At 47.5% G+C, this 72089-nt stretch overlaps 1 protein-coding gene across 1 annotated transcript; it reads left to right on the forward strand.

The window, feature by feature from the left end:
- Positions 1 to 570: 570 nt before the first annotated feature.
- On the forward strand, positions 571 to 60379 carry LOC146829876 (indolethylamine N-methyltransferase-like). Its single transcript, XM_085608538.1, has 3 exons — positions 571 to 723; positions 8858 to 9065; positions 58016 to 60379. Exons 1-3 carry the CDS (start codon positions 576 to 578, stop codon positions 58440 to 58442), a joined length of 783 nt encoding a protein of 260 aa, XP_085464664.1. The 5' UTR covers positions 571 to 575; the 3' UTR covers positions 58443 to 60379.
- The last annotated feature ends 11710 nt before the right edge of the window (positions 60380 to 72089 follow it).

Consider the following 72089-nt stretch of genomic DNA (forward strand, 5'->3'; position numbering starts at 1 on the left):
CTCTTCTTACTTGTCGGGGCAATGAAAAGTTGGGAGTAAAAAGCCTGCCTATCTTGGGATGGAGTGGTAGTCATGCAGGGCTTATTTCAGAGTTTGGTGAGTTAGCCTTTTTCAATCCTTTGCCTGCTCCAGAAAGAGGCATGGATGGCTGCTGGGGGACCTCTGTGATTCTGTGAAGTGAATTCGTCCAGACTTCTTACTCAAAGATGATTGAAAAAGTCCAAAACGTAACAAAAGAAAATGTAAGATGGTGTGTAAGGAAAAGGATATTTCCTGTATCAGTAAGACCTTGAAACATCTCTGCTTTACCTGTTTCCATGATGGTAATGAGACATTTCTATCTGGTCGCCTCAGGCTGTTTGCCCCATGAGTCCAATGATTATGTTTGGCAAACAAGACAAGTCATGTTTACAAGCTTCTCTCAGCTGCAAACTGTCAACAAGAAAGGAATGAATTTTCAGCCAGTTTTGAGACACATGAGTATTCAACTGATTGATATCTGTTGTTCGACAATCTACAATTTAGATGACTTAGTATAAAGCTCGGTGCACGGGCCACAGGAGTAGAGTGTGACGATGGCGTACATTCCTGAGCTGAAAGAGCTCCATGAGCGACTCTTGGACCCGAAGAAACTCATGAACATCTACGCTGGACCCCAGTCTGGCTTCCGTGAAGACACCGTCACGAGGATGTTTGCGGCTGTGAACAAGACCTTCTCTTTGGGTAGGGCGTCCTTCACTTTCATTGCATCCTTCGCTTTGTTTCAATTACTCTGTAACGTTAGCATAGGGTGCATGGAGCCCAGAGATTACTAGAGTGGAGTCTGAAGGAATGGAGGAACAGTGCTGCTGGTATTCATTGAACCCATAAAATATGGGGGGGGGGGCTGTCTGACTGGGGATCTCAGTTGTTTCCTTAACTCTGCTTACTAGATGAAAAGTATCATTGGGATATTGATTACAGCAATCTTTTGTTCTCAGAGAAAGGGCAGTTAGTGAGGGTTGACATGGAGAGATATCAAAAGCAGGAAGAGGAATTTGACAGAACTGAAGTGAAATGATGACTATGCACCTAAACAATAAACCATGCGCTGCATGATAAAAAATCAGGGACAAATTGTATCATTATCACAATTTGTAAGCCTCAACACCATCACTGTGCTATACTGGCTCTAGCAGAGGTATAAAGAAGCCTACTTTTGTTTCAGAGGTATTGTGCACAAGTAGTAAAAGGTTTGTTGTCTGTTTGGAATACCTTGCCAGCTCATTTGAGAACATGGGCAAGGAAGTCAGTTCTCTGTGAGAACACGCTCCTGGCACCCGTTGGTGAAAAGGCAAGGAGGGAGTGTCTCCATGAGAATACGCTCCTGGCACCCGTCAGGGAAAAGGCAAGGAGATTGTGTCTCCATGAGAACACGCTCCTTGCACCCGTCGGTGAAAACGCAAGGCGTTTGTGTCTCCATTAGAACATGCTCCTAGCACCTGCAGGTGAAAAGTCAAGGAGGGAATGTCTCTATGAGAACACGCTCCTGGCACCCATCGGTGAAAAGCAGGGAGGGAGTGTCTCCATGAGAACACGCTCCTGGCACCCATCAGGGAAAAGGCAAGGATGTTGTGTCTCAGTGAGAACATGCTCCTGGCACCCGTCGGTGAAAAGGCAAGGTGGGCGTGTCTCCATTCGGACACGCTCCTGGCACCCGTCGGTGAAAAGGCAGGGAGGGAGTGTCTCCATGAGAACAAGGTCCTGGCACCCGTCAGTGAAAAGGCAAGGAAGTTGTGTCTCCATGAGAACAAGCTCCTGGCACCTGTTGGTGAAAAGGCAAGGTGGGTGTGTCTTCAAGAGAACACACCCCTGGCAACCACCAGTGAAAAGGCAAGGAGGGAGTGTCTCCATGAGAACACACTCCTGGCACCCATCAGTGAAAAGGCAAGGAGGAAGTGTCTCCACGAGAACACGCTCCTGGCACCCGTCAATGAAAAGGCAAGGAGTTTGTCTCTCCAAGAGAACACTTTAATGGCACCCGTCGGTGAAAAGGCAGGGAGGGAGTGTCACCATGAGAACACGCTCCTGGCACCCGTCAGTGAAAAGGCAAGGAGGGAGTGTCTCCACGAGAACACGCTCCTGGCACCCATCGGTGAAAAGGCAAGGAGGGAGTGTCTCCATGAGAACACACTTGTTGCACCCATAGGTGAAAAGGCAAGGTGGGCGTGTCTCATGAGAACACGCTCCTGGCAACCGACCATGAAAAGGCAAGGTTGGGGTGTCTCCATGAGAACATGCTCCTGGCACCCATCGGTAAAAAGGCAGGGAGGAAGTGTCTCCGTGAGAACATGCTCCTGGCACCCCTCGGTAAAAAGGCAGGGAGGGAGTGTCTCCATGAGAACACACCCCTGGCACCCCTCGGTAAAAAGGCAGGGAGGAAGTGTCTCTGTGAGAACATGCTCCTGGCACCCCTCAGTAAAACGGCAAGGAGGGAGTGTCTCCGTGAGAACACGCTCCTGGCACCCGTTGGAGAAAAGGCAAGGTGGGCGTGTCTCCATGAGAACACGCTCCTGGCACCCGTCGGTGAAAAGGCAAGGAGGGAGTGTCTGTGTGAGAACACGCTCCTTGCACCCGTCAGTGAAAAGGTAAGGAGGAAGTGTCTCCATGAGAACACGCTCCTGGCACCCGTCAGTGAAAAGGCAAGGAGTTTGTGTCTCCAAGAGAACACTTTAATGGCACTCGTCGGTGAAAAGGCAGGGAGGGAGTGTCACCATGAGAACATGCTCCTGGCACCCATCGATGAAAAGGCAAGGAGGGAGTGTCTCCTTGAGAACATGCTCCTGACACCCGTCGGTGAAAAGGCAGGGAGGAAGTGTCTCCGTGAGAACACGCTCCTGGCACCCCTCGGTATAAAGGCAGGGAGGAAGTGTCTCTGTGAGAACATGCTCCTGGCACCCCTCGGTGAAAAGGCAAGGAGGGAGTGTCTCCGTGAGAACACGCTCCTGGCACCCGTTGGAGAAAAGGCAAGGTGGGCGTGTCTCCGTGAGGACACGCTCCTGGCACACGTCGGTGAAAAGGCAAGGAGGGAGTGTCTGTGTGAGAACACGCTCCTTGCACCCATAGGTGAAAAGGCGAGGTGGGCATGTCTCCGTGAGAACACGTTCCTGGCACCCGTCAGTGGAAAGGCAAGGTGGGTGTGTCTGTGAGACCACGCTCCTGGCACCCGTCGGTGAAAAGGCAAGGTGGGAGTGTCTCTGTGAGAACTCGCTCCTGGCACCCGGCCGTGTCTCCATGAGAACACGCTCCTGGCACCCGCCGGTGAAAAGGCAAGGAGGGAGTGTCTCCATTAGACCACGCTCCTGGCACCCATTGGTGAAAAGGCAAGAAGGTTGTGCCTCCATGAGAACACGCTCCTGGCACCCGTCGGTGAATAGGCAAGGAGTGAGTGTCTCCACGAGAACACGCTCCCGGCACCCGTCGATGAAAATGCAAGGTGGGCATGTCTCCATGAGAGCATGCTCCTGGCAATCGTCGGTGAAAAGGCAAGGAGGGAGTATCTGCATGAGAACACGCTCCTGGCACCCTTCGGTAAAAAGGCAAGGAGTGAGTGTCTCCACGAGAACACGCTCCCGGCACCCGTCGATGAAAATGCAAGGTGGGCATGTCTCCATGAGAGCATGCTCCTGGCAATCGTCGGTGAAAAGGCAAGGAGGGAGTATCTGCATGAGAACACGCTCCTGGCACCCTTCGGTAAAAAGGCAAGGAGGGAGTGTCTCCACGAGAACAAGCTCCTGGCACCCATTGGTGAAAAGGCAAGGTAGGCGTGTCTCCGTGAGAACACGTTCCTGGCACCCGTCAGTGGAAAGGCAAGGTGGGTGCGTCTGTGAGACCACGCTCCTGGCACCCGTCGGTGAAAAGGCAAGGTGGGAGTGTCTCTGTGAGAACTCGCTCCTGGCACCCGGCCGTGTCTCCATGAGAACACGCTCCTGGCACCCACCGGTGAAAAGGCAAGAAGGTTGTGCCTCCATGAGAACATGCTCCTGGCACCCGTCGGTGAATAGGCAAGGTGTGAGTGTCTCCAGGAGAACATGCTCCCGGCACCCGTCGATGAAAATGCAAGGTGGGTATGTCTCCATGAGAGCATGCTCCTGGCACCCGTCGGTGAAAAGGCAAGGAGGGAGTATCTGCATGAGAACACGATCCTGGCACCCTTCGGTGAAAAGGCAAGGAGGGAGTGTCTCCACGAGAACAAGCTCCTGGCACCCGTTGGTAAAAAGGCAAGGTAGGCGTGTCTCCGTGAGAAAGCGCTCCTGGCACCCGTCGGTGAAAAGGCAAGGTGGGTGTGTCTCTGTGAAAACTCACTCCTGGCACCCGGCTGTGTCTCCATTAGAACACGCTCCTGGCACCCGTCAGTGAAAAGGCAAGAAGGAGTGTCTTCAGGAGAACACTCTCCTGGCACCCATTGGTGAAAAGGCAAGGTGGGAGTGTCACCACGAGAACAGGCTCCTGGCACCCATTGGTGAAAAGGCAAGGTGGGAGTGTCACCACGAGAACACGCTCCTGGCACCCGTCGGTGAAAAGGCAAGGTGGGCGTGTCTCCATCAGAACTTTCTCCTGGCATCCGTTGGTAAAAAGGCAAGGAGGGAGTGTCTTCACGAGAACACACTCCTGTCACCAGTCGGTGAAAAGGCAAGGAGGGAGTTTCTCCACGAGAACACACTCCTGGCACCTGTAGGTGAAAAGGCAAGGAGAGAGAGTCTCCACGAGAACACGCTCCTGGCACCCGTCGGTGAAAAGGCAAGGATGGCGTGTCTCCGTGAGAACATGCTCCTGGCACCCGTCGGTGAAAAGGCAAGGAGAAGTGTCTTCACGAGAACACGCTCCTGGTAATCGTCGGTGAAAAGGCAAGGAGGAGTGTCTTCAGGAGAACACTCTCCTGGCACCCATTGGTGAAAAGGCAAGGTGGGAGTGTCACCACGAGAACAGGCTCCTGGCACCCATTGGTGAAAAGGCAAGGTGGAAGTGTCACCACGAGAACACGCTCCTGGCACCAGTCGGTGAAAAGGCAAGGTGGGCGTGTCTCCATGAGAACTTTCTCCTGGCATCCGTTGGTAAAAAGGCAAGGAGGGAGTGTCTTCACGAGAACACACTCCTGTCACCAGTCGGTGAAAAGGCAAGGAGGGAGTTTCTCCACGAGAACACACTCCTGGCACCTGTAGGTGAAAAGGCAAGGAGAGAGAGTCTCCACGAGAACACGCTCCTGGCACCCGTCGGTGAAAAGGCAAGGATGGCGTGTCTCCGTGAGAACATGCTCCTGGCACCCGTCGGTGAAAAGGCAAGGAGAAATGTCTTCACGAGAACACGCTCCTGGTAATCGTCGGTGAAAAGGTAAGGAGTGAGTGTCTCCACGAAAACATGCTCCAGGCACCCGTCGGTGAAAAGGCAAGGTGGGCGTGTCTCCATGAGAACATGCTCCTGGCACCCGTCGGTGAAAAGGCAAGGTGTGCGTGTCTCCATGAGAAGACGCTCCTGGCACCCGTCGGTGAAAAGGCAAGGAGGGAGTGTCTCCACAAGAGCAAGCTCCAGGCTTCCGTTGGCGAAAAGGCAAGGTAGGCGTGTCTCCGTGAGAACAAGCTGCTGGCGCCCGTCAGTGAAAAGGGTAGGTGGGTGTGTCTCCGTGAGAACTCACTCCTGGCACCCGGCCGTTTCTCCATGAGAACACGCTCCTGGCACCCGTCAGTGAAAAGGCAAGGAGAAGTGTCTTCACGAGAACACGCTCCTGGCAATCGTCGGTGAAAAGGCAAGGAGGGAGTGTCTCCACGAAAACATGCTCCTGGCACTCGTCGGTGAAAAGGCAAGGTGGGCGTGTCTCCATGAGAACATGCTCCTGGCACCCGTCGGTGAAAAGGCAAGGAGGGAGTGTCTCCACAAGAACACGCTCCTGTCATCCGTCGGTGAATAGGCAAGGAGGGAGTGTCTCCACGAGAACACACTCCTGGCACCCGTCAGTGAAAAGGCAAGGAGAGAGAGTCTCCATGAGAACACGCTCCTGGCACCCGTCGGTGAAAAGGCAAGGTGTGCGTGTCTCCATGAGAACATGCTCCTGGCATCCGTCGGTGAAAAGGCACGGAGGGAGTATCTCCATGAGAACATGCTCCCGGCACCCATCGGTCAAAAGGAGAGGAGGGAGTGTCTGCACGAGAACACGCTCCTGGCACCCATTGGTGAAAAGGCAAGGTGGGTGTGTCTCCGTGAGAACGCGCTCCTGGCACCCGTCGATCAAAAGGCAAGGAGATTGTGTCTCCACGAGAATATGCTCCTGGCACCCGTCGTTGAAAAGGCAAGGTGGGCTGTAGGAGAGTAGGATCTGCTTCACATGGGTACCCCCACTTTTTGCTGGTGTTTCACTGTTTTTCGACTTTAGTCTGGCTGTGGCCCTGCTAATCAGGACCACAGTCTAGCTGCTTCCTCTCTAAAATGGTTTCCATGTACATTAGGTACATATCTAATTGGATTCTGGAGTGCCTTATAAGCCCCTAGTATATGGTACACTCTGTACCTAGGGCATAGGTACATCAGAGACCTACCAGGGGCTGCAGCATGTATTATGCCACCCCTGGGAAGCACTCCAAAATGACACCACACGTTTGCTACTACAACCTGGGTAAAGGTGTGCTTGCACCCCTTGCTGGGGTAAGGCTACCTATATCACTACCTTATACAGACACATATGAACCTATAAGCCATTCCTATGGCAGGCCTTGACAATCCTGAAGGCAGAGTGATTGGTTTTATGTGAGAGGGTGCCCAAGCATGAGCTGAGCCACTCTGCAGCATTCGGAAATACTTCCTTATGCCTGTTCTGTGATACAGCCATACCATATACTCTTAAGTGCATTATAACCTCGCGGTAAATGCCAACTTTGGAATGGCTGCATCAAAACATGACGTGTTTGGTGTCAAACGCTTTGGAATACTACCCCCCTGCCAGTTCTGGCAGCGGTGGTAGCATTCCACCTTTCTAGAGGGAGAGACATGTTCACACTGACTAAACCTGGTTCAATCCTTTCAAAGCCCTGGCATCACAAAATGGATGCCACTGCCACAGACACTGGTCTGGCCTGCTGCTGCTGGGGGAAACTCCAGCAGGGGAGGCCTGCACAATAGGTTTCCTGTCACAGGGAGGTGTAACCACCTCCCCAGACAGGCTGATGTGTATTGGGGCAGGGAGGGTGCATTCACAGAATGCTTTTGAGACACTGCCTGGGGCACACAAGGTGTCCCTGTGCAAAGCCCGGTTCAAACTGTTTGCAGGGGCACTCAGCCCCTGCTCTGGCGTGAAACTGGACAAAGGGGAAGGGGTGTAACCACCCCCACCCCAGGCCCACCCATAGGTGGAGCCTTAGAGGTAGCCCATCCCCTAAACTTAGTATAAGTATAGGAACCCAGTCCCTAGGACTTTAGATTACCCTGGACGAACCTCTGAACCATATATCCTGAACCTTCTGGTCCTGCTGGTCTGCACCGTAGTCCTTTCTCTGATTTCCTGAGACTTGCCGTTGCCAAGGCTTGTTGGGTCCTTTCTGGTCGCCGACACCACAGCACTCGACAGACTTCGTGGTACAGCTCGAATCCTGCTCGTGGACTTCGTCGACGCCTCCTGGACCTCGTGGCTGAAGAGTCAAGACACTCGACAACTCACCTGCAGCACCCAACATCTGTGGGCATTGGTCCATCCTGCCCTAGGTCACTGGCAAGTGACCCAGACTCTGTCCCCACTGCTTACATAATAGATCCAGGCTTTGATCTCTCCGGACACTTCTCCTCTCCTCGGAAGCAGCAGTTCTTTGCAGGCTTTCCATTGGAATTGATGACGCAACCCGACACCAAAAGGCACCTATGCACCCGGCATCCCTGGGTGAGGTAACTCCAGTACTCCGGTACTCTCGAGGGTGCTAGCCCTAGAACTGTCTTAGTCCAAAAGGCTTTGGTCCTAGTTCGATTTGAAGTGTCCCTACTCTTTAAAATTCCAACCGCGACATTCCCCATAGAAAGTAATAGGAACCCGCGGTTGTGTTTCCACACTGCATACGGCTCCCGTAGGTCCCCGACATCCCTACCTTGGGTGGTTCCTTGGGGTCCTAGCGATTCTAGAGGTGATAGGCACCTTGCCTATCTCAGTCGTGGTTCTTGTACCACTATTTTAGTATATGGTTTGGTACGACCCTAGGGCCCAAACGTGTATTTGTGCTTATAGTGATGCTTAAACACTTGTAACTGAAGTACTTTGAACTCCAGTCTCATAAAGAGACTAGAGGGGTGTGATTTATCTTAAATTCATATATTTTGAATATATACCTGGTGTGGTTGTCTTTTCATTTGATCATTCAAGAATTTATAGACTGGTAAAACAAGTTGCTTTACATTCCTTCAAGACTTAGCCTGAAGGCTGTTCTCCATAGCTACCACTAGGATAGCTTTCACATAAGGTTGTCTTTAACCTATCACCATTAGGGCTTGTTTGGACAGATACAGTGTGCCCACTAGAACTAGTGGACAGAATATATCAGGCCACCTTCTCACAGTAATGATCATTGGAGGTTCAAACTTCTCACCCGAGACCTTGGCCACTCTCTGTTGGCATCGACAGGTGCTTCCATCTCAAGCCCCCCTGGATTTTGGGTGTGATTTCCAATTGTCTTATTCAATTCTCCTTCAACCCCTTCTCCTAAAATATATATTAATAATTGTCCTAAAAGTATGCAGTGGTTGCACTAATGAGTCGTATGCATGATTGAAGAGATAGTTTACCTTAGGGGGTTTCTATGGACCTTTTCATAACATTCATTCTAATGATGGACATTTCCCTCCCCAGGCTGCGTGAAAGGGCAGACCCTGATCCAACTGTCCATCGCTCCGTACTTCCAGTACCTCCTCCCAGCATGCGACTACTTCACAGAGATCGTGATTGGTGGCCCGATGGACCAATGCATCGCTGAAGTGGAGAAATGGCGGACGAATGACCCGGAGGCTGTGGACTGCAGCCACGCGGCCCAGCTGACATGTGAGCTTCAGGGCAACAGGTATCGGTTTTGCACCGCTAAACCCAATGCACGCATGGATGCTGATGTCTGCACCGCTGGGGGGTTTACAGACAGAGCCCAATGCACACATGAATGCTGATGTCTGCACCGCTGGAGGGTTACAGGCAGAGCCCAATGCATGCATGGATGCTGATGTCTGCACCACTGGGAGATTACACACAGGGCCAATGCATGCATGGATGCTGCTGTCTGCACCGCTAGGGGTTTACAGACAGAGCCCAATGCACGCATGAATGCTGGTGTCCGCACCGCTGGAGGGATTACACACAGGGCTCAATGCGTGCATGAATGCTGATGTCTTCACTGCTGGGGGGATTACACACAGGGCCCAATGCATGCATGAATGCTGATGTCTGCACCGCTGGGGGGGGTTACACACAGGGCTCAATGCAGGCATGAATGCTGATGTCTGCACCGCTGGAGGGATTACACACAGGGCCCAATGCATGCATGAGTGAATGCTGATGTCTGCACAGCTGGTGGGGGTTACAGACAGGCCGAATGCATGCATTGAAGGGCACACGTTGTGCTGATGTCTGCACCACTGGGGGATTACAGACAGGGTCGAATGCATGCATGAATACGGATGTCTGCACCACTGGGGGGATTACAGACAGAGCCCAATGCATGCATGAATGCTGATGTCTGCACCACTGAGGGATTACTGAGAGGGCCGAATGCATGCATGAATGCTGATGTCTGCACCACCGTGGTAATTACAGACAGAACCCAATGCATGCATGAATGCTGATGTCTGCACCGCTAGGGGGTTACAGATAGGGCCGAACACTTGCATGAATGCTTATGTCTGCACCGCTGGGGGATTACAGACAGAGCCCAATGCGTGCATGAATGCTGATGTCTGCACCGCTGGGGGGATTACAGACAGGGTCGAATGCATGCATGAATGCTGATGTCTGCACCGCTGGAGGGGTTCCAGGCAGGGCCAATGCATGCATGGATGCTGCTGTCTGCACCGCTAGGGGTTTACAGACAGAGCCCAATGGACGCATACATGCTGGTGTCTGCACCGCTGGGGGGATTGCACACCGGGCTCAATGCATGCATGAATACTGATGTCTGCACAGCTGGGGGGGATTACACACAGGGCTCAATGCAGGCATGAATGCTGATGTCTGCGCCGCTGGGGGGATTACACACAGGGCCCAACGCATGCATGAATGCTGATGTCTGCACCGCTGGGGAGGTTACAGACAGGGCCCAATGCATGCATGAATGCTGATGTCTGCACAGCTGGGGGGGTTAAAGACAGGTCCAATGCATGCATGGAAGGGCACACGCTGTTCTGATGTCTGCACCGATGGGGGATTACAGACAGAGCCCAATGCATGCATGAATGCTGATGTCTGCACCGCTGGGGGCATTACAGACAGAGCCCAATGCATGCATGAATGCTGATGTCTGCACCGCTGGGGGATTACAGATACGGCCGAATGCATGCATGAATGCTGATATTTGCACCGCGGGGGTATTACAGACAGAGCCCAATGCATGCATGAATGCTGATGTCTGCACCGCTGGGGGGGTTACAGACAGGGCCGAATGCATGTATGAATGCTGATGTCTGCACCGCTGGGGGATTACAGACAGATCCCAATGCTTGCACGAATGCTGATGTCTGCACCGCTGGGGGGATTACAGACAGGGTCGAATACATGCATGAATGCTGATGTCTGCACCGCTGGGGGGATTACAGACAGGGTCGAATGCATGCATGAATGCTGATGTCTGCACCGCTGGGGGGGTTACAGACAGGGCTGAATGCATGCATACATGCTGAGCTCTGCACCAATAGGGGATTATGGACAGGGCCGAATGCATGTATGAATGCCGATGTTTGCACTGCTGGGGGGAATACAGACAGAGCCCAATGCATGCATGAATGCTAATGTCTGCACCGCTGGGGGGGTTACAGGCAGGGCCCAATACATGCATGGAAGGGCACAAGCTGTGCTGATGTGTGCACCGCTGGTGGGGTTACAGATAGGACCCAATGCATGCATAAATGCTGATGTCTGCACTGCTGGGGGGGTTACAGACAGGGCCAATGCATGCATGGATGCTGCTGTCTGCACCGCTAGGGGTTTACAGACAGAGCCCAATGCACACATGAATGCTGGTGTCTACACCGCTGGGGGGATTACACACAGGGCTCAATGCATGCATGAATACTGATGTCTGCACCGCTGGGGGATTATACACAGGGCTCAATGCATGCATGAATGCTGATGTCTGCACCGCTGGGGGGGTTATGGACAGGGCCCAATGCATGCATGAATGCTGATGTCTGCACCGCTGGGGAGGTTACAGACAGGGCCCAATGCATGCGTGAATGCTGATGTCTGCACAGCTGGGGGGGTTACAGACAGGCCCAATGCATGCATGGAAGGGCACACGCTGTGCTGATGTCTGCACCGCTGGGGGATTACAGACAGAGCCCAATGCATGCATGAATGCTGATGTCTGCACCGCTGGGGGCATTACAGACAGAGCCCAATGCATGCATGAATGCTGATGTCTGCACCGCTAAGGGAATAAAAGATAGGGCCGAATGCATGCATGAATGCTGATGTTTGCACCGCGGGTGGTGTTACAGACAGAGCCCAACGCATGCATGAATGCTGATGTCTGCACCGCTGGGGGGGTTACAGACAGGGCCGAATGCATGCATGAATGCTGATGTCTGCACAGCTGGGGGACTTCAGACAGAGCCCAATGCATGCACGAATGCTGATGTCTGCACCGCTGGGGGGATTACAGACAGGGTCGAATACATGCATGAATGCTGATGTCTGCACTGCTGGGGGGGTTACAGACAGGGCCGATTGCATGCATAAATGCTGATCTCTGCCCCAATAGGGGATTACGGACAGGACCGAATGCATGTATGAATGCTGATGTCTGCACTGCTGGGGGAGTTACACACAGGTCCAATGCATGCATGGAGGGGCACACGCTGTGCTGATGTCTGCACGGCTGGGGGGAATACAGACAGAGCCCATCGCATGCATGAATGCTGATGTCTGCACCACTGGGGGAGTTACAGACAGGGCCCTATGCATGCGTGGATGCTGATGTCTGCACCGCTGGGGGGTTACAGGTAGGGACCAATGCATGCATGGAAGTGCACACGCTCTGCTAATGTCTGCACCGCTGGGAGGGTTACAGACAGGGCCCAATGCATGTGTGGAAGTGCACACGCTGTACTGATGTCTGCACCGCTGGGGGAGTTACACACAGAGCCCAATGCATGCATGGATGCTGCTGTCTGCACCGCTAGGGGTTTACAGACAGAGCCCAATGCACGCATGAATGCTGGTGTCTGCACCGCTGAGAAGATTACACACAGGGCTCAATGCATGCATGAATGCTGATGTCTGCACCGCTGGAGGGGTTACAGACGGATGTATGACGTTACAACGCACACTTTTACAACGCATGCACTTACAACGCATTTTTTACAACGCATAATCCATTACAACGCATTACATTACAACGCATGACACTACAACGCATTTTTAAAAAATACCTTTACAACGCATTTCCATTACAACGCATACTACCTTTACAACGCATACCATTACAACGCATAATATTACATTGCATTTAAGGTAAGTATTAGATAGTATAGGGGTTAAAATTACTTTTCTAACTCCAGGGGGTGCAACAGTAGGGTAAGTGTTGGATAGTATAGGGGTTAAAATTACTATTCTAACTCCAGGGGGTGCAACAGTAGGGTAAGTGTTGGATAGTATAGGGGTAAAAATTACTATTCTAACTCCAGGGGGTGCAACAGTAGGGTAAGTGTTGGATAGTATAGGGGTAAAAATTACTATTCTAACTCCAGGGGGTGCAACAGTAGGGTAAGTGTTGGATAGTATAGGGGTAAAAATTACTATTCTAACTCCAGGGGGTGCAACAGTAGGGTAAGTGTTGGATAGTATAGGGGTAAAAATTACTATTCTAACTCCAGGGGGTGCAACAGTAGGGTAAGTGTTGGATAGTATAGGGGTAAAAATTACTATTCTAACTCCAGGGGGTGCAACAGTAGGGTAAGTGTTGGATAGTATAGAGGTAAAAATTACTATTCTAACTCCAGGGGGTGCAACAGTAGGGTAAGTGTTGGATAGTATAGGGGTAAAAATTACTATTCTAACTCCAGGGGGTGCAACAGTAGAGTAAGTGTTGGATAGTATAGGGGTAAAAATTACTATTCTAACTCCAGGGGGTGCAACAGTAGGGTAAGTGTTGGATAGTGTAGTGTAATATTATGCGTTGTAATGGTATGCATTGTAATGGTAGTATGCGTTGTAATGGAATGCGTTGTAAAGGTAGTTTTTAAATATGCGTTGTAGTGTCATGCGTTGTAATGTCATGCGTTGTAAAGGATTATGCGTTGTAAAAAATGCGTTGTAAAGGTAGTGCGTTGTAAAAGTTGCGTTGTAAAGGTTGTTCCCCGTTACAGACAGGGCCCAATGCATGTGTGGAAGTGCACACGCTGTACTGATGTCTGCACCGCTGGGGGAGTTACACACAGAGCCCAATGCATGCATGGATGCTGCTGTCTGCACCGCTAGGGGTTTACAGACAGAGCCCAATGCATGCATGAATACTGATGTCTGCACCGCTGGAGGGATTACACACAGGGCTCAATGCATGCATGAATACTGCTATCTGCACCGCTGTGGGGATTACACACAGGCTCAATGCAGGCATGAATGCTGATGTCTGAACCGCTGGGGGGATTACAGACAGGGCCCAACGCATGCATGAATGCTGATGTCTGCACAGCTGGGGGGGTTACAGACAGGCCCAATGCATGCATGGAAGGGCACATGCTGTGCTGATGTCTGCACCGCTGGGGGATTACAGACAGAGCCCAATGCATGCATGAATGCTGATGTTCGCACCGCTGGGTGCATTACAGACAGAGCCCAATGCATGCATGAATGCTGATGTCTGCACCGCTGGGGGATTAAAGACAGGGCCAAATGCATGCATGAATGCTGATGTCTGCACCGCTGGGGGGATTACAGACAGAGCCCAATGCATGCTTGAATGCTGATGTCTGCACCGCTGGGGGGGTTACAGGCAGGGCCGAATGCATGCATGAATGCTGATGTCTGCACCGCTTGGGGAATTACATACAGGGTCAAATGCATGCATGAATGCTGATGTCTGTACCACTGGGGGGGTTACAGACAGGGCCGAATGCATGCATAAATGCTGAGCTCTGCACCAATAGGGGATTATGGACAGGGCCGAATGCATGTATAAATGCTGATGTCTGCACTGCTGGGGGAGTTACAGACAGGCCCAATGCATGCATGGAGGGGCACACGCTGTGCTGATGTTTGCCCTGCTGGGGGGAATACAGACAGAGCCAAATGCATGCATGAATGCTAATGTCTGCACCGCTGGGGGGGTTACAGGCAGGGCCCAATGCATGCATGGAAGGGCACAAGCTGTGCTGATGTGTGCACCGCTGGCGGGGTTACAGACAGTACCCAATGCATGCATAAATGCTGATGTCTGCACCGCTGGGGGGTTACAGACAGGGCCAATGCATGCATGGATGCTGCTGTCTGCACCGATAGGGGTTTACAGACAGAGCCCAATGCACGCATGAATGCTGGTGTCTACACCGCTGGGGGGATTACACACAGGGCTCAATGCATGCATGAATGCTGATGTCTGCACCGCTGCGGGGGTTATAGACAGGGCCCAATGCATGCATGAATACTGATGTCTGCACCGCTGGGGGGATTACACACAGGGCTCAATGCATGCATGAATACTGATGTCTGCACCGCTGGGGGGATTACACACAGGGCTCAATGCATGCATGAATGCTGATGTCTGCACCGCTGCGGGGGTTATAGACAGGGCCCAATGCATGCATGAATGCTGATGTCTGCACCGCTGGGGAGGTTACAGACAGGGCCCAATGCATGCATGAATGCTGATGTCTGCACAGCTGGGGGGGTTACAGACAGGCCCAATGCATGCATGGAAGGGCACACACTGTGCTGATGTCTGCACCGCTGGGGGATTACAGACAGAGCCCAATGCATGCATGAATGCTGATGTCTGCACCGCTGGGGGCATTACAGACAGAGCCCAATGCATGCATGAATGCTGATGTCTGCACCGCTAAGTGAATAACAGATAGGGCCGAATGCATGCATGAATGCTGATGTTTGCACCGCGGGTAGTGTTACAGACAGAGCCCAACGCATGCATGAATGCTGATGTCTGCACCGCTGGGGGGGTTACAGACAGGGCCGAATGCATGCATGAATGCTGATGTCTGCACCGCTGGGGGATTTCAGACAGAGCCCAATGCATGCACGAATGCTGATGTCTGCACCGCTGGGGGGATTACAGACAGGGTCGAATACATGCATGAATGCTGATGTCTGCACCGCTGGGGGGGTTACAGACAGGGCCGAATGCATGCATAAATGCTGATCTCTGCCCCAATATGGGATTACGGACAGGACCGAATGCATGTATGAATGCTGATGTCTGCACTGCTGGGGGAGTTACAGACAGGTCCAATGCATGCATGGAGGGGCACACGCTGTGCTGATGTCTGCACGGCTGGGGGGAATACAGACAGAGCCCAACGCATGCATGAATGCTGATGTCTGCACCACTGGGAGAGTTACAGACAGGGCCCTATGCATGCGTGGATGCTGATGTCTGCACCGCTGGGGGCATTACAGACAGAGCCCAATGCATGCATGGATGCTGATGTCTGCACCGCTGGGGGGTTACAGGTAGGGACCAATGCATGCATGGAAGTGCACACGCTCTGCTAATGTCTGCACCGCTGGGGGGGTTACAGACAGGGCCCAATGCATGTGTGGAAGTGCACACGCTGTACTGATGTCTGCACCGCTGGGGGAGTTACACACAGAGCCCAATGCATGCATGGATGCTGCTGTCTGCACCGCTAGGGGTTTACAGACAGAGCCCAATGCATGCATGAATGCTGGTGTCTGCACCGCTGAGAAGATTACACACAGGGCTCAATGCATGCATGAATACTGATATCTGCACCGCTGGGGGGATTACACACAGGCTCAATGCAGGCATGAATGCTGATGTCTGAACCGCTGGGGGATTACACACAGGGCCCAACACATGCATGAATGCTGATGTCTGCACAGCTGGGGGGGTTACAGACAGGCCCAATGCATGCATGGAAGGGCACATGCTGTGCTGATGTCTGCACCGCTGGGGGATTACAGACAGAGCCCAATGCATGCATGAATACTGATGTTCGCACCGCTGGGTGCATTACAGACAGAGCCCAATGCATGCATGAATGCTGATGTCTGCACCGCTGGGGGATTAAAGACAGGGCCAAATGCATGCATGAATGCTGATTTCTGCACCGCTGGGGGGATTACAGACAGAGCCCAATGCATGCGTGAATGCTGATGTCTGCACCGCTGGGGGGGTTACAGGCAGGGCCGAATGCATGCATGAATGCTGATGTCTGCACCACTGGGGGATTACAGACAGAGCACAATGCATGCATGAATGCTGATGTCTGCACCGCTTGGGGAATTACAGACAGGGTCAAATGCATGCATGAATGCTGATGTCTGCACCACTGGGGGGGTTACAGACAGGGCCCAATGCATGCATGAATGCCAATGTCTGCACCGCTGGGGGAGTTACAGACAGGCCCAATGCATTCATGGAGGGGCACACGCTCTGCTGATGTCTGCACTTCTGGGGGGATTACAGACAGAGCCCAATGCATGCATTAATGCTGATGTCTGCACTGCTTTGCGGGGTTACAGGCAGGTCTCAATGCATGCATGTAAGGGCACAAGCTGTGCTGATGTGTGCACCGCTGGGGGGGTTACAGGCAGGACCCAATGCAGGCATGGAAGGGCACACGCTGTGCTGATGTCGGCACCGCTGGGGGATTACAGACAGAGCCCAATGCATGCATGAATGCTGATGTCTGCACCACTGGGGGAGTTACAGACAGGGCCCTATGCATGCATGGATGCTGATGTCTGCACTGCTGGGGGGATTACAGGTAGGGACCAATGCATGCATGGAAGTGCACACGCTCTGCTAATGTCTGCACCGCTGGGAGGGTTACAGACAGGGCCCAATGCATGTGTGGAAGTGCACACGCTGTACTGATGTCTGCACCACTGGGGGAGTTACACACAGAGCCCAATGCATGCATGGATGCTGCTGTCTGCACCGCTAGGGTTTACAGACAGAGCCCAATGCACGCATGAATGCTGGTGTCTGCACCGCTGAGAAGATTACACACAGGGCTCAATGCATGCATGAATGCTGATGTCTGCACCGCTGGAGGGGTTACAGACGGATGTATGACGTTACAACGCACACTTTTACAACGCATGCACTTACAACGCATTTTTTACAACGCATAATCCATTACAACGCATGACATTACAACGCATGACACTACAACGCATTTTTAAAAAATACCTTTACAACGCATTTCCATTACAATGCATACTACCTTTACAACGCATACCATTACAACGCATAATATTACATTGCATTTAAGGTAAGTATTAGATAGTATAGGGGTTAAAATTACTTTTCTAACTCCAGGGGGTGCAACAGTAGGGTAAGTGTTGGATAGTATAGGGGTTAAAATTACTATTCTAACTCCAGGGGATGCAACAGTAGGGTAAGTGTTGGATAGTATAGGGGTAAAAATTACTATTCTAACTCCAGGGGGTGCAACAGTAGGGTAAGTGTTGGATAGTATAGGGGTAAAAATTACTATTCTAACTCCAGGGGGTGCAACAGTAGGGTAAGTGTTGGATAGTATAGGGGTAAAAATTACTATTCTAACTCCAGGGGGTGCAACAGTAGGGTAAGTGTTGGATAGTATAGGGGTAAAAATTACTATTCTAACTCCAGGGGGTGCAACAGTAGGGTAAGTGTTGGATAGTATAGGGGTAAAAATTACTATTCTAACTCCAGGGGGTGCAACAGTAGGGTAAGTGTTGGATAGTATAGAGGTAAAAATTACTATTCTAACTCCAGGGGGTGCAACAGTAGGGTAAGTGTTGGATAGTATAGGGGTAAAAATTACTATTCTAACTCCAGGGGGTGCAACAGTAGAGTAAGTGTTGGATAGTATAGGGGTAAAAATTACTATTCTAACTCCAGGGGGTGCAACAGTAGGGTAAGTGTTGGATAGTGTAGTGTAATATTATGCGTTGTAATGGTATGCGTTGTAATGGTAGTATGCGTTGTAATGGAATGCGTTGTAAAGGTAGTTTTTAAAAATGCGTTGTAGTGTCATGCGTTGTAATGTCATGCGTTGTAAAGGATTATGCGTTGTAAAAAATGCGTTGTAAAGGTAGTGCGTTGTAATGGTTGCGTTGTAAAGGTTGTTCCCCGTTACAGACAGGGCCCAATTTATGTGTGGAAGTGCACACGCTGTACTGATGTCTGCACCGCTGGGGGAGTTACACACAGAGCCCAATGCATGCATGGATGCTGCTGTCTGCACCGCTAGGGGTTTACAGACAGAGCCCAATGCATGCATGAATACTGATGTCTGCACCGCTGGAGGGATTACACACAGGGCTCAATGCATGCATGAATACTGCTATCTGCACCGCTGTGGGGATTACACACAGGCTCAATGCAGGCATGAATGCTGATGTCTGAACCGCTGGGGGGATTACAGACAGGGCCCAACGCATGCATGAATGCTGATGTCTGCACAGCTGGGGGGGTTACAGACAGGCCCAATGCATGCATGGAAGGGCACATGCTGTGCTGATGTCTGCACCGCTGGGGGATTACAGACAGAGCCCAATGCATGCATGAATGCTGATGTTCGCACCGCTGGGTGCATTACAGACAGAGCCCAATGCATGCATGAATGCTGATGTCTGCACCGCTGGGGGATTAAAGACAGGGCCAAATGCATGCATGAATGCTGATGTCTGCACCGCTGGGGGGATTACAGACAGAGCCCAATGCATGCTTGAATGCTGATGTCTGCACCGCTGGGGGGGTTACAGGCAGGGCCGAATGCATGCATGAATGCTGATGTCTGCACCGCTTGGGGAATTACATACAGGGTCAAATGCATGCATGAATGCTGATGTCTGTACCACTGGGGGGGTTACAGACAGGGCCGAATGCATGCATAAATGCTGAGCTCTGCACCAATAGGGGATTATGGACAGGGCCGAATGCATGTATAAATGCTGATGTCTGCACTGCTGGGGGAGTTACAGACAGGCCCAATGCATGCATGGAGGGGCACACGCTGTGCTGATGTTTGCCCTGCTGGGGGGAATACAGACAGAGCCAAATGCATGCATGAATGCTAATGTCTGCACCGCTGGGGGGGTTACAGGCAGGGCCCAATGCATGCATGGAAGGGCACAAGCTGTGCTGATGTGTGCACCGCTGGCGGGGTTACAGACAGTACCCAATGCATGCATAAATGCTGATGTCTGCACCGCTGGGGGGTTACAGACAGGGCCAATGCATGCATGGATGCTGCTGTCTGCACCGCTAGGGGTTTACAGACAGAGCCCAATGCACGCATGAATGCTGGTGTCTACACCGCTGGGGGGATTACACACAGGGCTCAATGCATGCATGAATGCTGATGTCTGCACCGCTGCGGGGGTTATAGACAGGGCCCAATGCATGCATGAATACTGATGTCTGCACCGCTGGGGGGATTACACACAGGGCTCAATGCATGCATGAATACTGATGTCTGCACCGCTGGGGGGATTACACACAGGGCTCAATGCATGCATGAATGCTGATGTCTGCACCGCTGCGGGGGTTATAGACAGGGCCCAATGCATGCATGAATGCTGATGTCTGCACCGCTGGGGAGGTTACAGACAGGGCCCAATGCATGCATGAATGCTGATGTCTGCACAGCTGGGGGGGTTACAGACAGGCCCAATGCATGCATGGAAGGGCACACACTGTGCTGATGTCTGCACCGCTGGGGGATTACAGACAGAGCCCAATGCATGCATGAATGCTGATGTCTGCACCGCTGGGGGCATTACAGACAGAGCCCAATGCATGCATGAATGCTGATGTCTGCACCGCTAAGGGAATAACAGATAGGGCCGAATGCATGCATGAATGCTGATGTTTGCACCGCGGGTAGTGTTACAGACAGAGCCCAACGCATGCATGAATGCTGATGTCTGCACCGCTGGGGGGGTTACAGACAGGGCCGAATGCATGCATGAATGCTGATGTCTGCACCGCTGGGGGATTTCAGACAGAGCCCAATGCATGCACGAATGCTGATGTCTGCACCGCTGGGGGGATTACAGACAGGGTCGAATACATGCATGAATGCTGATGTCTGCACCGCTGGGGGGGTTACAGACAGGGCCGAATGCATGCATAAATGCTGATCTCTGCCCCAATATGGGATTACGGACAGGACCGAATGCATGTATGAATGCTGATGTCTGCACTGCTGGGGGAGTTACAGACAGGTCCAATGCATGCATGGAGGGGCACACGCTGTGCTGATGTCTGCACGGCTGGGGGGAATACAGACAGAGCCCAACGCATGCATGAATGCTGATGTCTGCACCGCTGGGGGGTTACAGGTAGGGACCAATGCATGCATGGAAGTGCACACGCTCTGCTAATGTCTGCACCGCTGGGGGGGTTACAGACAGGGCCCAATGCATGTGTGGAAGTGCACACGCTGTACTGATGTCTGCACCACTGGGAGAGTTACAGACAGGGCCCTATGCATGCGTGGATGCTGATGTCTGCACCGCTGGGGGCATTACAGACAGAGCCCAATGCATGCATGGATGCTGATGTCTGCACCGCTGGGGGGGTTACAGGTAGGGACCAATGCATGCATGGAAGTGCACACGCTCTGCTAATGTCTGCACCGCTGGGGGGGTTACAGACAGGGCCCAATGCATGTGTGGAAGTGCACACGCTGTACTGATGTCTGCACCGCTGGGGGAGTTACACACAGAGCCCAATGCATGCATGGATGCTGCTGTCTGCACCGCTAGGGGTTTACAGACAGAGCCCAATGCATGCATGAATGCTGGTGTCTGCACCGCTGAGAAGATTACACACAGGGCTCAATGCATGCATGAATACTGATATCTGCACCGCTGGGGGGATTACACACAGGCTCAATGCAGGCATGAATGCTGATGTCTGAACCGCTGGGGGATTACACACAGGGCCCAACACATGCATGAATGCTGATGTCTGCACAGCTGGGGGGGTTACAGACAGGCCCAATGCATGCATGGAAGGGCACATGCTGTGCTGATGTCTGCACCGCTGGGGGATTACAGACAGAGCCCAATGCATGCATGAATACTGATGTTTGCACCGCTGGGTGCATTACAGACAGAGCCCAATGCATGCATGAATGCTGATGTCTGCACCGCTGGGGGATTAAAGACAGGGCCAAATGCATGCATGAATGCTGATGTCTGCACCGCTGGGGGGATTACAGACAGAGCCCAATGCATGCGTGAATGCTGATGTCTGCACCTCTGGGGGGGTTACAGGCAGGGCCGAATGCATGCATGAATGCTGATGTCTGCACCACTGGGGGATTACAGACAGAGCACAATGCATGCATGAATGCTGATGTCTGCACCGCTTGGGGAATTACAGACAGGGTCAAATGCATGCATGAATGCTGATGTCTGTACCACTGGGGGTGTTACAGATAGGGCCGAATGCATGCATGAATGCCAATGTCTGCACCGCTGGGGGAGTTACAGACAGGCCCAATGCATTCATGGAGGGGCACACGCTCTGCTGATGTCTGCACTTCTGGGGGGATTACAGACAGAGCCCAATGCATGCATTAATGCTGATGTCTGCACTGCTTTGCGGGGTTACAGGCAGGTCTCAATGCATGCATGTAAGGGCACAAGCTGTGCTGATGTGTGCACCGCTGGGGGGGTTACAGGCAGGACCCAATGCATGCATGGAAGGGCACACGCTGTGCTGATGTCGGCACCGCTGGGGGATTACAGACAGAGCCCAATGCATGCATGAATGCTGATGTCTGCACCACTGGGGGAGTTACAGACAGGGCCCTATGCATGCATGGATGCTGATGTCTGCACTGCTGGGGGGATTACAGACAGAGCCGAATGCATGCATGAATGCTGATGTCTGCACCGCTGGGGGGTTACAGGCAGGACCCAATGCATGCATGGAAGTGCACACGCTCTGCTAATGTCTGCACCACTGGGGGGGGTTACAGACAGGGCCCAATGCATGCATGGAAGTGCATACACTGTACTGATGTCTGCACCACTGGGGGAGTTACAGACAGAGCCCAATGCATGCATGGAAGTGCACACACTGTACTGATGTCTGCACCACTGGGGTAGTTACACACAGAGCCCAATGCATGCATGGAAGTGCACACGCTGTGCTAATGTCTACACCTCCATGTCTTCTGACTCTCGAAAAGACACACAAGCACATCTGGAATCCACATCAGCTGCTGTTTACAGGGGTAGCATGGCACCAGTTTTGCAAATTATCTAGGTTTGCCATCACATGTGTGGAGATGAACATACTGTGCAACTCTACGAATTGAATTGGAAAGGGCAGCTGAATATGAAAAAGCATTTCTTTTTCCGCAGGGTTCTCATTTCGCTTGTCGAGAAAGCTATTTATTCCCCAACACCCCAATCCTTTCTGCGGTGAAACATTCCCCTCCCATCCTGGAAGTGGGTCACTCCAGATCTTTGGGGAGAACCCTCTGACTATTTCCAGTGTTGCAAAGAGTCGAAAGTTAGCAATACCTATAATTTGTCAAAAGAAACTGTCACCTCATAGCGCAACGCTGCCGTTTCTAGGTGCTGTAAAATCACACGTCATATTCACCCACATGATGGCTCTCAATTGACTGAACATGGAGGGTTGTGAGGGCTGGTTCGTCTTGCGAGGAGTCACACTCGTAGCCTCTAGAGCACTCTCTTTGGCCGGACCGAGCACTCATCTCACTGAGCCATCACGTTCGCTAATACTTACCTTTGTTTTTACGTCTTTAGCGACCCCAGCCAGGAGAGCAGGTTACTCTTCACAGATAACCCACAAAGCTTAGACGTGTCCGGTTGCCACGGTTATAGAATAATTACAATTAAACCAATATTTCACAACACTTTTAATGTGTTTTTTTTTTACATCGTTAATTATCCAGGTAACAGTGAAACATGTTCCCTCCAGTTAAAACTTCACGGTTTCACTAGTCCCTCTCAATGTCTGGCTTTGTTACTTAAAGCCAAGACATGGCATTGATACAGTGATCACATCCCACCACTGTCTCCCTCTGCACTGGGTAACACGGATCCCTTACAGCGATCACATCCCACCGCTGTCTTCCTCTGCACTGGGTGACACGGATCCCTTACAGCGATCACATCCCACCGCTGTCTCTCTCCGCACTGGGTGACACGGATCCCTTATGGCGATCACATCCCACCGCTGTCTCCCTCTGCAGTGGGTGACACGGATCCCTTACAGTGATCACATCCCACCGCTGTCTCGCTCTGCACTGGGTGACACGGACCCCTTACAGCGATCACATCCCACCGCTGTCTCCCTCTGCACTGCGTGACAAGGATCCCTTACAGCGATCACATCCCACCGCTGTCTCCCTCTGCACTGGGTGACACGGATCCCTTACAGCGATCACATCCCACCGATGTCTTCCTCCGCACTGGGTGACATGGATCCCTTACAGCAATCACATCCCACCGCTGTCTCCCTCTGCACTGGGTGAAATGGATCAATGACAGCGATCACATCCCATAGCTGTCTCCCTCAGCACTGGGTGACACCGATCCCTTACGGCGATCACATCCCACCGCTGTCTCCCTCCACACTGGGTGACACGGATCACTTACAGCGATCACATCCCACCACTGTCTCCCTCAGCAGTGGGTGACACCGATCCCTTACAGTGATCACATCTCACCGCTGTCTCCCTCAGCACTGGGTGACACCGATCCCTTACAGCGATCACATCCCTCTGCTGTCTCCCTCTGTACTGGTTGACACACATCCCGTACAGCGATCACATCCCTCTGCTGTCTTCCTCTGTACTGGGTGACACTGATCCCTTACGGTGATCACATTCCACTGCTGTCTCCCTCAGCACTGGGTGACACTTATCTCTTAGAGCGATCACATTGCACTGCTGTCTCCCTCAGCACTGGGCGATACGGATCCCTTACAGCGATCACATCCCACCGCTGTCTCCCTCAGAACTGGGTGACACAGATCTCTTACGGCGATCACATTCCACCGCTCTCTCCCTCCACTCTGGGTGACACGGATCCCTTACGGCAATCACATCCCATCGATGTCTCCCTCCGCACTGGTTACACAGATCTTCTAGAACAATTGCATCCTACCGCTGTCTCCCTCTGTACTGGGTGACACGGATCCATTAGAGCGATCACATTCCACCTCTGTCGCACTCCGCACTGGGTGACACCGATCCCTTACAGCGATCACATCCCACCGGTGTCTCCATTAGGGCCCTGGAGGGAGCAGTCCATCCCCTCAGCTGTGGTACCCCTGTTCATCTGGGCTGGTGGTCGTGAATCTCAGAAGTGCCTCCATTTGTACAAGTGCCATTTCTAAAGAAAGGAAACGTGCACAAATTCAAGGTACAATTGTGATATTTATTTGTAAGCTCGCGCAGAGTGTCCCAAGTGACTCCTCCCTACATAGACAGTCTCATGTTGTTTATACATTCTTGATTACATAACTTAATATTGCATGAGCTGCCTCATCACCAAACCCAAGCAGTGCGTGAGGGCTCAGACGTATGCTCAACCCTCACCAAACCCAAGCAGTGGTCAAGGCTTCAGACATGCTTAACCCTCACCAAACCCTGGCAGTGTGCGAGTGCTCAGACATGCTTAACCCTCACCAACCCCAGGCAGTGTGTGAGGGCTCAGACATGATCAGCCCTCACCAACCCCAGGCAGTGTGCGAGTGCTTAGACATGCTCAACCCTTACCAAACCCAGGCAATGTGCACGGGCTCAGACATGCTCAACCCTGGACCTCTGTCTGCCCTAAAGTGCACATGAGTCAGACATAGAAAAAAGAAGAACCAGTTTCCAGAGAAATTCAAGGACAGGCAAGGGTGGAAGTTAGCAAGCCACCATGCACAACGACTCATAAGATGGAGGCCTTTATACAGAATGAATTCCAATGGACGTATATTCCAATATATGTTTTTGCAAATGCACTACCCTTTTTAGGTCTCGCCTATGCAGCGCGCATGCGCTGCATAGGAAAGAGACCTGTAGCCATTGAGTGCCTTTTTCAGGCTAAGACGTGCACGCGTTCCATTGCCTTCAATGGCAACGCGTGCACATGTGACGATTCCCTTGCGGGAGCGAGCACCGCCATATGGTAGCAATTATCGCTCTCTCAAGGGAATAGAGCAGCCCCCCTCCTCGCCCCTGCTGCCGCATGAGGCGCACGCACTCCTCCCCCTGCTGCCGGCAGCCTACCTTGCTTGTGCTTGTTTTGGATGGTGTAGAAGTGGACCTCAGCTAGGCCTACCAGTGCAAGGGGTTCGCCCTTCTCTGCACAGAGTCCTCAGACCAATAGGAAGAAGTTGGCACAGAAACTGGAATAGAAAATACAAAGTTTAATAAACCTCATGAAGTGGAACTACATTCACACAGCACCCTTTGGTATTGAATGAAGTAGCACACCAAACAGAAGGAGTATGGTCCTTTTATACCCACACAGGGGGTTGAAAGGAGGGCGGTACAAGTACAGGAGAAGGTTTTACGTACATATAAGGTCATATAGAAATGCACAGTCGACAAGTAGGAGGAGTTAATAGTTTGCCAAAGCTAGTAAACACATCCTGACAGTTACATACTACTAACAGCTGCAAGGACAGCTGAAAACTCACTGGACATGTGCAAAGGTGGAAGATGCTAAATATAGTTCGTTTCTAGGCAGATTACAAGAGCAGTCAACACTGAGGGAGGACAAAGCACATGGTGAGCACGTGGCAGCACATGGCAAACAAAATGGCTGCCAGAAATACAAAATGGATAAGATGGATTCCGCTAATGCTAATCCAATCGCTGCCAATTTACAACAGACGACCCTTTTAGCATTAGCTGAAGACATTCGTTCCTCTGGGGTAATCTAAATATGCATCCCGTACATCTATTAGCATTATTTCGGCCACCTCTTTATTCAACATTTGTTGGGCCTTTGTTTCTGCAACATTCCTTTTGACAGGTATACAGACACAGATGCAAATGGAGCAAAGCATTGGACCACATTGGATACATACACAGCATGTAAAAAGTATTGTAATCATTACACACAGGATAGTCAGGAGCTTCCAGCCCCAATCAGAAACAAGAGTCCAAAACCATCCAGCAAAAGTCCAAGTACCAGTCTCTGGATAAATTTCTGCAGCAATTTTATGTAGTTTTGATATTGCGTCATATACTGAAGGTGAGTGATCCGGTATGAATACGCAACAGCTGCTACCGATGATGCGACATGCACCACCTCGATCAGCCAGAACCACATCTAGAACCATTCGGTTCTGGAGAGCTACAATCCTTGCAATTTGCAGCTCCTCTGTAATGTTCCCAAGTGCCATAGCTGTCTGATTGGTAACAGCTTCCACAACTCTAGTCAATTGTCTTATTTTCCTACTGTTTAATGCAGCACCCACAAAGAAGAACAAATCTAAATTAAAATCGACATATTGTTGCAGAGTGTTATCAGTTTGGTCTACTTCGTCAGCATTTATTGTCCTTTTATATCTATTTCTAGAGATATCGTTGAATAATTTAAGGTCCCGGTGGTATGATGCAGGTGCCAGAAACACAGGGGGCAATAGAAAGGACACATAGCACACAACTGACCACCCAGCAGGCAGTTGATAATATCCGTGGCTACCACAGACAAAGTAGGTATTATGTGAGGCTATATAACTATTGTAGTTTACACCTTCAATAGTCAGAATTACAGTACATTCGCTTTTCCCCACTGGAATTCTCCCAATACTGCTTACACATAGATCTGCTTTAGCTCTAGTAACAGAAATCACAAATTGTTCATTACTGGTAAAAGTTCTCATATTTGTGAAGATATATGGTGTTGAAATATTGTCCGGTTGATACTCTTCCCATTCCCATTTGGTCCCTTTGGCTTGAGGATAACCATCTTTATCTTGGTAGCATACTTTATTAAGGCAAAAAAGAAGCTCGCCTACTGTACGTCTTCCAGATGCAAACAAAAGCGCATACCAAGCTTGACAAGAACCATTTTGAGAAAAGGGAAGAGGAATAAAAGGCGTTCCTCCTTTCTTTTGATGTGCAGGTGTCATCCCACACACCCAACACTTGGTAGTATTTGTGGCATTATGAGTATGATGCAACATCTGGATAAAAGTATTATTTAAATAAGATTGTCGATGCTTCTGCTCATGGTAGGGAAGCGTAAAGTAGTGGTGTTCAACTGATACTGGAGTAGTGGCGATCAAAAGCTCTCGAGCAGGAGCCACTTTCTCAACGAACCAGGTTATTACTGCTACAGCCACCATAGCAACAACAAACCCTATAGCACAAATGATCTTTCTCTTAGCAACAGTTGATTTCATTGTGGACATGATCAGCTTGTCGTTGAAAACAATCGTTGGAGCTCTTATCCCTGGGCAGCCGTTGGTTTCTTCACCGAGGGCCAAGACGGGTGTCGCTACACTATACAGGACTGATCCCCCCCTTGCCACATCGGCATTCCATTTCACTAACCCAGGGCGGTTGCTCAACCAGTCTCTTTCGATGATGCAGGCTCTTTCCGAGGTCTCAGTTGATACTCCAGGAATCGTGTAGTCCGAGAAGACTTCCTCAGGTTCGTCAGGTGATATGGCTTGGCATCTCTCTGTATCCAGGATGTCCCGATGGTCGATTAAGGCAGCAGGATCCACCAAGGTAGACGGCACTTTTTTGCAGTGGGTGGAGTGCACCCAGTTCCTCCTGTTCGTCACTCGGACCACAGTTCTCGTTGAAAGGAGCACCTGCTCCGGGCCGCGCCACCTCGGTTCCAAGCTGCTCGACCTCTGGAATGATCGGATCATCACCTGGTCTCCAGGTCGAAGTCCATGGCCTTCACCTACAGACCTATCAGGAAGAGCTTCTCGAAGCTGTTGATGAATAGAAATCAAACTGTCAGTCAATTGTGATAGGTAGTCACTCATCAATACACATGGTACATCATGTATGGGACGTGGTTTAGGAATTCCCCAAATGTTCATAGGCCTTCCAAACACCACCTCATATGGTGTAAGACCAGATCGCGAATGTGGCACTGATCTAATGGACAACAGTGCCAAAGGTAGTGCGTCTGGCCAATTCAAGAATGTGGAATCCAGTATTTTCGCCAGTTTCAATTTAAGTGTGGCGTTATACCTTTCCACTAACCCTGCTGATTGTGGATGGAAAGCAGCGTTGAACTTCTGCTTTATCCTCAACCCCTTCAGGACATATTCGACAACTTGCCCAATAAAATGGGGTCCGTTATCATTCCATAAAAGTTTACAAACACCAAATCGAGGGAAAAATTCCTTCAAAAGCACCTTTGCTGTAGTGAGAGCTGTATTGTCCTTTGTAGGGTATGCCTCTATCCATTTACTGAAGGCACATACTACCAAAACATACTTTAAGTTGTTACAGCGCTCAAGCTGGATGTAATCCATTTGCAAAACTTCAAAAGGTGCGGTTGGCATAGCAAACCCTCCTGTTGGAGTTTGTGTCCCTTTACCAGGGTTATGCTGAAGACAAATCAGACAAGACTGCATCATCTTTTTAGCTGTGCTGGCAATTTCTGAATGCTCCCAAACTTGCGTGAGCAATTTTGTGATCTAGGAGGCTCCAACATGCGCCGGCCCATGTGCCATATGAATCATAGGTTGTAAATAGGCTGTAGGCAGTCTCCACTTGCTCATCTCTTTATTCCTCCAACAGCCCTCATCGTCCAATGTTCCCTCCTTAGACCATTGCTCAATTTCTTCTGCAGAAGCAGATCTCTGCATATCTAGCACTTCCTGTCTGGTATCATGCCAGCGTTCAGCCTGTGACTTCACTACGTACATAGACGTGGTGCTTCGCTGCATGGCAGTTTCACAGGCTGTTTGGTCTGCAAAAGCATTGCCTTGTCCTATCCTATCAATTATTTTCTTATGTGTGCTACATTTAACAATTGCTATTCTCTTCGGGTATGTTTAAAGCAGTCAAGAGATTATGTACTAATTCTCCATGCATTATTTGAATCCCGTGGGATGTAAGAAAGCCCCTCTCCTTCCAGAGTAGTCCAAAATCATGAGCCACACCGAAAGCATAGCGGCTATCTGTATAAATGTTCACAGATAAGTCAGTACTAAGTTCACACGCTCGTGTCAAAGCTATTAGCTCAGCTGCCGGAGCTGACTTCTGTGGAATACGAGCTGTCTCAACTACCGTCTGAAGTGTTGTAATTGCATATGCAGCTGACATTGTACCATCTGGTAACTACAAACAGGACCCATCAACCCATAGTTCCCCATCAACACTTGAAAGGGGCGTATCCTGCAAATCGACACGACCCTTTGTCTGTTCCTCAGTAAGGAATATACAATCATGAGATTCCTGTGACTGAGAGTCACCGGGTATGGCAACAAAGTGGCTGGGTTTAGTGTCGCACATCTCTTTAGTGTAATGTGAGGGGCCAACAATGTCAATTCATATCCTGTCAGACGAGCACTAGTTAAATGCTGCGTCTTCGTCTGATTTAAAAGGGCATCAACCGCATGGGGTACTAGCACCAACAGCTTATGTGACAAAACTATCCCTTCACTCTGACGTATTGACACAGCTGTTGCTGCAACTGAACGGAAGCATCCAGGTAACGCACGAGCAACAGGATCAAGTACTGCTGAAAAATATGCACCGGGACGCTGTTTGTCACCGTGTGTCTGCACTAAAACTGACAATGCGCATCCATCTTTCTCATGTACATAGAGTGTAAAAGGCTTCGTATAATCTGGAGTTCCTAACACTGGTGCTGAACAAAGAGCTTGTCGTAACTGTCGGAAAGCAGTCTCACACTCATCTGTCCATGGGAGGGGCATTGGAGTATCTATAGTCAAAAGTGCTTGCAAGGGTTTAACAATGTGTGAAAACCCTAATATCCATTGCCTACAAAAAGAAGTAAGACCAATGAATGCACGGACTTCTTTCTGAGTACGGGGCACTGGTGTGTCTAAAATGGCTTGAATGCGATCTGGTGTAAGTGCACGGCCCTTCTTAGACAGAAGGTGACCTAAGTAGGTTACCTTCGGTCTACAATATTGCAATTTCTTTCGTGACACTTTGTGATGATGGGAAGCAAGAAAAGATAGCAAGGACAAAGTACATTTTTCACACTGTTCAGGGGTATCGGCTGCCAACAAGATGTCATCGACATATTGTATGAGAGCCATATCTTCAGGCAAAACAAAAGAATCAAGTTGTCTTTTTAATGCTTGACTGTAAATACTAGGACTCTCAGTGTAGCCTTGAGGAACTCTACAAAATCTATATGATCGATTATTCAAAGTGAAACCGAACAAATATCGGCTATCAGGATGAATAGGGATCAAAAAGAAAGCATTCTTCAAGTCTATCACAGAGAATGTAGTCGCTGTCGTCGGAACCAAAGTAAGAAGTGTTGTTATGTCAGAAACCACGGGGTATTGTGGTACTACAATCTTGTTAACTTCTCGCAAATCAATAATGAATCGGTAAATCCTAGTGTCAGTATCTTTTTTCAGAATAGGAAGAATCGGACTGTTACAAACATTGTAAGGAACTTCCTCAACAACCCCCACTTCAATGAGATCATGGACAATAGGTATGAGTGCTTCTTCACCTTCCTGTGAAATTTTGTATTAAGGCAAACGTGGCAGCACAGCGCCCTCCGTGACACTAATATGTACTGGTGAAATAACCATTTGCCCTACATCAGTGTCTGAAGTAGCCCACAAATTACTAGGGAGTGAAGCTAATGCAAGATCCTCTTTGACAAGACAAGCTCTCTCCTTCACAGGATGGTTGTCCTTCAAGATAACACGTACACCTTCCGTAGAACATCGTATCGTAGCCCTGAAATACTTGAGCATATCAAGACCCACAATATTGTCTGGTGTATTCGGGGAAAGCAAAAATGGACATGGAGCAGTAAATTTATCCACATGGAATGCAAGTGGTTGTGACAGTGGGCTAAGGGAAGGGGTTCCATCGAAACCTATCGATATAATGGTTAAGCCAGATAGGGGAGCCCTTGGAACCAATTGTTTAGACAAGGCGCTACGAGTAGCTCCTGTATCAACCAGGAACTGATCAGTAGAACCCAAAATATTTGCTGTAACATAGGGACCCCTCTGATCTACTGGAACTTCAACTGATTCCTTACCCCATCCTAGGCAATCCTATGCATAAGCAGAATCTTGAGAATCAGACGGCACATTGTCGGACATTTGATATTGGTTCCGTCTATCAAAAGTGTTAAACCCATCCTGCCCACGTATATTAGCATCAAACCTAGCACGATCACCTGTGCTTCCTCTAGGCCCTGAATATCCTGAACAATTTCTCATTTGTCTTCGACCACGTGGACACTGCTGAGCACGCAGTGCTGGACAATCAGAAGCCCAATGCCCAAATTTCTTACAATACGCGCACTGGTCAGCAGACAAATTCAAATGAGTATAAGAAGGGAAAGACGAACCATAAGATCCACGTCCACCTCTATCACTACCTCTAAAAGGCGGACCATAAGCCTGAGCCAACATAACCTTAGTTTTTAATTCTTTAGTCTTCTTATCCTCATTACCCTTTGCTTCTAATTCCTGGCGTTCATAATACTGAGCCATAGTCAAGAGTAGGGGTGGGCGGAATTTGCGAAAGCGACTTTCGCAAATTATCGCGAAAATGTTAAAAGTCTCCGCAAACAAGCGGAAATATCGCGAAGATGCGGAAGTTTTTTTCCCGCCCGTTCGCGATATTTTTTGCATGGTTGCGGGTCGCTAACTTACCCCTGCGGTTGCTCGCGGGCGCGGCCATCTTGTTTTCAGTTGTCTCGCGGTGCATGATCGCGAGAAAAAAGACGTGATTGCGCGACGCATGACGTCACTGCGGACGCGAACTGTCGCGAGACAGCGCACATGGCTAAAACAATACAACATCTCATGGAGAACGCGACCGGATCGGGAAAACTTGTCGGCAAACGCGGGGATTCAGGTAAGGCGATCGCTCGCGCGCGAGAATGTATTATTTTACAGCGCGAGCAAGAACCAAATTATCGCAAAGCTGCGGAATGCGGAAATTTTGACATTTCCGCGCTCTCCGCGGAACGCGGAAATGCCAAATTATCGCAAATTCCGCGAACGGAACGGAAATTTTGCCCAGGCCTAGTCAAGAGAGAAACCGGAGAAGAGGTAATCCATGAACTCTCACTGGCTTTTCAGCGACTAGCTATTCCTGGCAACAGGTTTGCGACATATTTATCGACAAAGAGATGTCTGCCCGTGTCATCTGTCAATGACTGGCCACTAAAATCGTGGAATGCGTCTTCAAAGCGTGTAAAGAAATCAGAGACTGATTCATCTGCCTTTTGCTTACAAGACGCTAAAACAGTCCAATCTATCTTTTTAGGGGGAATAATCATTCTTAACTTAACTAATATAGCTGCGGGAAGATCTAAAATTAACTGACATGGCTTCTGTGCGGGTTCCGTTTCTACATCCATTTGTTCTAAGTCTTTCCATAACGCCCCAAAAGCTGCACGATCATCAATTTTACGAACAGTTCTCCACATATCAGGCGGTAAAATCAATCCGAAAAATAAATCAATATCAGGCAAAGTCATAGTACAAGAGCTAATAGCACCCTCAACTTCCTCATAAAAAGCGGCTGGATTTTTCCGCGGATCAGGCAATGCAGTTTTAAGTGCCATGACATCCGTCCTATTCCAAGGAGTGTAAACCCAATTATAAATAAAAAAACCCTTTGCATCGATAGAGGCCTTATCATCACTTGTACCCTGTCCTTTAGGAGGAACATACAAAGGCGCGGCCTCCCGCATAGGTTTCGCATGAACTATCATAGTCTTATCTGTTCCGGAGATAGAAGCTTGTGCCATGCCGGTCTGAGATGTCTGTGCAGCTACGTCTGCAGCCTTTTTCTCCTCTCGCAAACGGACTGCATCAACACGCAGTTTAACCAAATGCCTGATTGTATTATCCACCTGGGAGAAAACAAAAAGACCATCACGCATTTGCTTACAATTAACTGCTACATCGTCGGGCTCTAACTCCTCAGAATATTTCCTAAACAGCTCAAGGACCTCTGCGGCAAACACCTCAGTAAAATACAGCTGCTCCCTTTCCTGCCACCCTTTCATACTATCTAGAAGTTCAGAGGCGGGGGCAATGCTACAAACTGCTTTACGAGCAGCAGATCTAAGCTGGGACGAACGCGCAGCGGTCAACATAGAACGAGTTTCTCGTGTCTTGTGTTCCTCCGAACTAGAGTCCTCATCTGACTCATGAGGGGCAGAAGGAACAGTATACGGAGGTGGAGGACGATCTAATAATAAGGAATCATCTTGTGGTTTATTAAGTATAGGATAAAGGGGCCGCCGAACAGCGTATTGGCCAGTTACCTGCAAATTGCGCTCCCTATCTTCTCTCTCTTTTAACTCTTTTATTTCTTTGTTTTTCAGCTCTAATGCTTTCGCATAAATGTTCTTTCGCTGTTCTTTTTCAATCAAGGCTTGCTCACGCTTCATTCGTTCACGCACTTCTTTCTCCCACATTCGTACACATTCAAACATATCTTGCCTAGTCTTTCGCTTAAACATACATTGTTCCACATACTCAATCTTTCGTAAAACAAATGACCCATGCATAGGCCAACGCAACTCAGAATCCTTACGAGTGTATTTATTCCATAATGTGCTGTACATTATAGAAGAAAGACCATACTTTTTATATATATCCCTATTAAGCATCCCCTCCGGGGGGCCGGTTGTGCTTCATCGAGTCTCAAACTGGTACCACTACAAACGCAGCACATCCTACGAAGTGTGCTAGAAACAGGCATGCCAAAAAATAGTGCAGAATATGCAGTATAATAATCAAAGTAGCACTTAAGGTACCTTTAGTACGATGTGCCGTTCAAATCAATTCAGATAGAGAAAATTCTCCTCATTACCTGCCTATATAAATCCAAGTTGGCCAACACAAATTCCAAAATACAAAAGCCGCAGTAAGTGTTACTAAACTACCTTACCAATCCCAGGCATAAAACCCAACAGCAAGCGCTGCAGAATGACACTTACCAATCACTTGGTGTCCAGGTTCCAACTGCCAAGTTCTAAAATCGACCAAATGGTCACTGCACGGCGAATCAACAGAAGAGATCTCAGTCGAGGACCGGCACCACCTGGATGGTCAGATCAGAAAGAAAGGAAAAACGTCGTGGTTGCCAAGACTCGGGTCTCATCGGGCAGCGATCGCGTCCAGAGCGAGATTCCAATCCTTTGTCGCGACCAATCCTTTGGGCATCCGAGTCGCCGATGAGCCCCACTGGTTGGGCGCCAATTTGTAGAAGTGGACCTCAGCTAGGCCTACCAGGGCAAGGGGTTCGCCCTTCTCTGCACAGAGTCCTCAGACCAATAGGAAGAAGTTGGCACAGAAACTGGAATAGAAAATACAAAGTTTAATAAACCTCATGAGGTGGAACGACATTCACACAGCACCCTTCGGTATTGAATGAAGAAGCACACCCAACAGAAGGAGCATGGTCCTTTTATACCAACACAGGGGCTTGAAAGAGGACGGTACAAGTACAGGAGAGGGTTTTATGTACATATAAGGTCATATAGAAATGCACAGTCGACAAGTAGGAGGAGTTAACAGTTTGCCAATGCTAGTAAACACATCCTGACAGTTACATACTACTAACAGCTGCAAGGACAGCTGAAAACTCACTGGGCATGTGCAAAGGTGGAAGATGCTAAATATAGTTCGTTTCTAGGCAGATTACAAGAGCAGTCAACACTGAGGGAGGACAAAGCACATGGTGAGCACGTGGCAGCACATGGCAAACAAAATGGCTGCCAGAAATACAAAATGGATTCCACAAAATGGACAAGATAGCCTCTAAATACAAGATGGATTCCGCTAATGCTAATCCAATCGCTGCCAATTTACAACAATGGGATTCCGTAAAAGTCGCCTTGTTGTAATAATTATTACACAACGAACACAACAAACCAACATTTATCCTTGTGCATCGTAAACTGTAGACTCTATAAAACCTGAAGTGCTGGTTTTCCTGCGGGTTTGTTTCACGCACGTGTGTGTTGATGTCAGTGTGGAAGTTCCCGTATTTTTTAAACTGCTCCTTCGTCGTGCAAGTGAGGCGCAAATTTATAACGCAAACAGAATGCGCGCGCTTTACTAACAGCAAATATTATTTAAATTCACCGACCAGTCCAAGCAGGGCAACATTTGATACATCTAGTGGCGTGTTTCGTTTCAGGTCCCTTTGTTAATTGTATTGCGTCGGTTAATAGTACCGCCTGATAATTACAGAGCTTCCAAATTGCAGAAGTGGCTTATAAGCGCTATATAAAACTGCTATTAGTATTACCATGCGCCCAAAGATCTACCGAGAGTGGGGTTCAACTTAGGCAGATTCAGGTATAAGTTTGTGGGATTGCGGCGGGAGGAACAAGCACCAAAAGCTTTTATTTTCGCAACACATCCTAATGTCTGGAAAAAGCGGTATGACTGGGGATGTTTACACGAAAATAGTTGGTGCATTATGTGGCAAGTGTGCTAAATTCATAGTATGCAAAAAAAACACTGACTCTGCAGATTCAGATAATTCTATTGGCGTTGATTTTAGAATCATTGCTGTATTGTAACATAGCCTGGAGAACAGAATAATGAAAGAAACAGCGCTAATAATGATAAGAAAACAACTTGCTTTCAGTTTCCGTAGCACATACTGTAAAAAATGACGTTTGTAACAACAGTACTACAACTTCTTGTACTTCTATTAACAACAGTATTATCAAGTGGGATAGTTATATAATATTAGAAGTAGTAGTAGTTATGGTAACATTTTCCACTTTAGCACAAGTAGTCATAGAGATTTAAGTATTCTCATTACCAGTACTACTGACATTGGTAGTAGAAGTGGTACTAGTCCTATTGATTATGCTATTAGTGCTCATAGTGGCGGTGCTAGTGGTGGTGTTAGTAGTGGGTGTACTAGTAAACCCAGAGGTGAGCATTCATACACCACATGCGGGTGGCATAAGGGTGTGCCACTTTCTTACGTATGTGGGCCCTTGTGACGTTATGTTTAGTGATATGATTTTTCACTTTAATTAAAAGTTCTTAGTGGACAGCTTCTCAATAATATTCTTTCACAGCTTGCCCAGGGATTAACTGCCTTTATTTTACGATATAGCATTTGTCTTTATAAACCTAGCCCTGCTATGTGACTGATAATTGTGCCATAAATTACCAACCTCAACTCTCTCCTTTCTTTCTTGGAAAAATATCCTTAACACACACATTTGAAAAGAACCAGGGCTATTCTTGAAACCAGTAACCATTAAGAACCCAGGTTTTCAACGTTAAACTGAAACCACACTTTGCAGCATTCTTGTTACTCGTGGCTGTAACACCAGGACAGCTGAGGGGCACTCTTCGAAGTGTAGGTTTTTGCCTGTCTATGTAAGTTTGGGCGTACATGTTCCAAAATCTGCCTTAAAATCGCCCTTATGGCTCTTTGGCGACTATGCGTCAAGCATCAGATAAACTTTAACATAACTGTAGCAAACATTTAAAGGAGTGTAATAATTATTTAAATAAGCCTTCCTACTGTGCTGTTAACATTGCCTATGTATATGTTTCCAATGTGTGTTTTTCTTACTTTCCTGACCGATTCCGGTAGTTCCACACTGTGTTATGGCTGTGAAAACAAAATTATGGGGTTCCCTTAAAAGGGAACAGTCCTTAGAAATTCACTTAGCTGAGTGCTTGGCACATTTACAAGGACATTGGGCAGTCAGGAGCCCAAGGAGGTGTGGAAATCCCTTCTGCCACTGTAGCTGCACAGGCACACCTTGCACCTGAGTTTTACCCAAGTAATGAGGGAATTTCTCAACCTTTCCTGTATTTTAGGTCAAGCCTGGGCAGCGCATGGGCTGCTCTGCGAGGCATGCTTGTATTCAAGTACTTGAAGCCCCGCCCACTCTCCGCCCATATTTGTAATTGGCTTTTGTCATTGTCCTTAGTAAATATTGGTTTCTGATTCGCTAATAGGCTTGTTAGTCCCTCCTTCCCATAAGGAGTGGCCCTTTTACTTCTGTTGTTACACAGTGGGTCTTGTTTAGTCTGTGAGCCTTATTTTCTTTAATGAGTTTCTCCTACTGCAGGCTCGACATGCTTTCCTGCAACATTCAGCGTGCCATGCGCGCGTTCACTTTCCAAGCAGCTTGGGGCAATGACGGCCCCTTCTTTGAAATGAAATAGGTCTCCCATTTACAAGAGTTTGAGCTATCGGCATTGCAAATGACAATGCCTTTTATTTATGTGTTAATTATCAAAACATATCAATAAAAAGCTCTGTCATTTACAATGCCATTAGCTTAAATTCTCGCAAATGTGAGACCTCGTGCATTGCCAATGCTTGTTCACTCTGCATAGGATATCAGGTACCAACTTGAATGCTCTCACCACTGTGAGTGAACAAAAGGCCCCCAGCTAAGAGTGCCATGAGAGTGGTCGTGTTAGCCCCAGAGTTCATGTCTCATTCTTTCGAGTATTGACAACAGATCATCGGGGACAGTGAATAGCCCTGACTGGGCGTCGACTGACAGGTGCCAGAGATGAACAGGAACAAGTTCATTCTACTCAAACCGTGCAAAGCCAGGCCCCTTTGAGCACATCAAACCCCTCTTCTCCATTAAACTGGTCGCTTTCTTCTGGGATGACCGAATGCACCCACCCATGAGCTTGCATAGTTTATCTGCCAAAGGTAAATTGTTTCTGGGTTGGGAGAGTAATTGTGGGCACCACACCAATCAGCTGGAAATCAATTGATCAGGGATATTAATATTGCAATTCAAGAGGGAGAAGGGTCTGTGAGAGAAGCATTACCTGAGGATTCTTGGAGGGCGCAGAGTCCAGCGAGCTTTGAATTGTGTGAGTGAAGGTGAAGCGATCAGACACAAGAAGCAGATCCCTTGGAGCTGTGTCACTTGCCAGGCCCTCAGTGCCACTCATGGGATCTCCTCAGAGCTACAGTCTTCAGGCTTCCAGTCTGCTGTGGAAGGACATCTGGACTGCAACCCATGGACAACCCGCGAGCAATGCGGCTCCTGCCGACGGTCAGGGCCACAAACTGGCTTCAGGGACAAGTGGACTCTTTTGTAAATGAGTAACACACTCAAAATACCACAAAGAAATGTTATAGGAACTTCAAAATGTTTCTTTGAAAATCCTAACCCAGTGCACAAAATAAGAATGAAAAAATGAATGCAATGAAGTGTGTCATGATAAACGGAAACACCCAGGACATTTTCAACACGGTGAATGAGTTCTTAGCACCCCAACACACTCAAGTGACTTCCAAGCGCTATTCTAACTCCAGTTGAACCTGCAGACAGCAGGCCTGTATTTGAGTATCTCACCATGGGTCGCACGTTGTCTATGTGTCTTCGGTATGGAATAGCAAGTCCGCTCCAGCCTCTTCCCAACCACAGCTTGGCCGCTGTTGGAAAGCTAACAGCAACAGGCCAAAGGCAACTGAAAACAAATGCACAACTTGCAGAAAGTAAAGACTAAACAGTCATGGTGACAAATGTGTCATCGCCAACAGCACAACACAGTGGCCGTCGCCGCTGTGTACTTAGAGCTTGGTCAGAGTTTCCCTTTGAAGAGCATTTGTAATTTTGCTGTTTGACAAATCTCCACAAAACTGTCCCAAGAAATGGTTCATTAACCTCAGCTCCAGCATTGAAAGTTTTGGGGTGATAGGTCAAGTGGGGGCTGAGAAAAAGGGGGTGTTCCATAAAATATTTTTTCCATGTCATTTTGCAATGGAACTTTGGGAAGTGATGCAGAAAAACAGCTGAATGGAGTGACACCACATGTGCCAGATGTTAGACCGCCGAGCCTTAGGGTGGTCTCCTCACAAACCTTTTGCTTTGGCCTCTCTTATTTCTGCGGATGTCATGTTTTCTGGCCGTAGGACTCTGCACATCTTTCCACTGCCACCCACTGCTAAAGTGCTTGTGGTCGCTCCCTAAAACATGGTGGAATTCGCTTATACCCAATCGGCACATTTCATTTACTTATAATTCCCTAGTAGAGTGGCACCACAGGTACCCCGGGCCTGTACATTTATTGCTACTAGTGGGCCTGCACCCTGATTGTAAGTATGCTCTTTGAACCATGACTCATGCCTACCACTGCTGCCAGTTCTAAGGTTCCATTCTACCTGGCAAGATAAACCTCTTGCCGGGCTCAAATCATTCTTCTTAACACAGATAGGTCGTCCCTAAGGTAGGCACCAGAGACTGCTCAGAGGGCAGGGTGCATTGTATGTGGTGGCTCAGTCAAAGACCTTCTCTCTACTGAACAATGTGATAGGAGCAGGCAGTGCCAGCTATACCCCTTTAACAGATTCGCTAACAACATTTCTTAATTGATCACAAGAGCGTTCTATCGACAACAGACTGGAATTAAAAAAACTAAAAATACAACAGACTGGAATATGCTGGCCTTTACTCTCAATCAAAATTAAATAGATTGACATAATCAAAATTCGTATACCTTAAATATTCAAAAAGCTTTAACTCCTCAATGGGAAATCAAGCCTAAAATACAGAAACTTTTCTGTGAAGAAAAAACAGTTACTATTGAAGCTTTTCAAGAAAAACAAGTTGCTAATGTCCTTAAGTCAACGACCATAGTTTCATCGAACATTACCGGCACAAAAAATGAATGACTCTTAGATCCTGAAGTCGAAAAATATGGAAGGAGTGTTGACATTATATGTCTGCAAGAGACGTGGAGGGAGGTGGAGCTGCCACTGGGAGGCCACGTAGACATTTCACGTTGCCACAAAAAGCAAAGAAAAATGGTTATCCAAAAGGAGGACTGTCCATCTATGTGTCACTTGATAAAAACTTCTCTTATACCTGTTCTTCAGCTAGGTTATCCTTCATACAAGGCATTATGATAAACAATTGGAATTTTGGAAGAGTTATATACATTCACCCCAGTTCAGCACAAAAACCAAGGAAGATAAAATTGATACAACATTTTCTTATGGAACTGGTAATTTCGCATTGTAGCATCCCAAGTGTAGTCACTGGCGGTTTTAAGTCAAGCCATTTGAGAAGAGACGGCAATCTAAAAACAACAGACATGCATTGGGGAATCCCAATCCAAATCTCCAAATTTGGTTCAGTCAATAAACCAGACCATGAACTAGTATGAACACTGGAGGCGCTTGGACTCCGGGCACTGAATGGACGCATCCAAGGAGACACCCATTGACCGCAACAAGAAAAAAAATGCAGTAAAAGGGAATCTGTCCTAGGTTATACATTTGCATCACCTAAGATATTCCATAAAATCCTGCCCTATAGTATAACTGCAAGGTGTCAGAGCGACCACTCCTCACAGTCCATCAGCATTAAAAATGACAACAGGAAGAGCCAGCTTTATAAATCAATTGGTTTGCAAGATCTTGGTGCCAACTGGAAAACAATCAAATGGAATCAACTCTTGTCATGCCGCTCTGAGGCCTGGAAAGGTCTGATTTATCAATCAATTGGGACTTTCAAGACCCAATCTTGGCCAGCAGCAAGACGCAAAATGAACTTAAAGCCACTACAACCTACATTCCTGTCATAACCAAAGATCAAACCTGGGATACGAATACCCTTAAACAACAAGGAAGGGCCCTGGATAAGGAAATGACTCCCATCAATCTCCAACCAGATCCCTAAGCACAAATAAAGCTTCAAGAAGTACAAAATGCTTATAAAAAATCAGTCTGGGAGGCGAAGAGGGCTCACATCCATGAAAAATGCATAGACATAGTGTAAGCCTGAAAAAATAATTTAAAATATTTATGCTCACTAATAAATCTTTTAGAGAGACACCCTACAGGGTCAGTAGGAAATAATGTAACAGAAGAAGCATGGACGTCTCACATAAGTTCCCTATGTGACAAACAAGATACGCATGAACTAAACATTACTAATATTCGATGTGAAGTTCCTCTAACTTTTACACAAAGTGAAATTATAAAAACCATTGGGAAAAGCAGAGGCAACGTTGCACCTGTAGTGTCCTGCGAGACACGTTCTAGTGTCCCGCAGGAAGCTGTACTTCCAGCCACTCCCCTGAGGGCTGGACACACTGCACCCCGACACCCATCCATCACGGGTGCCACGAGTGACATGGCCCCGTCAATAAAAGGGCCCGAATGCACGTGCTCGTGGCCAGTTTCCACACCATACATCCCGGTGTCCGTGTCAGTGCTTGAGCGTCATGTGGGCCTGAGGCCCAAACCTTACAGCACCTGGCCCAAATCGACTCCCTGGGGTCAAATGCAAAGAAGATCGGGAGTTCTGGAGCAGTCGCTTCCGTGCCGTGTTCAATTTTTGTCTAGTACGGAAGCAATCCCTGATTCTTGGCATAGATCCATATGGCAAGCCAATATATAAGAAAGGTTCCTATCTTTCTGTTGATAGCAATCGCTTGATTGCCTCTATGGACACAGATTCTAAAATATTTGCAGGCCTCATACTGGCAGACCTAGAAGAATGATCTGAAAGAAACTAAACTCATTCGACCAGACAGGTTTTAGACCAAATTCTAGCACATAGATGACCTGGTAGCGCTCACTATGCTCATGGACAAATGTGTGTCAAAAAACAATTCTGACATATATGTTTTGTGGATTCACGTTAATCGAAATCTATTGTGGAATAAGCTGATCGACTGGAATATTCCAACAAATTTATTGCATGCAATACAGCTCTTATATTCTGACAACTGGGCCCAGGTAAAACTTGGTCAAAAGCAACGGCTTGACAGATGAAATCCCAATTGAAAGAGGCCTGAAGCAGCTGCGTCTTGGCACCAACTCTTTTTAATCTCTTTTTGGTGGATTTAAGCACCTACCTAGACACAGCCAACTCTCCCCCTCCAAGACTGGCAGCCCGAAAAGTGACCTCACTACAATACTCTGATGATTTAGTCCTGACTAACCTACCAGGGGTTAGACTCTAAAGGTTATTTAACCACCTTAAACTCTACTGCACCAAAAATGAAATGGCTATGAACCTTACAATAACTCAGGCTGTGATTTTTTGCAGAAAAATAAATAAGAAGGGGATTTGATCACTGGGTGAGAAGTCAAGTCTTTGAGGTTCGTCAGATAAATATCTTGGCATCGGGCTACAAGATCGGCTAACGCATCAACTCCATTTAAATCATTGAAACCAAGAATTGCTTCCCTAATCCCAAAGCCCAAACTTTCTCCCAGTACTTACAGCAATAAAAGCCAAGTGTATTGCAACGCGTTGCTGTGGTGCAGTGGCCTTCCCTGGGCAAGTTCAGGGCTTTTCTCAACTTCCCTCAAAGTAAGGTTTTCCTGCTTCTGTTCCATCTTTCCCAGAATGCATTACCTCCTCAGATTCAATTAGAATTGTCCTTAAATAACAAAAAGACTCTGCCATTAAATATATGTCAGTACTAAGGTCCTCTGGCAAAGGCACATTGTGTGCCCTGTGTTAGACATCAGGGTTGTAGAGAGGACTGAGTGCTTACCTTGTAGCAGTATACACTTTAGAGCAGGTCCTTGGCTGCCTTAACGGAGGTGGAGTTTGTAGACACTCCCTTCCTTTAAATATTCTGATGCACCGAAGAGCCTTGCTTGGCTTTCGGTCTCGTGATCCTGTCTTCCCGCCTCTGACATTCTGAATCCTAGAGTGTTTGCCTTGCTCCGACTCGGCGCTCTCCTGAGTTCAATCCCTTTTTGCTGGATTCAACCCTGCCCTCCGCAACCCAGTCAGTTTCCTTCTGGCTACCCGCCTTACCTTCTACACAAGCACGAGTTCTGGAGCTCCGCGGGTGAATAATTTTTTTACCCGCGGCCGCACCTTTGTTTTCAGTTCAAGACACTGCCGCGTTTGAAGTTCCCAGGTTGCGCGCTAGGCTACATTGTAACCCGGAGTAAAACGTGGCAGCGTTTGAAGTTCCCAGGTTGCGCGCTAGGCTACATTCATGGGCTTCCGCAGAAATTTTTTCAGGGGGGGGCGAACCTGGCAAATGAAGGGGCGTGGCTAATGTTAATGGGGGCGGGGCTAAAATGGCAGACAATCCGGATCGGGTAATGTTCAGGCCAACCTGAGAAAAACAAGCATTGGCATAGCCAATAGGTCTCGCCTTTGGGACCTTATGACTGACTCACTGACTGAAGAACTTATATAGCGCACTTCTGCCAAGGCGTCTTGGCGCTGGGTAAGTATGATGCCGGCAGTATAAGTATTTAGTTCTGCAGCAGGTCCCAAAGGCGAGACCAATTGGCTATGCCAATGCTTGTTGTTATATCTGGGCATGTTGAGAGGCTAGGGGACTGGGTCTCGATGTCAGGTTGCGAGCACTGCAATGACCTACTCAATTTGAATGCGTAGATAATACAACCGGAGGGGTGAAATGAAAGGTTCACTACCAGGAATAACAGGAAAGTAGAAAGTTAGGCTGGTTAGAAAGGTAAGGAGGAGTAGAGGCAGGCATGGTGGTGAGGGGAGAAACAGATGCATGCTAGGAGAGCGCTGTGAGGGAAGGAGGCGAAATGGGAAAAGGCACTGAAGGTGGGTCGGGTAAAGACCGTAGTGAGGCAAACAGAAGGGTAGCGAGGGGTGAAGGGTAGACAAAGAAGTGAGGTGTAGGAGTAAAAGATTCAGGAGCAGAGACAGGTAAATCAAAGCTGGAGAGGGGAGAATAACGCAGTCGTAGAACCAGAGAGGGCCAGGTAGAGAGAGGGAGAGGTGTGTCAGAGACAGGTAGAGACAGCTGAGGAAGAGGGAATAATAAAGACTGAATTAGACTGGTGAGGTAGAGGGGTGCGTTGATATAAAGGAAGTGCAGAGATGTGTCACAGATGTTACTGAAGTGGAAAAGAAGTAGAGATATTGAGAAAGAAGTAAGGCACAAAAAGAAGTAAGGGGTGAACAGAGGTAGAACGAGTGGAAAGGAGAGATCACGTAGAAGATGAATGGCAGGGTAAAATGAGCGATCAGGCAGTGAGTGTGAGGAGTGGGATACAGAGGCATATGTGGCAGTGAGCGCGAAGTGCGGGGTACAGAGGGATATGTTGTGGCAGTTAGCGCAAGGTGTGGGGTACAGAGGGATATGTCATGGCAGTTAGCGCGAGGTGTGGGGTACAGAGGGATATAAGGCAGTGAGCGTGGGCAGGGCCGACTTTAGCGCTCGTGGGGCCCAGTGCGATAATGCTTTTTGGCACCCCCAATGACCACCTCCACTACAGGTTCTTCATAACCATCCTTTCACAGCGCCCCTCAAGCCTCCGTAACCATTCAGTCTCAGGTGCATTTAATTCATTTTATAGCGCCGCTCCTATCAGTGTAAGGTGTCACAACACTTTACATCACACAGATTACATAGAGACAATCAATCATAGGTGTGTAAATCAGTGCATAGGAAATGTTACATAAGAGAGAGGACAAGAAGGTGTAGGAGTCACATGTCATCCGTACAGGTAGGCAGGATAGTTTAAGAGTGCTTGGTCAGGAGAATCAGAAACCTAGAATTTAAAACCTAGCACCATGGATGGGGGGGTTCTCTTTGTTAATAAGAATTGATTTCTACCCAAATTAACCCATTTTGCCACATTAGGATAATGAAAAACTGGGGGGAAATCATAACGCCCTAGCCCAGTTTGCATGCATCTTTGATAAGTTACTTGCTCACTGTTCCACATTAGGATTTTAACTCATAAAGAGTTATCAACAATATGGTCTCTCTGACAAAAGTGTGACCCACTGACCTATTTACATTACATTATACGCACTTTGTGAGCTGCACGTTCTTTGCAGCAAGCATAGTAACCCTCTGCGCTACCTTAGGATGAGTAGAAACTTCCACTACACAAAACTTTGATCTCTCCCTCTCTCTAAGGAAGTGCATTAATCACTGCAGTCATTTAGACATTTTTATAGGTGGCTGAAAGTTTCTAGGAGTCCAGGAAAGAAGCAGGTGCTTTTAAAATCATCATATTAGGGCCCCCTACACGAAGTCAGCAGCCGGTGCGGTGGCACCGGTCGCACCGCCCTAGAGCCGGCCCTGAGCACGGGGAGTGGGATACAGGGGGATATGAGGCAGTGAGTGTGGGGAGTGGGGTGCAGGGGGATATGAGGTAGTGAAACACAGGGTCGGGACGTCCTGCCAGACATGATAGGGTGCATACTGGCAGATAGATATGTTATTGACACAAGTCTGTGTATGTTTTAGTGGGATCTGAAAACCGGGCTATGCTGCAACCTCAGTTTTTGACTTGGGAGAATAATGCATCGACCCCCCCACCCCCCCCCCCCCCGAACTTCATTCAGAAGACCCCTTGCTCTCAGGCTACAGAGTGTTCAGGGCCGGCTTTAGCGCTGGTGGCACCCTGTGCGACAAAGTTTGTTGGCGCCCCCCACGGGCGCTGCCCACAGACTCCCACACTACTACCCTTTAACAGTACAGTACCCCCTCAAGTCTCCATAACCACTCTCTCTCAGATGTATTTAATAGTGCCACCTGTACCAGTTTAGGGTGTCAGAGCACTTTACATCGCAAACACTACTCAGATGCAATCAATCATAGGTGTGTAAATCAGTGTATAGGAAATGTTACATAATACAGAGGACTACAAGGTGTAGGAGTTGCATGTCATCCATACTGGTAGGCAGTATAGTTTAAGAGTGCTTGGTCTGGAGAAGCACAGACTCAGAAAGTAAATCAGAACCCGATGGTTGGAGGTTACATTTCATAATGATGATTTTTTTTTTACCGAAAGGATCTCTCTGACAAAAGCACTGACCTATTTAAACTATATGCATTTTGTGATCTGCATGGTACACATTCTTTGCAGCACACACATTAACCCTCTGTGATACATAAAATGAGTTAAAACTTCCACTTCACAAAACTCCTTTTCTCTCCAGGAAGAACATTAATCACCAAGTTATCTTGACATTTTTATTTTTGAATGACAATTTCGGAGGCCGGCAATGCAGCAGGTGCTTTTAAAACCGTAAAATACTTCTAAATAGGCGCTCCCTCGAAGAGTCAGCACCCAGTGCGGTGGCACCAGTTGCACCGCCCTAAAGCCGGCCCTGAGAGTGTTAAAAGGAGGTCTTTGTGTCCAGACCTAACCACTCGTGCTTGTGGCGCGCAGCTCAAACCGGCCATTGTCATTCTGTTTGTGGCAATCAGCCGCAGACAGAATGACAATGGGCGGGAGGGGCAGCGAGGAGGAGCGCAAGGAGCCCCATCAGGGAGTTGAGGCCTCTGGCAGGGAACACCTCTGCTCCCTGCAGGGCCCGTAATCCCGGACAAAAGGCGTCCGTAAAAGCATAAGTGGCCACAGGGGGGGCAAGGAGGAGCAGTCCAGGGGGGGGCAAGCGCCCCTCCTTGTCCCCCCCTGCGGACGCCCATGGCTACATTGTAACCCCGAGTAAGACGCGGCCGCGTTTGAAGTTCCCAGGTTGCGCACTAGGCTGCATTGTAACCCGGAGTAAAACGTGGCAGCGTTTGAAGTTCCCAGGTTGCGCACTAGGCTACATTGTAACCCGGAGTAAAACGTGGCAGCGTTTGAAGTTCCCAGGTTGCGCACTAGGCTGCATTGTAACCCGGAGTAAAACGTGGCAGCGTTTGAAGTTCCCAGGTTGCGCGCTAGGCTAGATTGTAACCCGGAGTAAAACGTGGCCGCGTTTGAAGTTCCCAGGTTGCGCACTAGGCTACATTGTAACCCGGAGTAAAACGTGGCAGCAATTGAAGTTCCCAGGTTGCGCACTAGGCTACATTGTAACCCGGAGTAAAACGTGGCAGCGTTTGAAGTTCCCAGGTTGCGCACTAGGCTACATTGTAACCCGGAGTAAAACGTGGCAGCGTTTGAAGTTCCCAGGTTGCGCACTAGGCTACATTGTAACCCGGAGTAAAACGTGGCAGCGTTTGAAGTTCCCAGGTTGCGCGCTAGGCTGCATTGTAACCCGGAGTAAAACGTGGCAGCGTTTGAAGTTCCCAGGTTGCGCGCTAGGCTGCATTGTAACCCGGAGTAAAACGTGGCAGCGTTTGAAGTTCCCAGGTTGCGCACTAGGCTACATTGTAAACCCGGAGTAAAACGTGGCAGCGTTTGAAGTTCCCAGGTTGCGCACTAGGCTACATTGTAACCCGGAGTAAAACGTGGCAGCGTTTGAAGTTCCCAGGTTGTGCGCTAGGCTGCATTGTAACCCGGAGTAAAACGTGGCAGCGTTTGAAGTTCCCAGGTTGCGCGCTAGGCTGCATTGTAACCCGGAGTAAAACGTGGCAGCGTTTGAAGTTCCCAGGTTGCGCACTAGGCTACATTGTAACCCGGAGTAAAACGTGGCAGCGTTTGAAGTTCCCAGGTTGCGCACTAGGCTACATTGTAACCCGGAGTAAAACGTGGCAGCGTTTGAAGTTCCCAGGTTGCGCACTAGGCTACATTGTAACCCGGAGTAAAACGTGGCAGCGTTTGAAGTTCCCAGGTTGAGCACTAGGCTACATTGTAACCCGGAGTAAAACGTGGCAGCGTTTGAAGTTCCCAGGTTGCGCGCTAGGCTGCATTGTAACCCGGAGTAAAACGTGGCAGCGTTTGAAGTTCCCAGGTTGCGCGCTAGGCTGCATTGTAACCCGGAGTAAAACGTGGCAGCGTTTGAAGTTCCCAGGTTGCGCGCTAGGCTGCATTGTAACCCGGAGTAAAACGTGGCAGCGTTTGAAGTTCCCAGGTTGCGCGCTAGGCTGCATTGTAACCCGGAGTAAAACGTGGCAGCGTTTGAAGTTCCCAGGTTGCGCACTAGGCTACATTGTAACCCGGAGTAAAACGTGGCAGCGTTTGAAGTTCCCAGGTTGCGCACTAGGCTACATTGTAACCCGGAGTAAAACGTGGCAGCGTTTGAAGTTCCCAGGTTGCGCGCTAGGCTACATTGTAACCCGGAGTAAAACGTGGCAGCGTTTGAAGTTCCCAGGTTGCGCGCTAGGCTGCATTGTAACCCGGAGTAAAACGTGGCAGCGTTTGAAGTTCCCAGGTTGCGCACTAGGCTGCATTGTAACCCGGAGTAAAACGTGGCAGCGTTTGAAGTTCCCAGGTTGCGCACTAGGCTACATTGTAACCCGGAGTAAAACGTGGCAGCGTTTGAAGTTCCCAGGTTGCGCACTAGGCTACATTGTAACCCGGAGTAAAACGTGGCAGCGTTTGAAGTTCCCAGGTTGCGCGCTAGGCTGCATTGTAACCCGGAGTAAAACGTGGCAGCGTTTGAAGTTCCCAGGTTGCGCACTAGGCTACATTGTAACCCGGAGTAAAACGTGGCAGCGTTTGAAGTTCCCAGGTTGCGCACTAGGCTGCATTGTAACCCGGAGTAAAACGTGGCAGCGTTTGAAGTTCCCAGGTTGCGCGCTAGGCTACATTGTAACCCGGAGTAAAACGTGGCAGCGTTTGAAGTTCCCAGGTTGCGCGCTAGGCTGCATTGTAACCCGGAGTAAAACGTGGCAGCGTTTGAAGTTCCCGCGTTGCACAGAAAGAATACTTTGTAACCCGCTGCCCCGGCCGTACAATATTAACGGCATTTTCCAGCACACGTGGTGCACGTTTCTTTTTCTGTTACATGACAGCATTTTCTTACACGCGCGATGCACGTTTCACTTTTTATGTTTATTCGGTGATCTACAATGTGCAGTGAGTGATAGCCCTTTATTTGTTGCCCTTTAAGTTAAGAAAGGGTTAGTATATATTTTATTATATTGGAGAGCTTGCCCGCTCTGTTAGTATACCCCTTTTGTTTTCGGCGTATGCTTACCTAAAGGGTAAATCTCTGTTTAGAAGCGGAGACAGAGTTTTGTAGCCTGCATTTTTGTAATTCCCCTAAGCAGTTGTTGCCGTCTACCTGTTTTGGATATTACCCTACCTGCACTACCGATCATTGGAACTTTCATTGCACCTGGAGGTGTCCAGCCGGTAAGGGACAGTGTGTCTGTTGCAAGGCCAGCCCTGAGTTTACTCTTGTTGTCTAATGTTATATGGGAAGGGAAATAGTCTCCTAATGTTATCCTTCTTGTTTCCCCTGCAGGTTTTCCTCATCTCTGGTCTATTAAAGGGAAGCAGCTGGGGGATGTGAAGTGTCTTGTCCTGGCTTCTGATCCCCACACCTCTGATAGTCATTCTGAGGGGTGTGAGTGCATTGAATCTTCTCACTCATAGAAGGGCTGTAGGAGTGTGGGGATATTCTAGTCGCTCCCGTGGATTGAGCTTGGAAATACACCACAGGTTAGTGGCATCGGCAACACCCTGTTGTTGAAAGAAATCCAAATTGGTTCTCAATCAAACTTAAATAATTTGTCCCAGGCCTTCGACACTGCAGTAAAAGACCTAAAAGCAAAAGAGTTTTGGGATCTGCCACCACCTCACAACTCCTTTAAGAAAGCAATTAATAAACAAATAAGAAGGTTGTCATGAAATAAAGACAAAGAAGAGCTCAGTGAAAGCTTGGGCGCGTGTACAATTATTGATTCTTACAAGCAACTTCGTCAACAGACTTATTTAACAACATGACGTAACACTCGTTATAAAAAATGAGCTACGTCATCTGCGGTTTGGCTTATGTCAAACATTGGAATGCATCCCTAAATGCCAACGGAAACAACAGGAAACTAAGTGATGACAATGCCATGTACATGGAGAAAGCCTGACACATATTTTATCGAGATGTCCCACTCTACTAACTGAACATAAGATATTACTGAAAAAAATCTTCAATCTGTATGGCATTAGAACATGTCAGCATGCTCTAATTTTGGAATGAAAGGGGTAACCCCTCAATTAATACCAGCATTTATTTCATTCTTGCTCAAAGTGGATCCGTTATTGTCAGCAAAGGGTCTGATGATCACCAGGTAGTTTGTCAACCATTTATCTTGATTCCTGCATCTTTGGAAGTATCTTGGTAACAGGAGGCAGGCAAAGCTACTTTAGGAGAGTTTGAACTCTAATCAGATGAGTCCGAATTTAAAGTCCTCTTGCATTTTGAGAGACTCTGCATGAACATGTCTGTAATAACATTTGGAAACAGCAGGAAAAGGAGGGGCACTGTGTCACTATTAACAAACCAATGACTTTATTGACTCTACATGATTTGCACAGACGTGTCCGCACTTTATCCAGGAAAAAGGCAGGTAAATACATTATTTTAAACAAATTGATAATGCTGCTAACTGGAGCTGATTTTAATGAACACACCAGCAGGCTGGTATCTGCATCTTTATCCAATTTTAACATTTATATTTAAAATAGAAAGTTGTTTAAAATGATATATTTCAATGCCAGGAAGAGGTTCTTGTCCTCCTCTAGTGGATTTGTAATTTTTTTATTGGTCATGCTGTGTAATATATTATGGTTTTTATTAACTGAAATAATTATACTTTGATTTTGGTGTACTGTATGTAAAAAGTTGGACTTGTACGGTGGTGAAAAACTCCCAAATTAATTTTCCATCACTGCAAGGCCTACCTCTCCCATAGGATAAAATGAGAGTAATCATATCTCATTCAATAAGCTGTAACTTCCAATTGGGAGCAGGTAGACAGGTGAAGTTTGGGTTTTAAAGAACTGTACTTAAAACCCCTCCCTAATGCTAAAGTCAGATTTCTTATAACAATTCTGAAAATGTAACTTTTAAAAAGATGCCATTTTCTTGTCCTAAACATTTGGTGTCTGCTGCCTGTATCCTGGGTCACATGACTAGGTAAAGTTGGCTGTTAGTCTTTGCATATTGCGCCCAGATAGTGAGACAAAGGCAGGATAGGCCACTCTTAGTTAACAAAGGGAAGGATCTGTCATCAACATACTTGCAAATCACACAGGCCCTGCCTGGGCACTCATACAAAGGGCTTGACACTAGTCTATTGTGATCTCAGACAATCTGGGGGCAGGGCAGGATTAAACTCTCATGGGCATGGAATCCTCTGGTAGCTTCTTCCACTTCAAAGTGGGCACAAGGTATAAATATGAGACCTCTGACACCAACTCTTCAATGAACTTCTGGACCTGTGGATTGTGCCAGGATACGTGCTTCTGTTCTGCTAAAAGGACTGCCACTCTGCTTGGCTGCTGCTCTGAAGGACTGATGCCCCGCTGTGCAGACCTGCTGCTCTGCTGCCCCCTTGCCCGAGTGAGAAGGACTGGTCCTGCATCTCTAAACCCAGGACCCAAGAGTGACTCCAAGGGATAGTTGGCGGGCCTCCTGATCAGAAGCCTCAGGGATATAACAGGCTTCCCACAACATTGAACCCAGCACCTGGACTCTGCCATCTGAGAGTGCGACCCTACTAAGTGATGCCATCTTAGTCCTGGATCCTTGGAAGTGGACCTGAAGGTGCTGTGCCAGCCCATTTGTGAACCCAGCTGAACCAACTCACCTCTTCTGCTACGTGGCACAACCTGAAGCAGAACTGAAGCATCGCCTCTGCGGAGCGGACTTTCCTTGCGCAATCACTTTGCATTGCCCGCGCAGCCGCATTGGAGCCACCACTGTGTGACGCATTGCGGATTCAGGCCCTTGCATCACGTCAACAGCAGCCTCTACAATGATGCAGGCCTGAGCATCGCTAGTCCCCCAGCCTTATTGAGACAGCCACTGCATGATGCATCTCTGATGCCGACCCTCACATCACAAGCCCCCTCATCTTCTGCCTCCTTGACAACAGCGCAAGCTCCTCAAATCTGACGCTGCATAATGCATCTTCGACCAGCACGTCACATCACCTCAGCTGCGCAAAGCGCTCTGTACTTGGAACTTCACAACTCTTTACAACCAGGATATAAGTTACTCCTGCTCAGCGGACCTAACTGCGTCCCTGTAGCTAGTCCATGCTCCATCGCCGTCAGCATGACATTGTGTGGTTTTCCAGGTATACTGTCATCAGATATCCACGGGTGCTACTTTATTGGTGCTATTTTCATTAGATCTTTGTCATTTTGATCTTAAATTATTTATTAAAATGATCTCTATTTTACTAAATTGGTACTAAATTGGTTTGGGACTTTTTCTTGTACTGTGTTTTCACTTTATTGCTGTTTAAATTGCTGCATATAATCCTTACACATTGCCTCCCTTAAGCCTGACTGCTCTGGGCTAAGCCACCAGAGGGTTAAGCACAGGTTAATTTGGGGTTTGCTTCTGACCTCACACTGACAAGGATTGTGGTTTTATCTTGATTAGGGTTTCACCCCCCCCTTAACCAGTAACCCAATTTCTCACATTGGTGATCAGCCTTAATAAGTAATATCAGACCAATGTGAGCGTTTTTAAGTTCTCCCTAGTATCTGAAGGGATGTTTTCACTTCTTTCTAAATGTAAGTTCCCTACCCTTTTTTCTCATACCATGGAAGTGGAGAGGCTCAATGTGGATAACCTAAGCAGGGCTGAGCCGCAGGAACTCTGCAAGGAAAGAGGGAAACAAAGCTATGGGCAAGTCACTAGGATGCCTGAGAACACTAAGGAGGAAGATCCGTATGAGAGAAGCCTGAAAAAAAGCTGGAAATTAAAGCTTGACAGAGCTCAGAATCCAGCAGCAATGGCGGCATCCTACCTGCGATATCGGAAGGTGACAAAAACGTCTGAATGCCCAAAGACCTGGTGCCCAACTATGTGGTGGGGCATGACATTGACTAATGCCTTGCCACATATAAGGTAGCTCTGAGGGTACCCAAGATCCTAGAGGAGTAGTGGCAGTGTGTGGCGGTTGAATCATATGCCTACAGCGGGGTGAAACACACTACTCACACTAATGGTAGATGACCAGACCAAGAATGCGCCCATGAAAGCCATCAGTGTTGCAAATTTTGGGCTGACCCCTGAGAAATACCATGGGAGAGTCAAGGGCAGCCAGAAAAGTTTAAAACAGGGGCAGCAAAGGTAATGATTAGGATGGACTGTACAACCTGATTCTGAGGGAGCCCATGCTCAATATTTGTGTTTCAGAGCTGCTCCAGCACCTAGCGGACAGCAAGTTGACTAATCCCAGGCAACTTGCTGAAAGAGGCAGACATCCTGATCAGTATCAGGGTGTCCAAGAAGACATCTGGGGAGAACTCCCAAAGCGGTGGTCAGGGTTCCCACCACAAAAAGGAGGTGGGGCTAAAAACAAAAAGGAGTCCTCACAAGGCCCCCAAAATAGTTCACAGTGAAAAGACTACCAATCTGGCCACCAAAAAAAAGTATTGTGCCTAAGTGCTATGTGTGCTACCAGTATGCACAAGTCAAGGGAGATGCTAAGTGGTCTAAGAGGGCACAGCCCTTCAGAGGTAGACAGTCCCAGGGGATGGCCAGTGTAGCACTTGGGGAGGAGATGGCCCCAGTCAGTGTGGGGGGCTGAAAATACCTCAGTGACCCTGGGTGATGAAGAGACAGTACCTAAAGCCCACATGCTAACCACTACATCCACATATAGGCAGTGGGTCACCATCAATAGGCAAATGGTGGAGGCTCTGAGAGACACAGGAACCAGAATTTCTACTTTCAGGTGTCTTCTGGTGTCCTCAGAGCAGGTGATGGCCAATACATTTCACCATGTAGTAGTAGCAGAAAACCATGGAAGCCTCTAACTGATGGTTCTGCTTCCCTTTGGGAGGGCTCTCAGGTTTTCTCAAGGTGGCTGTTAGACCTGCCATGCCTGTGGATTGGTGGCTAGGTAATGAGATGGAGCACGCTGTTTTGAAGGATGTCGAGCTCTGGTCACACCTGGAAATGTTGAGGTAGCCTGTGTGGGTCTACGCAACCACTTGGTCCATGGCTCCCCCAGAGGAGAGTCAATAGAGCCTGGAAGAATGGTCCAGGCAGTTGCAAATATGGGGAAGGAAGGAGGTATCCGAAACCAGCCTCTGAATCTCCTGTTGTACCATAGGGTGGGGGGATGTAGGAGGCGGCCCCGGAGCCAACCGGGGAGGACATTGCCTCTCTAGGTAACCTGCCTGAGCTTGCTGGGTGCTAAATTGGTGAGGGAGTTTTATTGGGTTGTGTTTTCACTTTATTAGTGTTCTAAGTGCTGCATAAATACTTTCCCATTGCCTGACTGCTCTTTGTAAAGCTACCAGAGGGTTGAGAACAGGTTTATTTGGGGTTTGCTTGTGACTTCACCCTGACAAGGATTGCAGTGTCTGCTTGAGTAGGCCCCCACCCAGGAACACAATTTGTTACAGCAAAAGGCTCAATCTTTCCTCAGAAAGCATGATTTTTGTAACTTGTCGTAGATCCATCGAGCAGGTTTAAAACAATTAAGCCCCAAAATATAGTGATGTCCGGATGTGTCATCCTGGGGGAGTCTTTGCCTGCTAGGTGTTGCTCACTGTTGGCAAGCAGTCTTTGGAGCTCCACCCTTGCTCTATCTTTCCCTCTGTCTTACCCCCGTTAGGTAAGTGGAGGAGAAGCTACGTTGTGCACTGTTAATGCTTTGTAATGAAGTGTTCATTAACAAGGTGAATCTTCAACTCTTTCTTAATTGGAACAATGATGGGGTAGTCCAGATGGATACAGGGCTCTTATTCCAGATCCTGGATGCATGGATATGGAAGACCTGCTGTCTTGTTTTTTCATTTTACACTTCTTAATCCACAATCTAATTGTGTCCAGACAATGGGTGTGCTGAGATCCACCAGAGATGAAGAGGTTCTCTGATAGATAAGCCGTTGTGCTGTTTACTGGTTGTGATACATTCGTAAATGATGTAGCTTGATTTGAAGATGGTGTGGGCCAGCAAGGGAGCCTATGGATTTCTATCAGGATGGGGATGACGTGATTATGTTTCATCGGGTTCTGGATGAGACATGCAGCAGCATTTAGGATATGCCTAAGGAGTGCCAAAGTGGAAGGCCATGGAGTAGGGCAATACCGCCATCGATTTGGAAGAAATGGTTGAAGTTCCTAAGGAAAGAGAGCTGATATCCGAAAATCTTTATTTTTGGGCAAAGTGTTTCTTGAAGGTGAGGTTGGCTTCCAGGCTTACTTCAAGAGACTTGGTATTTCGTGAAAGTTGGGGTTCGAAGCCTTCGAGGTCGATGCTAATGATTCATGCTTCTGCTGCAGCTTGTTTACTGCTCTTGGCAAATAACAAGAATCCTCCCTTGGTTGGACTGAGCTTCAGGCATGCACTGAACTTCCAGGTCTGGATGATGTTCAAGCAGTGTTTGTGGGGTTGGTTGTCTGAGGCTGAGGAGACTTTCAAATAGATTTGAGTGTCATTGTTATATTCATGAATAGCTATGCTCTAAAAGTGCAGCACCAAGAATCTCCAGGTATTGGTTTAAAAATGACATTATGGAGCCCTAGGGGACTCCACAGATGATATGGACCTATTGTGACCCAGATGTGCCCCTGTGAACAAACTAATGTTATTTGGAAAGGGAGGTGGCGAATCAGTGATGTACATTCTCGGTGAATCCCATTTGAGGCTCAATAGAGTGTATAAAAAGCAGCTGAGAGGTCCTGCAATATCAGGAGGCAGGGGTCATCTTCATCGATGGTCAAGAAGGCTTTGTGTGACAAGAGGCCAGATTGGCAATCGCGCAGAAGATCATTAGCATTGATGTTGTCTTGGAGTTGAACAGAGACTGTTTTTTCAATGAACTTGCCAGTGAATGGTAGGTGAACGATGGGCCTGTAGTTGACGAGGTCATCGGGATCTAGTGAGGGTTCCTTCAGGGGTGGGAGGATATGTCCTGTTCTCAGAGCTTTTGGGAAGATGCCTTGAGTGAGAGAGACATTGGCAATGGTGAGATAGCATCTTGAAAGAGAGCTTTGATTAAGGCCGATGTAAAACATCTTCCTCATTAGTAGTGGCTTTGAGGGACTTGAGTAACTCTGCAAGATCTGGGAGAGGCGGGGCTCTGGTGGCCGACTGCTGCAAGATTATGCGGGAAGCAGTGGGTGTGAGAATTGAAGCCGGCTTGGTATTGTCAATGTGCTTTCAGCTCTTCTGTGTTTTTTCACTGAAGAAAAGGTGTTTTTTTTTTTTTCCCAAAAAGATATACACGAGCAAATATGTTCACACAGCTTGTGTGCCTACAAGCCATCGGGCCGGCAGCGATATATCGGACCCGTTGGAAATCATCCGCTGTGCCCATTCGCTGTCTTATTGCAGCTGATTTCGCAAATGTTTCTGTTTTCAATCTTAACAAGCCAACTACCCTTCCCTCCCCTCCACCCTATCTGCCTATTCCTAGTATTTCAACGTTACCCAGCATGGCATGCAGTTAACTTGCCGTCCACTGAAGAGAAGGTTAATGGCATTGTGCTTCTCTGTGGTGTGCGGCATGGGTGGCCGTGCTTGACTGTCTCTTGGTGCCATCTTTGCTGGTGTTAGAATAGTACTTTGTGTTGACTGATGTGTTGAGTTGGTTGCATGTTGCGCAGAGGCTCTTTCGTATCAAAAGGTCCGTGAGAGTTCAGTTTCGCTTCCATTTTGTTCCTGTTTGCGGATGGATCACTTACTGTCACCAAGGTATTCAGAGTACAAGTGAGCTGAAGGCTTCATCTTGCACCTACATGTTGTAATTGGGGTGCGGTTGCTCACGTATCTTTCCAAAGAATTGTTGCGGCTTTTGAAAGGGGAATGGTGGTGGACATGGGGCAGATAGGGTGAGAGATGGGTTCAAGCATTGAGTTGTCTATGGAAAAGGCTGAGGGATGGAGAGCCTTTAAGGGGGTAATTTCACTAAGGTGAATAGAAAACAAATCATTTTCTGGAAGGTGTTCATGGTTTAAAAAGCGGGGGCCCCAGTAAAGTCGATGGAGGCATTCTGTGGCTTGGTGGGTGAATACCAATAAAAAGAGGATAACATCCACCTAATATGGGTGGCTTGAAAGGTGTGCTATGTGTCCAGCACGTGTCCAGCACGTGGCCAGCACGTGCCCAACACGTGGCCAGCACGTGGCCAAAAGTGTCCTATATGACTTCATTGGTGATGGAAAAGTCCTCAAAGTGTAATCTACACTGTCACAATCATTAGAAGATTTAATCAGTTATTTCATCAAAATGATCATTTAAAATACCATGAGTGATGTACATTGAGAGGTCATAAGCAGGGTGGGATGGCGGTGCAAGATATGGTGGATTTCAGTTGTTTTTATTTTTTTTAAAACATTAATTCTTTTCTCATTTCAACATCTAACTATAGCCTTTGATATTTCTACAAAAATATATATTTTTAATAAATCTGTACATATATGTGTGTGTGCCTATATATACATATATGTTTATGTGTGGTGTGTAATTGCATTTACATTTTCTATTCATTAATTTTGCATTTATGTGCCATCATCAGGAAAACTGAGGTCTAGGGTGCAATACATAAAAACAATGGGGGACACAGTCAAAGGAAATGTCATTATTTAAGGTGCATTGGGAGGTAAGAATAAGCAGTTACCAACACCTGGCATTAACTGTGCACATGTCTTCATTTTCAGGGAAGCCTGGAAAGAGAAGCAGAACTTGTTACAAAGTAAAATAAAGCTAGTTCTCAAATATGATGTCAGCAAAAGTAACCCTTTGGCTCCCATCATCCTTCCTCCGGCTGACTGTCTCTTTTTGAAACATTTTTTGGAGAGTCACGTGATCGACAAGGAGGGGTTCTGCGGTGCTCTAAGAAACGTCTCATCGCTGTTAAAGACAGGAGGGCATCTCATCATGATAGCGGGCCTGGAACTCACATTTTTCATGGTGGACGGCTTCAAGTTCCCAAACTTTTGCCTCACAGAGGATTTTGTGAGGAAAGCCCTTGATGATGCTGGTTATGTGATTGAGGAGCTGGAGGTGATGCCTCGGAGCGTCATTCATTTGTATGACGTGGCAGATTATACAGGTCTTATATATGTTAATGCCAGAAAGAAGTAGCTCCTCAGTGTACTGATGAATCTCAATTGATAAACAGACATGTCAATCAGAGAGGAAACATTTTGTCACTTTCCATTCTTGCAAAACTCATTATTGCTGATATCAATTGTAGTTTTCTTTGTCCCCTCTTCTCTCACTCTGTCAGGTTTTATTTCAGTTCATTACTCTTTCTCCTCCACCCCAACGTCATAGAGATTGTGTCTTTGGACCAAATGGGTATTTAATGAATTACTGCACTTTCCAATAAATTGAATAATTGTGTCAGTGCAGTTTCTCATGCAGACTCATTTTTTTTGGATTCATTCTCTATTACACTTCGAGTGTTTAGTTCCACTTGGGCTCCTCTAGCGAGTAGCGCGTGTGTTACTGGCAGCTCTCCAGCTATATGGAAATAGCTCTTCATTGTGCAGCCCGGACTAATAAATTAAAAGCTTTTTCTTGGTTCAATTAATATATGTATGCCCAAAGTGTGTATTTGAGATGCCAACGTGTATTTGTCAGAGCGGAAATTTGGAGAAAAACGTTTGAATTTCCAAAGTATATCTAAGCTGATATTTGAGTGATAAATCATGTGGCATCGGGGAGACATAACTGGATGCCAGCTGCATTACCCATGTACAGGCACTCAGCATAGACAAAGCATTTTGTCCATTACTGTTGGCAGTCCTGGCTGATGTACCTATATGAGAACTACTGGCAATCATGCGTATGGTGGCCACTAGCCTAATCCTGTCTGAAGTGGCCGCTGTTACAGCACTAATAATATTATTAGCTCAGCGTGATTTTTATTGGATATAAGTAGCTGTTATTACAGGAGAGGTTGGAGACCCCTTTGCTACACTTACGCTCTCAGATATCATTTATTGTCTACTTAGCGCTTATATGTACAATTAACAAGGGACTCCTCTCCATTTAAAAATACTAACAAATGTAGAAAGGAAAACATTGATTAAAACTGATGGTTCGTCCTTTATAGCACAGGGTAGTTATCATACTCCAGCTTGTATGCCGGTGATGAGTTAGCCGGAGTTCAGTCCATAGCTGAGATATCGGTTCATCTAATTATAAGTAGCCTCCTGCTCCTAAACCTGGGTTTCCCTTACCCACTGGTCAGAAACTCCCGATGGTAAAATCACCAGTCCTCCTCCCCCCTCTGCAGTCTGACCCCCTTTGAATGTCCTCTCAGCCAGGCCTTTTTCTTCCCTTAGCTACCTGTCTCCATCACCAACTCCTGTTTGACCCCTTTGAAGGAGTGGAGCTTGTAATGCCCCTCCCAGCCAGGCTCCATCCTTCCCTTAACCACCTGTCCCGACCCCCTGTCTGACCCCTTTGAAGGAGTGGAGCTTGTAATGCCCCTCCCAGCCAGGCTCCATCCTTCCCTTAACCACCTGTCCCGACCCCCTGTCTGACCCCTTTGAAGGAGTGGAGCTTGTAATGCCCCTCCCAGCCAGGCTCCATCCTTCCCTTAACCACCTGTCCCGACCCCCTGTCTGACCCCTTTAACCCCTTGAGTGCCCCGCCCTTTCCACGCCCTGTGCCGGGCGTTTCATTAGCGGGCGGGGCTCATGACGAGATAGTCTCGTCATGGGCACAGCGCAACCGCGGCCCATGACGAGACCATCTCGTCATGGGCACTCAAGGGGTTAAAGGAGTGGAGCTTGTAATGCCCCCCCCCCCAGCCAGGCTCCATCCTTCCCTTAACCACCTGTCCCGACCCCCTGTCTGACCCCTTTAAAGGAGTGGAGCTTGTAATGCCCCTCCCAGCCAGGCTCCATCCTTCCCTTAACCACCTGTCCCGACTCCCTGTCTGACCCCTTTGAAGGAGTGGAGCTTGTAATGCCCCTCCCAGCCAGGCTCCATCCTTCCCTTAACCACCTGTCCCGACCCCCTGTCTGACCCCTTTGAAGGAGTGGAGCTTGTAATGCCCCTCCAGCCAGGCTCCATCCTTCCCTTAACCACCTGTCCCGACCCCCTGTCTGACCCCTTTGAAGGAGTGGAGCTTGTAATGCCCCTCCAGCCAGGCTCCATCCTTCCCTTAACCACCTGTCCCGACCCCCTGTCTGACCCCTTTGAAGGAGTGGAGCTTGTAATGCCCCTCCCAGCCAGGCTCCATCCTTCCCTTAACCACCTGTCCCGACCCCCTGTCTGACCCCTTTGAAGGAGTGGAGCGCGTAATGCCCCTCCAGCCAGGCTCCATCCTTCCCTTAACCACCTGTCCCGACCCCCTGTCTGACCTCTTTGAAGGAATGGAGCGTGTAATGCCCCTCCAGCCAGGCTCCATCCTTCCCTTAACCACCTGTCCCGACCCCCTGTCTGACTCCTTTGAAGGAGTGGAGCGTGTAATGCCCCTCCCAGCCAGGTTCCATCCTTCCCTTCACCACCTCTCCCGACCTCCTGTCTGACCCCTTTGAAGGAGTGGAGCGTGTAATGCCCCTCCAGCCAGGCTCCATACTTCCCTTAACCACCTGTCCCGACCCCCTGTCTGACCCCTTTGAAGGAGTGGAGCGTGTAATGCCCCTCCAGCCAGGCTCCATACTTCCCTTAACCACCTGTCCCGACCCCCTGTCTGACCCCTTTGAAGGAGTTGAGCTTGTAATGCCCCTCCCAGCCAGGCTCCATCCTTCCCTTAACCACCTGTCCCGACCCCCTGTCTGACCCCTTTGAAGGAGTGGAGCTTGTAATGCCCCTCCCAGCCAGGCTCCATCCTTCCCTTCACTACCTGTCCCGACCCCCTGTCTGACCCCTTTGAAGGAGTGGAGCGTGTAATGCCCCTCCCAGCCAGGCTCCATCCTTTCCTTCACTACCTGTCCCGACCCCCTGTCCGTCCCCTTTGAAGGAGTGGAGCGTGTAATGCCCCTCCCAGCCAGGCTCCATCCTTCCCTTCACTACCTGTCCCGACCCCCTGTCTGACCCCTTTCAATGGCCGGAAGCATGTAAGGCTCCTCTCTCCAGGTACTATCCTTCCATTCTCTTAGTTACCCCACTATGCTCCCCTTACCTTGCACCCACATTTAGGCACACATTTCTCACTAGCTCAGACCAGGTTGGTAAAGTGTGTGCTAAACCCCCTGTGATTGGAAATCTCATACAAAATCCTGCCCAGTAAATCCAGGTAAGCACAGTTATTTCCAATTCCTTGATTTTAATTAAATACTAACCACTATTTTTACGTAGACAAGCTGCATTTACTCACAGGTATGTGGACCTTGATGTGCCAGATTATTTCCCTCTTTAGCACACAAATCATAATAGTATTGAGAGTGTCTAGAATAACATGAGTTTTTTTCTTGTAACCAAAAATGCAAACATTTTGGCTCTATTGACTGAAATCATTGACTGCACGAAGGCTGCTGTTTCATATGAATCACTTGTTATTGGTACTAAGTGTTAAGAATGGATATGGGCAGGGAGTCCTACATTATAGGAGAACAAGTACATTCTTTTTAGAATTCTTGTCACTAAAGGGTGAATTCATTTTTGTCCTTTGTATTATGTTTATGTCAATCTGACCTTTTTAAATTAAGGTTTTTTAAACCTTTTGTCTATATTTGATAACTAAATGTTGTTTATCTAACTATCTGAGCCCTGATGAAGTCCATGTTTGGACGAAACGTGTAGGCTGAGTTGATTCATTTGATTAAAAATGAAAATAAAGAAGAAAAGAGATTTCCATACTCCTGTCACTTGAATTTGGTTTGAACTTCGTGGATCTGAAGAGACTGTTTATAATCTATAAATGTATTATACTTTACTACATGCTCTTTTTCATTATTTTCAAAACACATATTATATGTATAAATATTGCTTTTGGAATACTTGTACTATACAAATAGAAAAAATATGATGGTAAAAATAATGTTACATACATAGTTAGTACCTTAGCCCCAACCAAACTCTAAATCTAATACTAGTACAATACCTAACCCAAATCCTGCCTCTATCTCTAGACCTAAACCAAGCCTCAATTTTAACCCAAAATCTACTGACAACCCTAAGATAAAACCAAGCCATAATCCCTGAACCTACCCTAACTCTTGCCTAATACATATTTTATTACATATGTGACCCTATCATTTCAGATACTTTGACTCCTGGTACCTTTTACTTAATATATTTTTTCAACTATAGATTAAATATTCTTGTGGTTCACCTCTATTGTGTGTTCTCTCCAAAAGTTGATCAGGACTTGACTTTGATTGTTAACCTCTCGAGCAGAGGGAACATTTGTTATGTACTTAATAGGTATTTCTTTTAATTAGTGCCCTGTGTAAATATTGGCATTGAATTGTATAGATTATTTACATTTATTCCGGTTTTTGCTCTATAGAGCTGCTACAAAATATATATCGATTTGTAAATATACATTGTGGAATTAGAAATAACATATTCAAACCAGACCACCCAAATGATTAGGTCTTTCAAACTCCACCCTAAATTGCACCCATATTTTGATTAGACAATCTCTGGCACAGTTTTATAATTGCCACTTCAAACCCTCATTGTGAAAAAGCACATTCCAGCATAAAGTCAGCAGAGTGGCAAACTATCTAGCCAATAATTTACAAATAGAAATGATAAATAAAATGTATGTCAAACACAATACTCTCTGACAACTGGTAATCACATCCTTATAGCTTCATAGACTGACACAATCCATGTTCTATGGGGATATAAAGTAATCCTTAGGATCAAGCACAGGTCTCTAAATACCTCAGACCTGTTTTGTGAAATCAGCAAACATATATATTCGACTTGCATTATCTGCTCTAAACTAGAAACAAGAAGATCAGTGTCTAGACCCCATTAATGTAATATTTAAGACCTCTTATTACACTACCAGATAATTCCAAGATGAGAAATAACTCATCTGGCTTAGACATCCATCTTCCGGCAATTTGCTGTAAATTATCTTCATGCTTACCAATAAATAATGTATATATTCTTTTTATAGCATGTGTGTGATTGCACACATAAAGTAATTCAAAGAACAAAATGGCTTTGGAGTTTATATCTGTTAGACCAGTCAGCCGTAAGGTGGTCTTCCTCGTTTTGCCTTTGCACTCCAGTTTTTGGTGAAATGTATTTTTCTTGGACTTCGGCCTCTGTGCACTTTACCACTTTTAACCAGTAAGAGCTTGTTCTCTCTCCTTTAAACCAGTTAATATTAGCATACACCTGATTTGCATATTTCATTTACTTATAAGTCCCTTGTAGAGTGGTATACCATATGCCTAGGGACAGTAATGTAAATGTTACCAGTTTTAAACTGCCAATTCGACTTGGCATTTAAACCCCCTAGCTAAGCCTTTACCTCTTTCCCTTCGCCCTAGTTTTTTGGTGATTTGTCCAGAATATGTGACATTAATGACACTTCTTTTACCGTATGACTGATTAGGGACAATCTGGATGCTATCTCAGTGACTCCAAGAAGGCTAAGATGCTCACAAATCCCTTAAAACAATGGGGAAGAGCTTGGCTACAATAGGGCATTTTTTAAATTGTTTTAAAAAGAACCGGGGGAAATATTCCATACTTATGTCCATCTGACATACAGTAATGTTGCCACCTTGGACCGGTTTTCCTCTGCAGGATCGCCTCCAAACGGTTTGCCTACAACCTCCTGTGTTCTGGACCCATTTGTGTTGGCTTTTAAGACTTTGAGAACTTTACCACTGATGATCAGGGCTAAAGTGCTTGCACTCTCTCCTTTAAATATGGTAAAATTGACTGACTCCCAGTTGCCACATTTAACTTACTTTTAATACACTAGTAAGGTGTTACTGCCTGTACCCAGGGCCTGTAAATTAAATGCTACTAGTGGTCCTGCAGCCCTACCTGTGCCACACACTTAACTCGCCTTTCAAACATGTCCCGGGCCTGCCATTTCAGCCTGTGTGTGCAGTTAAATTACCTTTCCAACCTAGCAAAATAAACAGTTTGCCAGGGTAAACCTTTCTTTTGAATATACATAAGGCACACGTACCACATAGGGTAGTCCCTAAACAGCCTATAGGGCAGGTTGAAGTGCATTTAAAAAGTATGACATGTGCTTTTACCTTTTACATGTCATGGAGTGAAAACTCCTACATTTGTTTTTCACTGTTACAATATCTACCTCTTCCATAGGATAACATTGGGTTGCCTTATTACATTTGATAAGTAATAACCTTTGATTGGAAATAGGCAAACATTTCATGTTGTAATTTAAAATCCTCTTTAATGGTGAAGTCTAATTATGTGTTACAATTTTGAAAATGCCTCTTTTAGAAAGTTGACATTTTCAAGCCCAGACCATCTGGTTCCTTCAGCCTACTCCTGGGTCACATGATTGGGTGTAGTTTGCAGTTGGACTTTGTTTATTCCTCTAAGGTAGCCACAGAATAGAGGGATTAAGTGTGCCCAGATAGGTCATCAACTGGCAGGACAGGGGAAGGGGAGCTGGGCACAACCCACTTGCACCTGAATAAGCTGTGCTCTGCCTTCACACACATGACTTGTCACCACTGTTCCCAATAACGTGCGTGCGCGCGATGGTCACCCGGAGCGCGCAGTGTACTGCATTTAGCGCGCACACTGTCAGAGACATCCCTACAAGACCCTTCGCGCTGCCACTTTTTAAACGCGAGCGGCGCGAAATTCGGGCTTGAGGCAGGGGAAGAGACATGGTGCTTGCAGGCGTGCAAAGCCCATTGTGCTTAAAGGGCTTCTGCTTCAGCCCCCCACACCCCAAAAGCACTCCGGCCCTCATTTGCACTCTGATAAAGTCACTTCTACTTCCTTTTTTTTCTTTGCACATTTATATAGCGCGAACTCAAGCCGAAGGTATTAGAGCGCTTTATATGAGCACCGGTTACATTACACATTCAGGCACGGGGAGATTAAGTGATTTGCCCAGAATCACAGGATGTGGACGCGACCCCGAGGCTCGAACCCTGGTTTCCAGCACCAAAGTCGGCAGCGCAGCCGACGGACCACATCCTCTCCCTTCCTTTATGTCTTATCTGGATGGAGGCTCAGGAAAGCCTCAGCACTTAGTCCTAAAACGCTATTCACTGGTCCCAATTCTGGGTCACTATTTTCTTAATATCTGCTACGGTTCCTCTTCAATAACTCGTGGTCTCGGCTTCCCTTCTTTTTGCCTGGAACCGAAAAGATTGAAGAGTGGAAAGCTGCTTACAGACTAACTGAGCAGTTTGTCCGTAATTTTAACCGGGCACCGGTCGCACCACCCTAAAGCCGGCACAGCTTCCACCCACCTCCCTGCTTGACTCCGATGCCGTTGAGGTTGGATGTAACAGACTCCGATGCAGCACCAAAGCTCAGATCCCAGCAGCATTGGCGAGGCACAGCGGGATGGCAACCCTCACACCTTCCGCCCTTGATGAGCTGTTAAGAGGTGCTCGAAGGGGACAGAGGGAGGGGCTGCAGCTTCGGGGGAAGGGGCATCTATTCAGATGCAAACAGCCCTTAATGCGTCATGTCTGTGCAATTTAGAGGGGCCTCACACATTCCCTTCCTGCCCAGGGCCCCAAACATCCTAGAACTGGCCCTGATTACCCCGAGGCAGCACGTGCTTCTCTTCACAGAGCTTAATTACTGTCACTATATTGTAAGCAAACCTCGGTTCTTCAAACATGCAGTCTATAATGTAATAAAATAAAGAAATGGCACAATCGCACCCACACTGATTAACAACGTATGGAGGACAATCAGTTAAATCACTTCTCTTGGAGTATCTCCTTTAAGTACTGTACATCACAGTGGGGGGTGGCAAAATTTACATTTTGGAAAGAGAGCCTGTCTTCTCGTTGTCTTGTCCAGGAGGGGGTGAGGAGCCTGGCAGAGATCAAGATGATAGTAGAATACTGCATGCCCACCCTGGTGGATCCTGTTCCCCCTCCTGTGATGGCTTCTGCCCCCCCCCCCAGTGATGGCTCCTGTCCCCCATGTGGTGGCTCCTGTCCCCCCCCACCTGTGATGGCTCCTGTCTCCTCCCTGGGTGGCTTCTGTCCCAGTCCTGGAATGGCTCCTGCAGTGAGGGTGAAGTTCTTGATCGGTCTCTTCTCAAAAAGGTTCAGCTCAAAATTAATATGAAAAGGTGGGCGAGTGAGTAAGTGAAGTGATGGGTGGATGGCTGGATGAATTAGTGAAAGGGTGAATGGATGAATGAAAGATTGAATAGATGGATAATGAGAGTGGATGGATGGATGAGTGAGTGGAAGGATGGATAAGAGAAAAGGTAAATAGCTGGATGTATGGGTGGAAGGGTAGCTGGATGGGTAAAAGGGTAGCTGGATGGGTAAAAGGGTGGATGGATGAGTGAAAGGATGGATGGATGAGTGAAAAGGTGGATGATGAGTGAGTGGTTGGATGGATGAGTGAAATGATGGATGGATTGATGAATTGATAAGTGCAAGGGTGAATGGATGGACGGATGAGTGAAAGGGTGGATGTAAGGATGGATGAGTGAGTGAATGAAAGGGCGGGTAGATGGACAAAAGGATGAATAGATGAGTGAAGGAGTGAAAGGATAAATGGATGAGTGATAGGGACAATGGATGGATTCATGAGTGGATGAGTTGAAGGATGGGTGGGCGGATGGAAGGAAGGATGGCTAAGTGAAAGGGTCGATGGATAGAGAAAGGGAGGATGGATGGATGACTGAAATGGTGGATGGGTGGAAGGATGAGTGACTGGGTGGATGGATGGATGAGTAACTGAAAGGATGGCTGGTTGGGTGAAAGGGTAAATGGCTGGATGGATGAGTGTATGGATGGATGGGTAGAAGAGTGGATGGATGAGTGTACAGATGGATAGGGTGAAAGGGTGGATGGATGGATAGATGGATAATGGATAGATGAGTGAAAGGATGGATGAAGGGATGGATGAGTGAAATGATAGATGGAAGGATACATGATGGATAGGTTTGCAAATGGTTGAATATGTTTGGATATGACTGGGTTTACTTATATACTATTGCACGGCCTCCTCTGATGTAAATGTAAAACGTACCTATTGTCCAGAAGTTTTGTCCTGAATTTTGACCTCCTGTCCTGAATTTGTGACCTGAATTTTGACCCTTTGTCCTGAATTTTTACACTTACCGTCCTGAATTTGCACCAATGCCAGTTGGTCACCCTATGGCAGAGGTCACGGACAAAGTCGGTTCAACAAGAGAAATTTACTATTGCAGTTGTGCCAAAATATAAATGACGCTTACGAGTCATTCTCATATGACCGGTTCCAAGGCTTATTGATCCTATTCCGCTCTAAGGTGGCCGGAAGTCGTATGAGTGAAGCAGCAGGGGTTCACACAAACAACTCACATTTTAACTTATTTTTCCACCGCCTCGATGTCATAAGGATCGCCTTGAAACCGAAACTGCCCTTACAAATAAAAAGAACTTGCAACATCCAAACCGAAAACTAGATAGCAGGATCGTAGCTGCTTTCTGTGCCAAATAAGGAGTAGCCCTGACCCCTGCTCAACGTAAGCTTTTGGCACTGGTGACTGAGGACATATTTTAAAGCACTTTGGCACAGCGAATAGGTTTGGCTTACGAATAGAGTGAAGTCACAGAGGGTCTGGCAGACTATGCACGCACAAACACAGATCCCCAAGCACAAAGAGATAAAGATGCAAGCAGACAAATGGACATCTAGGCATACCAAGACATATGTGCATCAGAGCAAACAGACAACACATATGCACCTACAGACAGCAGTACAAAGGCACACATACAGTCTCAGATATACAGGAAGAGCAATGCACGACTGTGTGAGTGGATGGATACGTGTGCAACTGTGAATGCACACATGATTTAATGTATACACATGGGTGCACGAATGGATTAACAAATATACATGTGTTGTTTATGACTTGTTTTTTGGCTTACAACGGATTGGATTAGTTTTACTATGATGCGATTTTGCAATTGTTTGCATTGTAAGAGCAGAGGACAAAGATGCTGGCACTTTTTCTGTGGATTACGTTTTACTAAGATATATGCTTAAGAAGCAGGTTCTAAGCTTCAGTCTCCTTTAAGAACATTCGGCAGTGAAAATATCAAACAAAACATTTGAATTATTCACTACACGCCTTTACGGAAAGCAACTCTGAAACACATTCAGGCAATTACACAATGTGTGCCCCTATCCTGGTATCTGTGTAGAAACAACCCCTTTTTTAATCATAGATCAATGGCATCTAGAGTATGTACATTATGCCTTGTTAGCCAATCACCGACCACAAAACTTACAATAATTATATAGAACAACCCTCAGACACTTATAGTGACACATGCAGAAAAGTAGCACAAGAAGGGAGACCAAAAAAGCTCATTCGATAATTATTGCTCCTGTTTAGACAGAGTAGTCCACAGTGACAGAAATTAAACCTGACTGGCACATAAAAGAGCAAGGTCCACTTAGGGAGGCTATTTTCTTAACTGTCATAACCCTGCCTGGACTTTAGCTTTTGTTTTATTCTTGAAACACCAAGACTGACGAGCTCTGCTCAAACTTCATGTTTTTGTTCTCACTACTTACACTTGAGATTTTTAGCTGGTCATAAACCTTCTCGCTAAAATGTGCTACTTCTGAGGCTATCTCTTTAACCTTAAAAACATGTTCCCTCTGACGTAGTACTTCTATAAAACACACACACAAATACACTCAACAACTCACAGATTTGCATTTTTTCTAGATACATAAAACCCTTGTTCAAGAATAATGTGTTAAGAGCTGCAAGATACCCCAGTGTAGGACATTATCCAGAGAATGAAGCAAATGCAGAGGAAAAAAATACTCTAAAGCTGTGTTCCACCTCAACCAGATACATGTGTGGAAATGCACTCTTTTGTCACTTTTTTAAGCAAAGGTTTGGAGTGATATTTGGCGCTGCACCACATACGCTGTCTGGTTTCCGGCGCACATAGCCTTAGTTGCAGCGCACAGAAACCTTTTACTGCCACATACAGAGGAAAAAAATTAGAGGGAACATTGCTTGTCACCCCACCATTGTTCACGCAGTCAGCTTGGAACCAGGGCAGAAGAGTCAGAAAACCTCCAGCACTTCAAAGGACATTTTCTAGAAACATCTTCTACTTCAAAGGAGATGCCAAGTATGGAAATGAGACCTTAAGACCTACTCTTCATTTTACTTTCTGGACCTGCAAAAGGACTCTCAGAGGACTGTCTGCTGCTAAGGCCTGCTGTGTCCTCCACAAGATTGTTTTGCTGTCCCTGGAGCCTGCCATGAACCCTCCGATGCCTGCTCTGCTGATTGAACCCAGGACTACCAGAATAACTTCAAGGGCTACTTGGCTGGCCTCCTAATCAGAGTCTAAGGGACATAAAAGACTCCAATCAACTTTTTTTTTTAAGTTCAATGAAATTTTATTAGGGAATGAAAAAGGGAGAATCAATACACAATATCAGCAGGAAGGGGAGGGAAGAGGGAAGAGGGGGGGAGGGGAAAGGAGGGGATAACAAATGCAATATGTAAGAGAGAAGAAAAATACAATAAAGCAGTGATCATGGGCATTTGAAAAGAAGCATAAAAGGTATAACAATCATAAGTTAAACAGCTAATTGTTAGAAGAATAAAAACAAAACAGTATGCTAGAAAATCTTGAATGTGGAAAGGGTATCATGGGGGTTTAAGAACTTCTTGTTGAACAGGCATTGGACGGAAAGAACGGGCAATACAGTTATTTAAATATAGCGTAATGGGGAACCATAAGTCTGCACGTCTAGTTGCTAATTGAACAGGAAAAACAAAGGCATTATCAAGTCGATGATTATGGCAGACATTATACCACCACGCTTTGAAGGAAATATTGGATGCATTTTTCCAATTAACAGTAATCTGCTGAAAAGCTATAGCCAATAACAAATCAACAATGCGAACATGCATATCTACATTATCCCAGCTAGAAGACAAGCTACCCAAGAAAAGGTGAGTGAGAGAAAAAGGAATACAGGTATGGAAAATAACATTGACTTGAGCCCACACCTGTAACCAAAAATCATGCACATGTTTACAAAGAAATATCATGTGAAGTAAGGTAGCATTAGGCGTACCACACGACCAGCATATGTCTGGGGTATTTGGAAATCGCTTGTTTAATGTAGAAGGTGTATGAAGTAATCTGTTATAAATACAAAATAAGGATTGTGTCAAGGAGGCCGCTCTGGAAGTTTTACGGAGTTTTGCCCATAACTTATCCCATAGAGATATCGGCCAATCTATTCCGAGATCAGATTCCCACTGATGTTCAACCTTGGATTTAGGTCTGAGCAACTCATGTGTGTGGAGGTATTTATAGATAAGAGATGCCTTGGGGGTGTTGCTTAGGAGAGAGTGAAGTTGAGAGATAGGGATGTGTGGAACAAGGGGAGGAGAAGAGCCCGAGATCCGCTCATAAGTCTCAAGGACAGCAGCTTTGAGTAGAAGATACTTGGGGAAAAAGGATAAGGGTAAACCAAAAGAAGAACAGAGATCAGGAAAAGAGAAAAAGGTGGAGCCAGAAAAAAGCTGCGAGATCCAAATCAAACCGCGGGTTCTCCAAGATTTCCAGTAAAAGGGCTTACGACCAATTAAAAGATATTTATTATGCCAAATGGTGGAAGAGAGGAAATCGTCGACGGTCAGAGGGGGACCAGGGGCAGCGGTAAGAGCTTGAGGGTATACTTGTGAATAGGAGTAGGAAGCGAAGAGGGTTTACGGGAGAAGGCAAGATATTCTGCAAAAGAAAACGGAGAGAGGAGAGTACGTTCAACCTTAATCCACAAAGGACAGGGGGAGGTGGGATCTTGCAGCCAGAGGGAAGCTTGACGTAACAAAAAGGACTTCTGATATGCAGGAAAGTCAGGAAAGTTGACACCACCCTCAGAAGCAGGACGGATCAGTCTGGTAAGAGACATTCTGGATTTTTTTGAGTTCCATAAAAATGAGGATAACATTGAGTTAATCTTTTTAAAGAACCTTGTTGGGATGGATACTGGAATATTGGACAATGTATAGAGAATAATGGGGGAGATCATCATTTTAATAGTCTCTAGGCGACCCCACCAGGACAGGTATAAAGGATGCCACCTTGCAGTGAGGTCCGCAATTTTTTGTGCGCACTTGGACATGCATAAAGAGACAGTGTCTGGAATGGAGGAAGTGATATATAATCCCAGATATTTAATGTGAGAGGGACACCAGGTGAACTGGGAGACACAAAATTCTTGTTTGAAAGTGAATTTGGTCAGGGGTAGAATCTCACATTTATCATGATTAAGCTTATACCCAGAGATAGAGGAATAGTTTCGGACTTCGTCCAGAAAAGCGGGGATAGATTCTGCGGGGTTGGAAAGAAAAAGTAAAATGTCATCTGCATAAGCAGCGAGCTTAATTTGAGAGTCTGCAACCTGGAAACCATGGATAGCGGGATTATGACGTAGTCTGGACAAAAAAGGTTCTAAAGCAAGGTTAAAGAGAAAGGGGGAAAGGGGGCAACCCGGGCGGACGCCTCTACCTAAATCAAAATAAGAAGAAATGTGACCATTCGCAAATACTGCAGCTCTGGGATGTGAGTACAGCAGGGAGACTAAAGAAATAAATCTAGGGCCAAAACCAAACCAAGTAAGGGTGTGAAA

This window comes from Triturus cristatus, chromosome 5_2, assembly GCF_964204655.1.
Source record: "Triturus cristatus chromosome 5_2, aTriCri1.1, whole genome shotgun sequence".
Lineage (NCBI taxonomy): Eukaryota > Metazoa > Chordata > Amphibia > Caudata > Salamandridae > Triturus > Triturus cristatus.

Bases quoted from the DNA above. Each gene is read 5' to 3' on its own strand.
- LOC146829876 (XM_085608538.1), top strand. From the start codon at position 576: ATGGCGTACATTCCTGAGCTGAAAGAGCTCCATGAGCGACTCTTGGAC. The intron at 724-8,857 runs GTAGGGCGTCCT...TTCCCTCCCCAG, and splicing joins GAACAAGACCTTCTCTTTGG to GCTGCGTGAAAGGGCAGACC. The intron at 9,066-58,015 runs GTATCGGTTTTG...CTTCATTTTCAG, and splicing joins TGTGAGCTTCAGGGCAACAG to GGAAGCCTGGAAAGAGAAGC.